The sequence below is a fragment of the Rutidosis leptorrhynchoides genome, chromosome 7 (genome assembly GCF_046630445.1).
Source record: "Rutidosis leptorrhynchoides isolate AG116_Rl617_1_P2 chromosome 7, CSIRO_AGI_Rlap_v1, whole genome shotgun sequence".
NCBI lineage: Eukaryota > Viridiplantae > Streptophyta > Magnoliopsida > Asterales > Asteraceae > Rutidosis > Rutidosis leptorrhynchoides.
In genome coordinates this window covers 163,639,133-163,711,221 of record NC_092339.1, presented here as the reverse complement: position 1 = coordinate 163,711,221, position 72,089 = coordinate 163,639,133, and the positions used below count along the sequence as shown (strand labels likewise).

Genomic DNA, 72,089 nt, shown 5'->3' with positions numbered 1-72,089 from the left:
CCTCCCCATTTTACGAGATAAATCCTTCTCATGGTTAGGATAAATCTGACCACTTGGCGACCCTGTTTGATGCTGAGGTCCGTGGATTTCCTGCTGATTTTAGAGATGACTTTTCTAGATTTTTCTTCAACCTACAGCTGGTCTGGACGACAACTTTCTGACCTAAATCAAGAAGCGCGTGTCTTTTTTGGAAGACTTTACTTCCTTTTAATGATGGAATTGATTCATCATGTAGATCCATCTATTCATTCAAAGGTATTACAATAAATCGGGTAAAACTAACTAGTTTAGTCCAAAGCAAAAGTACCTGCAATAATCTGTACCAAATATGTGATATGTGTTTTAAAGAACTTGATAAATTCTTCCCACACTTAGTTTTTATTTATTCTTTTCTTTGCCTTTTTATTCCCCTTTTTTCCATTTTAAATGAATTCTAGCGTTTTGGGTTGTTTCTCCATTTATGTTCTTTCCGAGGTAACAATAATTTCGGTATTAACACCTAGTTTTATCGTTCATAAATATGTATAAACATGATTTTGAATTCATTTAGTTGAAAATTTTTCAAATTTTCATAAAATTTGGCAATTAAACTAAGTGTAAACCCGAGAGAATTTATAACCCTTCCCCACACATGAGATCATGCAATGCCCTCATTTGCAAGAAATCAGACTATAATTATAAATTCATAAGGGTGATTAGTGTAGAAAAGTGATTAAAAATACCGAGTTTGCAAACATATTATTTTATATCACATTTGATATTTTGCGTCTTGTCGTCAAAATTAGTAGCGTTTGCTGAACTTTAATGTCAGTCTTTGAAAATGCGTTGTTTTTCCCTGTTTTGTACAGAAGATAAACTACAAACAAATATATACATAATATATTTATTATTATTTTTTTTTATAAAATCTTTAGTTATTAAAACAATTTAAATGAATAATTTTTTAAAATTTTGTTTCCTTTTACTTTAGGTAGTTTCGGTATGTTTACCTAGTCTGTCCCTCGACAAAATTTAAAATTTGTTGTTTTTAAAGCGATTGTTTTAAATGCAAAGATTTTTTTTTTTTGGTTTTTTAATTTTTTTTTGGTATACTTTAGATCAATAAAATTAAAAATAATGATAACAAAATTTTTCGCCCCGCCCTCGGGTAAAGCAATTTCGGTTCTATGACCTAGTTTTCAACTTACGATGAATTTTTAGAAATCATTTTTTTAAACTTAATGAAATAAAGTAATTTTTGTTTTTAAAAATCACACAAAACATAAATTTAAAAATGTATATAAATTTTATATAAAACCTATAAAACAAAAAATTTAGAATGGGGGAGAAAACTAGTTCTTTAGTGTCTGCTAGCGGAAAAGACCAATCGGATTTCATTCTCGAAACTACACGAGAACAGAACAACTAACTCTAGACAGCGTTTTCTTTTTAGAACATTTGAATCTCCCCACACTTAGGTAGTTGTGGTGTCGAAATTCTGATTAACTTCATCATCAATTTCTCTTGGACCATAATCAACTTGCATATCTGTGACTTTTGCTTTAAGCCATTGGTCGGATTCTTGTGTAATATCCACAAATTCAACTAGTTTTGCCTTTTCTTTAGGCGATAGATTGGATACTAACCGGTTACATAACTTAAAGTTCTCCTTGGTTCTAGCATCGCGAATCCGTTTAATAAGTTTCTTCATTGAACTGTTAATAACGGAGTCATTTAATTTCGTATCAACAACGGGGTTCTTTGTTATCAAGTCATCATTAGGTATTACTTCATCTTCCCCACACTTAGGCGTTTTATTATTGTTAAGCACTACCCTTGGAGTTGGTAAAATAACATGGTTCTTACCAATCATTTTTGTTGGTTCAATGGTCTTGGTTGGTGGAAATTTAGCCTTTCGAATCACAAAGGTGATCGATTTTTCATCATTACTAACTGTCACTCTACCCTCTCTTACATCAAATAACGCCCCGGTGGACGCTAAGAATGGTCGACCTAAAATTAGAGGAATGTTTGAGTCCTCTTCTATGTCAATGACAATAAATTCGACTAAAAAGGTTAAATTACCCACTTGAATGGGTAGGTTGTCAGCAATTCCAACTGGGTGCCTAATGGTTTGATCAAAGAGTCGGACACTCATCTCTGTTGGACTTAACTCACCTACTCCTAATCTCTTATATAATGAAAGAGGCATAACACTCACACTTGCACCTAAATCTGCTAGTGCATCATACATGACAAAATCACTAAGTAGACAAGGAACAATAAATTCACCTGGATCACCTAACCTTGGTGGAGGTTTTGGTTGAACTGTCTTTACCGGGTTTATCTTTACAGTTTTTGTTTCTTGTACTTTCTTATTCTTCTTCTTCTTTTCCAGAGGTATCACAAAATTTATTACCTATCACTTGCTCATACTTAACTCCTTTTCTTAGAAACGGGATGGGTGGTCTGTATGGTGCTACCACTGGTTTTACATACTCGGGTGGTGGTGGTGGTGTTGTAACTTCTTCATTGTTACTCACATCTAAAACCTTCCCATCTTCTTGTGCTGGTTTTTCAGAATTCGTTGAAACCATATTAACATTCTCATTCCGAGGATTTACTTCAGTATTACTCGGTAGCTTTCCTTGTTCCCTCTCACTCATTATGCTAGCAAGAGTACCTACATGTTTTTCTAGATTCAAAATGGAAGCTTTTTGAGTTCTTAATGACTGATCAAACCTCTCATTTGTTTGGGTTTGAGATGTAATAAATTGTGTTTAAGATTCCATTAGCTTTGCCATCATTTCTTCTAGATTTGGCTTTTTCTCTTCGGTTTGTTGTGGTGGTTTATACAAGCTAGGTCTTTGTTGATTGAAAGTGTTGTTTTGAGTTGGTTGGTTATTTGGACCTTGTTGGTTATACGAGTTATTGTTTGGTCCATTTAGATTGTAAAGAATGTTTTGATTTCGATTGAAGTTTGGCCTTGGCGGTTGATAATTATTTTCCGGCCTTTGGTTCATGTAGGAAACATTCTCACGTTGTTCCATCGTTTGTTCAATGTGACAATCTTTTGTTAAATGTGGTCCACCGCATTGCTCACAACTGATTCGTATTGCGTGAATATCTTTATTCATCTTTTCCATTCGTCTCTCAAAAGCATCTATTTTTGCGGAAACGGAATCAAAGTCATGGCTAGAATCGGCTCTAGCCGCTTTAGATGAACGAAAGATATCTTTTTCTTGATGCCACTCATGCGAGTGGGATGCTGTGTTATCAATGATTTTGTGAGCTTCGGTTGCAATTTTCTTCATAATGGAACCACCAGCTGTTATGTCGATGTATTTTCGTGTAGCAACGTCGCATCCTTGGTAGAATATTTGTACTATTTGATAAGTATCTAAACCGTGTTGCGGACATCCTCTCAATAACTTTCCAAATCTTGTCCACGCCTCATATAGAGTTTCATTTGGCTTTTGTGTGAATGTAACAATTTCTCCTTGAAGTCTCACGGCTTTAGATGCTGGAAAGAATTGTTTAAAAAATTTTTCAACTAAGACATCCCATGTGTCAAACGCCCCTTCAGGTAACGATTCTAACCAATCTTTGGCTTCTCCCTTTAAAGTCCAGGGAAATAACATGAGATATATCTGTTCATCCTCCACTTCTCTGATTTTAAATAGAGTACATATCCTATTAAAGGTACGAAGATGTTCGTTTGGATCTTCTTTTGGTGTACCACTATATTGGCATTGATTAGTTACCATGTGTAGGATTTGTCCCTTGATTTCATAATCTGGTGCATTAATATCTGGCTTAATAATGGCGTGACCTTGGCCCGTACGTGTGGCTCTCATTCGGTCTTCCATACTTAGAGGTTCAGTTACTTCCATAATTGAAATTGTTGAATACGAATCACTAGAGGATTCTGATTTAACGGTTTCTTCCTAGACAATCTCTGGTTGAATAATTTGTGGTTCCGGAGGTATGATTATTGGTTCAGGATCTCTGAATTGTCCTTGAATATCCTCCGGGTTTTCAATTTTGAAGTCGGGTTCAAATATTAGATTATCGAAAATTTGAATTGGAGTATTTGGTCGACTAGATGACGATTCTAAATAAAAATCAACGGCTACAATATTGGCTAGATGTCTCGATCGAGTTACAGGTGGTGAACGTATGAAAGGTGGTGAACGTTTTGCTCGGTGCATTCACTGAATATCCTATTAGTTATAAAGATAAAAATTATATAAGTTATCAAATTAATAGACTTTTCTGATTTTGCCCACGTTTCGAATAGCCAATAGATGCAGTAGGTAGCCAGGACCCTTTAAATCGAAAGCCCACAACTCGCCACCAACAAATCCAACTATTACTACGAACCAGAAAATTTTGGATGTCTATCAATTTAACCGCTTAAAATAATTTTTCATTGAAATTTTAGAGAAGAAATAGAAAATTCTATGTCCTAAAAACTAGAGCGTCGTGAAATAAGAAAGAAAAAGAGCGCGTCGGAAAAACGTTGAAAAAATAAAAGGTCGAAAAATAATAAAAAGAACGTAGCGCGTCGAAACTTAAAAGTCTAAAACTAAGAATTAAAAGTTGCGTCTAAAAGTATTAAAGCTTAAAAGGAATACTATATCCAAAACGGCAATAACTTAAAAAGTATTAAAATCTTAAAACGGCGTCGCAAAATTCTAAAGCACTTAAATCTTAGTCTAAAGAAAGAGTACTTAAGGGATTTTATGGCAAAGCCTAAAAATCTAGAAATAAAAATAACTATGATAAAAACTAAGTTAAAAACTAAATACGAACGAAAAATACAAATTACGAATAAAAAGATATAAAATATAAAAATAAAACTTAAAGTTGTAAAAAAATACAATTTTTATAAAAATATTATTTTTATATTATTATTTTAAAAAGTATTGATTTTTATATAATTAATAAAACTAAATAAAACTTAAAATACAAATTAAATAACAACTAAACTAAATTATTATTAAAATAAACCCTAATTAGGTAATTAATAATAATAATAATTAATAATCTTAACCCTAATTCAGCTGTCCTAGGTTTCAGACATGTTACCTCAGCTCATGCGATCGCATGAGTTGAGGGTTAATTTTCCATGCGGTTGCATGGATTCAGAAATCAGACCAAATAGTTGGGCTGCTACAGTGTTCGGGCCCGAATACAATTATTATATATTTTTTTCTGTTTTAATATTTATATAAAATATTTATATAAATTAAATAAAAACTTATTTTAAAAAAAAAAACTACCTATTAGTTTTTGTAACTAAAAGAAAATACAAAATTTTTAATTTTTTTATATTTTGAACAACTCTTAAAAATATATATATTTTATTTTTTTTATTTTTATATTTTTGTATTTTTAATATTTAAAACGTATTTTTACAAAAGTAAATTAAAACTTATTAAAAATATTTTTTTATTTTATATATATAGCGTTTCGCTTTCGGTGTTTATGCTAATCCCCGGCAGCGGCGCCAAAAATACTTGATGTGTGCGAGGTGGGGTACGAAATACTATTATTTTTTACTAGGAAATACTATTAAATACGATACAATTTTACACAAGTTATTTATTTATTTAAAGAGTGGATATACCTAAACCTTGCTACAACACTTATAGGCAGTGTACCTAATTGTAGAGTAGTGTAGTTTTTAGTAAGTCCGATTCGTTCCACAGGGAGCTAGCTGAGTTTAACGCTATATTTTTAAAAGGGGGTTTTTACCGTTTAATGACCGGTTTGTCGATTTTAAAACTTTAGTCGCAGTTAAAACCTAATGTAAAATATTAAAAATAAATATAACTTAATTTAAAGCATAAAGTAAATGACAATAATTAAAGTGCGATAAATAAAATTGCGATAAATAAAATGGCAATAAATAAAATTACGATAATTAAAAAGTACGATAATAAAAATGACAATAAATTAAAGTGCGATAATTAAAAGTGCAATTAAATATGAAATAAAGGAATTATGCTTATTTAAACTTCTGTAATCATGATGTTTGACGTTTTGATTTTAATTTATTTATCTGGGTTAATTGTCCTTTGTCTTGGATTTATTTGATACCTATCTGGTTTTTGTCCATAATAGTCCATCGGTCATAATTATAAAATGCTCATCAAATTAACCTTATTCCCGAAGTCAAATATTCCAACTAATTAGGGATTCGAACTGTAACAAGGTTTTAATACTTTGTTTAATGATTACACCAGGTTATCGACTGCGTATAATCCAAGGTTTTAATACTTTGTTAACAATTACACCAATTACCCTTGTATGTAATCCACCCCTGTTTTAATGAGATATGAATATTAATTTACCCACTTGATCAGAATGAATAATCAATTACCCAACCCGAATAATTAATTAAATGATCGTAAAAGATGTCGTATAAACGTCACTAAATAGGACATTTTAAAGATAGGTTCGACAGGTTCCAATGAGTTGTCATTAGATTAGACAATACCCCCTACCTATTAATAGTCAATAGTCCAATGTTCAAAAGTGTCGTTCTTTTGTCCAAAACTTAATTATGATACAAAATCCAATAACCCCACCTTAATATTTAGTCTAACATCACGATTACTTCGGCTCAAATAAGCATAATAATAACTTAGTTACGATACATTAATTTAAAAAGGAAGAACATAGCTTACAGTGATTATTAATCGCGTAGCGGTTACACAGACAGAGTTCCGACTTAAAACCCGTAAAACATTCTTACAATAACCTTATTATTATTAACTTAAATTAAAATTATAACTAAAATATAAATATAAATATAAATATAAATTGAAAGAGAGATAGATAGAAAAAGATATTAAATTCGTCGACCAAACTTTGCAATTTATAGGACCTGAGCTGAAAAAGTATGCCATGTGATCGCATGGATTTTCTTCTTCCTGGCCATGCGATCGCATGGCCTAGGATTCCAGCTCACATATTGTTGTTTGCTTCTTGCCGACGGTTTTAAATAAATATATATAATATATAAATAATTTTAAGAATTATTTATATATTATATTATATTTATGTACATAGTTGACTTGTAATTTTCGCTCTGTTGCGTCGCGCGTTGAAAGTTGACTTTGGTCCCGGTTCCGGATTTTCGAACGTCCTTGCGTACAATTTAATATCTTGTATTTTGCGTTTCGCGTCTTGTACTCTTATAATTTTGAGACGTTTCTCATCAATAATTTGAACCACTTTGATCGTACTTTGTACTTTTAAGCTTTTTGGTCGTTTGCGTCTTCAATTCGTTGAATCTGTCTTTTGTCTTCACCTTTTATTATTTAAACGAATATCACTTGTAAATAGAACAATTGCAACCAAAAGCTTGTCTTTCTTGAGGGATAATGCTATGAAATATATGTTCGTTTTTAGCATTATCAATCTTCACCACCGGTGAAAATATCTCTTGGTAATCAACCCCTTCCTTTGTTCAAACCCTTTAACCACTAACCGTGCTTTGTACCTCTTCTTGCCATCCTCCTCATTCTTTATTCTATACACCCATTTGTTTTGCAACGCCTTTTTATCATGAGGTAATTTCACTAGTGACCAAGTCTTGTTCTTCTCAAGTGACTCCATCTCTACTTTCATAGCAAGCTCCCATTGTATGGATTCTTTGGACTTTCTTGCTTCAAAGTAACTTTTGGGTTCACCGTTCTCGGTATAGAGCAAGTAGTTTGTTGATGGAGAATACCTAGGATTAGGTTTGGGCACTCTAGTCGAGCGTCTAAGTATAGGAGCAACCGGTATGGTTGGACCGGTTTCATTAGCCTCCTCATTACTAGAACTCGCACTATGTTCAAAATTATCATCGCTATCCGAACCATCCCCATCATTGTCAAGATCCGACCCATCACCATTAATCGGCAATTCATTGTTCCCCGAACTCCCACTAGAACCTGCAAGATCATCAAGAGAAACATCATTAAGAATAACGTGATCCGGTTTTTGACTCCCCGTTTCCGGTTTGCCATAGACCTAATCTTCATCAAAGGTAACATCACGTGATCGAATAACCTTTCTAGCTTCATTATCCCAACAACGATAGCCCATCTCATTCGAACTATAACCAATGAACGTACACTTCTTTGACTTAGCTTCAAGTTTATCTTTATCAATATCTTTGGTCTTCATATAAACATTACACCCAAAGATTCTAAGATGATCATAACTAACCTTTTTACCTAGCCATTCTTCTTCGAGAATTCGGAAACCCAATGGTGTTGAGGGTCCACTATTAATCAAATAAGCTGCCGTATTAACCGTATCCGCCCAAAACATCTTAGGCAAACTGGCATGTAGTCTCATACTCCTAGCCCTTTCATTCAACGTACGATTCATACGTTCGGCGACCCCATTATGTTGCGGTGTTTCCTGTACCGTTTTCAACATTCTAATACCGAACTTTGCACAATGGTCTTTAAATTCAAGACTACTATATTCTCCTCCATTGTCCAACCTTAAGCACTTGACCTTTAAATTGGTCTAATCTCAACCATAGCTTTCCACGTCACAAAAGTACCAAAAACTTCGGATTTAGCTTTAAGAAAATAAACCCATACCTTTCGAGTGGCGTCATCAATGAAGATGACATAATAACGAGAACCTCCATGTGAATCTACATTCATTGGCCCAAAAACGTCCGTATGAACTAGCTCCAATTTCTTCAAATTTGGTGAATTCCCCGATTTAACAAAAGTTACCTTCTTTTGCTTCTCATAAGTACATGGCTCGCAAAAACCAAGCTCTATTTTTTTCAAATCCGGAATTCTTCCACTCGAACTGTGACGCCCCGTACTAAATCATCATGTACGGACCATCATCAACAGGATCATTACAAGGTTAAGTACTATATGCGTTTTCAAAACAGAGTTTGCATTCATTAATAAAAGTGATGTCATAACATACGTCAAATGTTTTACAAATCAAAAGTATGCTTCACTAAGTAGAAGCATTAAATAAGTGTACGTGACCATAAAGGTCGTTACATAACATAAGTTCATAAGTAAAAAGTTTGAATGCAAGATAAGTAGTCATGCGAAAACAACTCTAGGCAGCGGGTTCTACAGCACAACAAGTATGATAGCGGAAGCGACTTCAAGCACCTGAGAAAATACATGCTTAAAAAGGTCAACACAAAGGTTGGTGAGCTATAGGTTAAGTATAACAGTAATGTAAGTAGGCCACGAGATTTCAGTGCTACAACGAGCGTTTCAAAAGTATGTAAAAGTATATGCTTAACCGTGGGCACCCGGTAACTAACTTAACGTTTAGTGTACCCCCTTAAAGTGCACTTGGCAAGTGCGTATAACCTCGAAGTATTAAACACTCATTAAATGCTAGCGCTACTAGCCCGAGTGGGGATGTCAAACCCTATGGATCCATATCTAAGATTCGCGTTCATGGTTCAAAAACCAATGATTAAACGTTACCGAGCTAAAGGGAATGTTTCTGCCGTTATATAACCCACACATATATAAAGTTTAAGTACTCGTGCCTAGTATGTAAAACATAAAATCCGCATGCATTCTCAGTTCCCAAAATAAGTTAAAGTAAAAAGGGAATGCTATAACTCACAATGATAATGTAGTCGTAAAGTCGGTCCGGTAAGGGTGTGCAAGTAAATGGTCCGAAGTCCTCAACCTAAGTCAAATAGTACTAGGTCAGTAAATCGTCTTAATAGGTTTAAAAGTATGTAATTAAGGTCTTAAGGGTCATCATCATTCATCATCAATCAAAAGGCGTAAAGTAAGTTTCGTTTATGAAAGTAGTTTAAAAACAAGGTCTGACTTCAGTCAGTCACCACGGCCTCTATCCTTACTGAATTAAGGTGAGACCAGTGACCATGGCTCCGTCTATAAGTCCCTTAAGTGTGGTAAAATTTACAGAAGCAAACTCGTCTTGGTTTGACCGCGGCGACGGTCTAAGTGCGAGTAGGTCAGAAATTTCTGCACAACGTTAAAGGACATAGTGACGATCGGAGGGCCATAAATCCCAAACCGTAACTCGGATTAAGACGAGTTCTATATGAAAAGTTATCTACTTGAAAAGTTCTATCTAAAAATCAAGGTTAGAACAGCCCAGGTCCACGGGTCTGTTCCAGAAATAGCTGGACAGAAACTTTTGGACAGAAACAGTGGGTTTTGGAGAGTTCCGGTTGTCTCGGTGCTTGATGTTCATCACGGTTCTCATCCTTGATGCGTATAGCTTCAAGTTTACAACTCGTTGATGTGTTAACATCATTTTGACCAAGGTTTGTCCATCATAACTCAAGTGCAAGTGTTGTAAGTGTTTTGATGAACCAAGGTTACATCAAGGCTTAGTTTCAACACTTACATGAACTTTAGAAGTAAAAACAAGTTATAAACTTAAATCAACAACTAGTAAAGTGTATGTAAGCTTTATAGCTTTTGTTTATGACAATTTAAGAAGACCATAAGCTAGATAACTTAGATCTTTCAAAGGTATTTGAAGTTGTAACTTGTAAGTTACACTTCTATGTTCTTGAAACTCATAAGTTAACTTTTAAGTTCAAGAAGATTATGAGATCAAGTCTAACTTGTAGTACTTGACCAAATAAACTAACAACATGTAAATAAAGTGCATAAATGAAGTAGTAACTTAAGTAAACAAGAAAATGATTCATAGTTGCTCATACTTTTAAAGATTCAACCAAAGTTGATCTTTAAGTGAAGTAACTTCAAAGTTACTTCAAGAACTACAAGTAATGAGTTTATACAACTATGAACTTTAATCTTTTGAAACAAAATATGTAGAACATAACTAGATAGATTATGTTCTTTGAATATTCTTGTTATAACAAGATAAAGATGAAGAATTCAAACTAGTAAGTTTGTTCTTGAAAGCTAGAAAGTAAGTAACAAATAACTAGTAATCAACACATGTAAACAAAGATTAAAAACAACAAAGCATGATGATGATTATGGTGCCTCATGGGTTCGGTTTTGTTAAGCAAGGAAGAGGAGAAAAAGTCTTCAAACTTACTTGCAAGAACAAAGAACTTTGAGAGAGAAAAAGAGAAAGATAATTGTAAGTAAAGTGTGTGTGTTTTGAGAGAAGACTTCAAGTGAGTTGTAATGAGGAAATGAAGTCAAAAACCACCCTAAGGAGACCCCAAGGCCGACGGCCTGCAGCTCCCAAGGGGGTGGGTGGGTTGTTTGTTGGTCACTAGGTGGAAAAGCTTACAAAAGTTGGGTAAAAGGGTGGTGTTCATGGGGATAGCAAGTAACAAGATTTCAATTACAAGTGACTAACTAGTTCCATGTTAAACTAATACTTACAAGTAGCAAGAGTGGGCTAATTAATCCATAAGTATAAGTAGGGTGGGCTTACACAAGTCCATTATCACTAAAAGGCCCAAGTTCATGTAGTTTAACAAATAAACCCAAATAAAGCCCAAGTAATTAACCTATCACCTTAGTTAATTAAAATGATTAATAAAATTAATCATGAATGTAAATAATATCTTAAAATTTTATTCGTGCAAGTTCCGGGTGTCACAAAGACGTTTCGGGCATTTAAAGTTCAAGTACGGGCAATTAAAGCAACATGTAAATGTAATAACATACATTCGTTTAATCACACGTATTAATAATAATAATTATTAATAATTAACGTTGGAAAAACCAGGGTCGTTACATTACCCACCTGTTAAAGAAAATTTCGTCCCGAAATTTTAAGCTGAATCTGAAGGTGATGGAGGAGGTGGGAAAAGGTGAGGATACTTCTATCTCATGCGGTCCTCTCGTTCCCAAGTAAACTCAGGTCCTCGTTTGGAATTCCATCGAACTCGGACGATCGGAATCCTATTGTGTTTCAACTCCTTGACTTCTTTTTCCATGATTTCAACGGGCTCTTTCACAAAGTGGAGTTTGTCATCGATAGTAAGTTCCTCTAATGGTATGATAAGTTCAGGTGGAGCAAGACACTTCTTCAAGTTTGATACATGGAAGGTAGGATGAACTGAGCTCAATTGTGCTGGAAGATCAAGACGATAAGCAACGGGTCCAACACGTTCCAAAATTTCAAATGGACCAATGTACCGCGGGTTTAACTTTCCGCGTTTCCCAAAACGAATCACACCCTTCCAAGGTGCAACCTTCAACATAACACGATCACCAACATTGAATTCAAAGTCTTTACGTTTAAGATCAGCATAACTCTTTTGGCGATCACGGGCTACCTTGAGTCTGTTTTGAATCTGAGCAATCTTTTCTGAGGTTTCATGGACTATCTCGGGCCCGGTGAGTTGCACTTCACCTAGCTCGGCCCAGCAAAGAGGAGAACGGCACTTACGGCCATACAACGCTTCAAAAGGTGCAGCTTTAATGCTCGAGTGATAACTGTTGTTGTACGAGAATTCGGCGAGTGGCAAATGCATTTCCCAGGCCTTTCCAAAATCAATAACACATGCATGTAGCATGTCCTCCAAGGTTTGAATTGTTCGTTCACTTTGCCCGTCAGTCTGAGGGTGATATGCAGTGCTCATGTCGAGACGAGTTCCCATGGCTTCTTGTAGAGAACGCCAAAATCTAGAAGCAAAACGAGGGTCGCGATCGGAGATGATTGATATAGGTATACCGTGTCGTGATACGACCTCTTTGATATAAAGTTGAGCAAGCCTCTCCATTGTATCGGTTTCTTTCATTGCTAAGAAATGTGCAGTCTTGGTAAGACGGTCAACAATAACCCAAATGGTGTCGTATCCGCCCACCGTCTTTGGCAGCTTGGTGATAAAGTCCATAGTTATCATCTCCCACTTCCATTGCGGGATTTCCGGCTGTTGAAGTAACCCAGAAGGTTTTTGATGTTCGGCCTTAACCTTCGAGCAAGTCAAACACTTACTAACATAAGCTGCAACGTCTTTCTTAAGATTGGGCCACCAATACTGTTCTTTAATATCATGATACATCTTGCCCGCTCCGGGATGAATCGAATATCTAGACTTGTGAGCTTCATCAAGTATGAGGCTTCGTAGATCTCCATAACGTGGTACCCAAATTCTTCCGGCATAACATCGGAGTCCGGATTCCCTAACTTCGTATTTAGAGACGAGAATGTTCAAATACTCATACCGCAAGTTCTTCTCTATGAGAGCCTGTTCTTGGGCTGCTCGGATTTGGTTCTGAAGATTGGAATGAATCGTGATGTTCAATGCTCGAACACGAAGAGGTGCCGATCTCTCCTTTCGGCTTAATGCATCAGCAACAACGTTGGCTTTACCCGGATGGTAGCGAAGTTCACACTTGTAATCATTTAGTGTCTCAATCCATCTTCGTTGTCTCATATTCAAATGTTTCTGATCGAATATATGCTGGAGACTCTTGTGATCGGTGAAGATAGTGCATTTAGTCTCATACAGATAGTGCCTCCACAATTTGAGTGCGAAGACAACGGCTCCAAGTTCAAGATCGTGCGTAGTATAGTTTCGTTCGTGGATCTTAAGTTGACGCAAATCATAAGCGATGACCTTCGTGCGTTGCATAAGTACACAACCATAACCAGTTTTCGAGGCGTCGCAGTAAACAACAAAATCGTCATTACCCTCGGGAAGTGATAGGATAGGCGCGGTGGTTAACTTCTGTTTCAAGAATTGAAATGCCTTCTCTTGCTCGTCTCCCCAAAAAAATTTCTTTCCTTTGTGAGTGAGTGCGGTTAATGGACGTGAAATCAGAGAGAAACCTTCGATAAACCTTCGGTAGTAACCGGCAAGACCCAAAAATTCGCGGATGTGAGTCGGAGTAGTGGGAGTCTCCCACTTGCTGATCGCTTCTATCTTGGCGGGATCAACTTTGATGCCCTGGTCACTCACAACATGACCCAAAAACTGAACTTCCTTCAACCAGAATTCACACTTGGAAAACTTTGCGTAGAGTTCCTCTCGTCTCAAGAGCTCAAGTACTAATCGGAGATGATGCTCGTGTTCTTCTTCGCTCTTAGAGTAGATGAGGATATCATCAATGAAGACTATAACAAACTTGTCCAAGTACGGCTTGCAAACACGGTTCATAAGGTCCATAAATACAGCAGGTGCATTGGTCAGACCGAATGGCATTACAAGAAACTCATAATGACCATAGCGGGTTCTAAATGCAGTTTTCATCACGTCGCTTTCTTTCACCCTCAAATGGTGATAGCCCGATCGCAAATCGATCTTTGAGTAAACACACGATCCTTGCAGTTGGTCAAAAAGATCGTCAATTCGTGGAAGAGGATACCGATTCTTGATTGTTAATTTGTTAAGCTCACGGTAGTCGATACACATTCGGAAGGATCCGTCCTTCTTCTTCACAAATAAAACAGGTGCGCCCCACGGCGAAGAACTTGGTTGAATAAACCCTCGATCAAGTAACTCTTGTAGTTGGCTTTGCAATTCTTGCATCTCGGAAGGTGCAAGTCTATAGGGTGCGCGAGCTACAGGTGCAGCTCCTGGCACTAAGTCAATCTGAAACTCTACTGCCCTCGGTGGCGGTAATCCAGGCAGTTCTTCGGGAAAGACATCGGAAAACTCGTTCACAATACGCACATCTTCCACTTTCTTCTCCTCGGTTCCTACGGTTTTCACATGAGCTAGGACAGCAAGGCGTCCCTTCTTCATTATCTTTTGCGCTTTCACGCAACTAATGAGGTTCAGTTGTGAGGTACATCTCTCGCCATAAATGGTTAGTGGCTCACCGTCTCCTTGGGGTATACGAAGAGCTTTGTCTCCACAAATAATCTCGGCTCTAATCTTAGTCAACCAATCCATACCAATAATAACATCAAAACTTCCCAACTTAATGGGAATCAAGTCTATCTCAAAGTCTACACCGGCTATGTTGATAATAGCCCCTCGGCCAATTTGGTCCACTTTTTCAAGTTTTCCGTTGGCTACCTCGACAAGCATACTTTCCTTTAAGGGAACTAACGACCAATCTAACTTATCACAAAAATGTCTACACACATAGCTCCTATCGGCACCAGTATCGAATAGGACAGAAGCTAAAAGATTGTTGATTTTGAATATACCTGTTACCAAGTCGGGGTTGTCGCGTGCATCTCTTGCATTAACATTGAAGGCTCTAGCACGTGGTGGTCCGCCATCCTTACGCTTGTTAGGACACTCGTTTCTGAAATGGCCCGTCTTTCCACATTCATAACACTTCTTAGGCCCATTGTTGTTGTGGTTTGGCTTCACATTCAAAGTGGTAACCTTGCAATCCTTGCCAACATGTCCAGATCGTTGGCACTTCTCACAGATAACATTGCAATACCCAGTGTGGTGCTTGTAGCACCTATTGCATTGTGGTAAGGTTCCTTTGTAGTTCGGATTGGTGCGGTTGTTGTTGTTGGGGTTGGTGTTGTTGTTGTGCATGTTGTTGTTTTGCCTGAACCCTTCATGTCGTTTTGCCGGGTTTTGATCATAGTTCCTACCCCTGTTGTTGTTGTTGTTGTGGTTGTTGTCCCATTTCCTCTTTTCACCACTAATAGTTTCAAACTTAGCCTTCTCCGGCTCGTCAAGGATGATTTGATTCAAGAGAGTATGCGCCATGCGCATTGCTTCGGGAACACTTGGTGGCTTGGATGAGGTAACATTACCCTTGATGGACTTAGGAAGTCCCGAAAAGTATTTCTCCAAACGCTTAAATTCGGGGGTGACCATGGTTGGACACATAAGAGCCAATTCCAAAAACCTACGGTTGTAGCTGTTAAGGTCGTTCCCTACGGTTTTCAATTGCATAAATTCGATTTCCATCTTTTGAATCTCGGTTCTCGGACAGTATTCCTCGATCATAGCACATTTAAATTCTTCCCAAGGCGTAGCATACGCCTCATCAATTCCTTGCGCTTGGGCCATGGTATTCCACCATGTGAGCGCGCCATCAGACAGCGTGCAAGATGCAAATTTCGTTTTGTTAGCCTCAGAACAATTGCTAACCCTGAATACCGATTCCAACTTTTCGAACCATCTGGTGAGACCGACGGGTCCCTCAGTGCCACTGAAGTAGTGTGGCTTGCAGCTTTGAAATTCCTTGTAAGTACACCCATCTCGGACGACAGGTGGATTGACAGGTGGTGGTGGTGGAGCTTGGGGTTGTCTTTCAGCTAGTGCAGCAGCGACTCGCTCGTTAATCATTTCCTCAATTTGTGCCGCGGTGGGGATAGATCTCCCGTTGGCCATGATGTTCTATACAAACATTTTGACTCAAGTCAAAATCCATTATGCAAATAATAATAGTACATTATATAACAACCAACATGAAAACAGCACAACACGTGTTGATTAAATAACGCAAGCAGATATAAGTACCACAAAACCATGAGATGATAACGTAAATAGAACACTTGCGCAAGAAGTAAGCAACACAAATTCCATTCATTAATGATAATAAGTTCATACATTACAATAAGTTCGTACATTACATAAGTGAAATATGAGATTACAAAAGAGATTACAATACAGAATCTAGTACAAAGTCCTACGGCGATGGTGGGTACAAGATGTCCAAAACATGAGCCAACTGCTCCTCGAGCTCAGTAACTCGAGTCTGGAGAATCTCAATCTCCCGCCTCATTTCCTCATTAGAGGAAGATGGTGGGGCAGGTGGTGCTGGCGGTGCAGGTGGAGCCGGTGGTGCTGAAGTGGATGGTCCGGCTCTGGGTGGAGACGGTAATATCTGTGGGTCGGCGGGGTACGGCACCAGCCGTTTACGAGCAGTGATCCTATGATGCCGACCATAAGCGTCAGTGACAGTACGACCAGGAATTATGCCAGCGAAGCGATACCGCTTCTTCGGCGGGGTAGAAGGTGCCTGAATCGGTCGGTCAGCGTGATCCTCCTCATCACTGGAGTCGTCAGATGAGGTGTCGTCTGAAGAAGTATCGGTGGAAGAACCGTCGTCTGAATCATGCGGTGGTGGCGCGGGTGGCTCAACATATCCGAAAGCGGCCAACATCTGTCGGTGTCAGCCTGGCGTAATCATGGCTAAGCGGCCGTAGGCAGTGCGTCGGCAAGGTGTGCACCAGTGATTACCGAAGGGACCTTCCCCGAACTCCGCGGGGATCTCCATGCCACCAATGCGAGCCAGTTGCCTCGGGGGTCTGGAAGAAGACGCCGGGATAGGCACACTAGAGCTAGCTCCAGAACTAGAGGCGCCGGGGTCGCCAGTGGGTGTCGGGGCCGGAATGTCAGCAGCAGCAGCAGCAACAGGTGCAGCAGTGGGTGGAACAACGGGGCCTGAGCCGCTCGGGATGTCAGCAGGTGGAACGTCCGACATCTGAACAAGGAAGATGACATAATAACGAGAACCTCCATGTGAATCTACATTCATTGGCCCAAAAACGTCCGTATGAACTAGCTCCAATTTCTTCAAATTTGGTGAATTCCCCGATTTAACAAAAGTTACCTTCTTTTGCTTCTCATAAGTACATGGCTCGCAAAAACCAAGCTCTATTTTTTTCAAATCCGGAATTCTTCCACTCGAACTGTGACGCCCCGTACTAAATCATCATGTACGGACCATCATCAACAGGATCATTACAAGGTTAAGTACTATATGCGTTTTCAAAACAGAGTTTGCATTCATTAATAAAAGTGACGTCATAACATACGTCAATTGTTTTACAAATCAAAAGTATGCTTCACTAAGTAGAAGCATTAAATAAGTGTACGTGACCATAATGGTTGTTACATAACATAAGTTCATAAGTAAAAAGTTTGAATGCAAGATAAGTAGTCATGCGAAAACAACTCTAGGCAGCGGGTTCTACAGCACAACAAGTATGATAACGGAAGCGACTTCAAGCATCTGAGAAAATACATGCTTAAAAAGGTCAACACAAAGGTTGGTGAGCTATAGGTTAAGTATAATAGTAATGTAAGTAGGCCACGAGATTTCAGTGCTACAACGAGCGTTTCAAAAGTATGTAAAAGTATATGCTTAACCGTGGGCACCCGGTAACTAACTTAACGTTTAATGTACCCCCTTAAAGTGCACTTGGCAAGTGCGTATAACCTCGAAGTATTAAACACTCGTTAAATGCTAGCGCTACTAGCCCGAGTGGGGATGTCAAACCCTATGGATCCATATCTAAGATTCGCGTTCATGGTTCAAAAACCAATGATTAAACGTTACCGAGCTAAAGGGAATGTTTCTGCCGTTATATAACCCACACATATATAAAGTTTAAGTACTCGTGCCTAGTATGTAAAACATAAAATCCGCATGCATTCTCAGTTCCCAAAATAAGTTAAAGTAAAAAGGGAATGCTATAACTCACAATGATAATGTAGTCGTAAAGTCGGTCCGGTAAGGGTGTGCAAGTAAATGGTCCGAAGTCCTCAACCTAAGTCAAATAGTACTAGGTCAGTAAATCATCTTAATAGGTTTAAAAGTATGTAATTAAGGTCTTAAGGGTCATCATCATTCATCATCAATCAAAAGGCGTAAAGTAAGTTTCGTTTATGAAAGTAGTTTAAAAACAAGGTCTGACTTCAGTCAGTCACCACGGCCTATATCCTTACTGAATTAAGGTGAGACCAGTGACCATGGCTCCGTCTATAAGTCCCTTAAGTGTGGTAAAATTTACAGAAGCAAACTCGTCTTGGTTTGACCGCGGCGACGGTCTAAGTGCGAGTAGGTCAGAAATTTCTGCACAACGTTAAAGGACATAGTGACGATCGGAGGGCCATAAATCCCAAACCGTAACTCGGATTAAGACGAGTTCTATATGAAAAGTTATCTACTCGAAAAGTTCTATCTAAAAATCAAGGTTAGAACAGCCCAGGTCCACGGGTCTGTTCCAGAAATAGCTGGACAGAAACTTTTGGACAGAAACAGTGGGTTTTGGAGAGTTCCGGTTGTCTCGGTGCTTGATGTTCATCACGGTTCTCATCCTTGATGCGTATAGCTTCAAGTGTATAACTCGTTGATGTGTTAACATCATTTTGACCAAGGTTTGTCCATCATAACTCAAGTGCAAGTGTTGTAAGTGTTTTGATGAACCAAGGTTACATCAAGGCTTAGTTTCAACACTTACATGAACTTTAGAAGTAAAAACAAGTTATAAACTTAAATCAACAACTAGTAAAGTGTATGTAAGCTTTATAGCTTTTGTTTATGACAATTTAAGAAGACCATAAGCTAGATAACTTAGATCTTTCAAAGGTATTTGAAGTTGTAACTTGTAAGTTACACTTCTATGTTCTTGAAACTCATAAGTTAACTTTTAAGTTCAAGAAGATTATGAGATCAAGTCTAACTTGTAGTACTTGACCAAATAAACTAACAACATGTAAATAAAGTGCATAAATGAAGTAGTAACTTAAGTAAACAAGAAAATGATTCATAGTTGCTCATACTTTTAAAGATTCAACCAAAGTTGATCTTTAAGTGAAGTAACTTCAAAGTTACTTCAAGAACTACAAGTAATGAGTTTATACAAGTATGAACTTTAATCTTTTGAAACAAAATATGTAGAACATAACTAGATAGATTATGTTCTTTGAATGTTCTTGTTATAACAAGATAAAGATGAAGAATTCAAACTAGTAAGTTTGTTCTTGAAAGCTAGAAAGTAAGTAACAAATAACTAGTAATCAACACATGTAAACAAAGATTAAAAACAACAAAGCATGATGATGATTATGGTGCCTCATGGGTTCGGTTTTGTTAAGCAAGGAAGAGGAGAAAAAGTCTTCAAACTTACTTGCAAGAACAAAGAACTTTGAGAGAGAAAAAGAGAAAGATAATTGTAAGTAACGTGTGTGTGTTTTGAGAGAAGACTTCAAGTGAGTTGTAATGAGGAAATGAAGTCAAAAACCACCCTAAGGAGACCCCAAGGCCGACGGCCTGCAGCTCCCAAGGGGGTGGGTGGGTTGTTTGTTGGTCACTAGGTGGAAAAGCTTACAAAAGTTGGGTAAAAGGGTGGTGTTCATGGGGATAGCAAGTAACAAGATTCCAATTACAAGTGACTAACTAGTTCCATGTTAAACTAATACTTACAAGTAGCAAGAGTGGGCTAATTAATCCATAAGTATAAGTAGGGTGGGCTTACACAAGTCCATTATCACTAAAAGGCCCAAGTTCATGTAGTTTAACAAATAAACCCAAATAAAGCCCAAGTAATTAACCTATCACCTTAGTTAATTAAAATGATTAATAAAATTAATCATGAATGTAAATAATATCTTAAAATATTATTCGTGCAAGTTCCGGGTGTCACAAAGACGTTTCGGGCATTTAAAGTTCAAGTACGGGCAATTAAAGCAACATGTAAATGTAATAACATACATTCGTTTAATCACACGTATTAATAATAATAATTATTAATAATTAACGTTGGAAAAACCAGGGTCGTTACATTATGTTAAACTAATACTTACAAGTAGCAAGAGTGGGCTAATTAATCCATAAGTATAAGTAGGGTGGGCTTACACAAGTCCATTATCACTAAAAGGCCCAAGTTCATGTAGTTTAACAAATAAACCCAAATAAAGCCCAAGTAATTAACCTATCACCTTAGTTAATTAAAATGATTAATAAAATTAATCATGAATGTAAATAATATCTTAAAATATTATTCGTGCAAGTTCCGGGTGTCACAAAGACGTTTCGGGCATTTAAAGTTCAAGTACGGGCAATTAAAGCAACATGTAAATGTAATAACATACATTCGTTTAATCACACGTATTAATAATAATAATTATTAATAATTAACGTTGGAAAAACCAGGGTCGTTACACGAACTAAGAACCTTCATACCCTTTTCACCCATATGCCCTAGTCTTCGGTGTCATGGAGTAGAACTAGCCCCAACGTCAACCGTAGCAATCACCGTGTCTTCTTCAAACACCTCAACCATATAAAGAGTTCCCCTTTTATGTCCACGAGCTACGACATTACTACCCTTAATCACCCCCATTGGCGATTCTTGAAAGTAACCCCATTACCTTCTTCATCTAATTGACCAACCGAGATTAACTTCCTCTTTAACTTAGGAATAAACCTCACGTTCTTCAAAGTACAATTAGAACCAAGAGTAGTCTTCAATACAACATCTCCTATACCTTTAATCTCGAGACTTTTGTTGTTTGCCAATCTAACTTTACCTTGATACGCCTGAAAATTCCTCATCATGCTCTTAGTGGGTGTAGCGTGAAACGAAGCTCCCGAATCCAAGACCCAAGACTCCACCGAACTTTCAATACTACATAGTAGTGCATCCTCCGTATCTTCCGCAGTCAAGTTAACATCTTTAACCGGAGCATTCTTACAATATCTTTGATAATGCCCCTTTTGATTGCAACCCCAACAAATAACGTCACTTTGGTCATTCGATGGATACCTCTTATTGAACTTCCCTTTACTCTTCTTCACACCGCGATCAACTTTCCTATCACGGTTGTCGGTACTTAACAAAGAACCGGATAACAATTCCCCCAAACTTCTCCTACAAGTGTCTTCACCGAGAATTAAATCCCTAATTCCTTCATACGCAAGCTTAGTAGTACCGGTAGAGCTACTAACCACAGTAACCGTACCCGACCAACTTTCCGGTAATGATGAAAGCAAGATTAGTGCTTTTAGTTCATCATCAATTTTGATTTCAACCGACTCTAATCTTGAAACAAGATTTTTGAATTCGTTGATATGATCCGTTGCACTCATACCTTCCTTCATCTTCGTGTTGAACAATTGTCGTATGAGAAAAACTTTATTCGCCGCCGTAGGTTTCTCATACATGTTGGAGACCGCCTTCAAACAATTAAACGTTGTTTTTTCGTTCATAATATTACCTACAACGTTCTTGGCGAGTGCAAGAAGAACCGCACCTAAAGCTTAACGATCCAAGAGCATCCAATCGGCATCGTTCATGCTTTCGGGTTTGGTTTCCAACAAAGGTTGGTGAAGTTTCTTTTGATACAAGTAGTCTTCTATTTGCATCTTCCAAAAGGAGAAGTCTTTACCATCAAATCGCTCGATCTTTAATTTACCATCTTCCGCCATCGTTCCCAACTCGAACCTTGAGCTCTAGTTACCAAGTGTAAGGATTATAGGACCCAAAAAATAGAGTAATTCCAGAGAATTACCCTTCCACAATCGACAAACGAAAGAACAATAATTAAAGAATTAAAGACGCGAGATTTAACGTGGTTATATGTAATCGAATGTCGATTACTTTAATCCACGGACCAACTAAAGAGATTTTTATTGATATAATTCGTAGATACAACTGAGGGTTACATTAGGATGCTTATATAGGCCAAAAACACCTTGGAGAACAAGAAAAACATAAATTTGGAAACTTCTCGCCAAAAGAAGCCGCGCCGCGCCATTGGTGCCCGCGCCGCGCCTCCAAGGCAATTCTCCGGACAGTCGTTTTCCCAATCTGATGCTCTGATTCATGTTCTAGGCCGCGTCGCGCCTTCCAAGGCCGCGGCGCGCCTCCCCTGTTCGTCCGAATCCTTATGTTTTGATATCCGTCACATCTAACAGAAAATTTATGTGGTTCAACAAAATCCTTGCTTTTTTCCAAAAAAAAATAATAAATACAAACGGATCTGATGATCGACAAGGTACAAATCAATATATCGGGAAACAGAAAACAAGCCTAAAACAACCGCAACAAATAAAAATTTATATGAAAGCCTAAACAAAACTTAACCACCAACCAACTCGGTTGTAGCACCACCTCAAGCCTAAACAAAACTTAACCACCAGACATCGGCCTAATACGGACGGAAAAAGGAACCCAAGCAACCTTAGCCCAAACCACCGCGAGAAAGATGGTAGAGAGAGCTAAGGTCGTCGGATCAACCCTCCTCTCACCGAAAGGATAAGAAAACTAAAAAACAACGCCAGAAAATTTGAAGCTGCCAGGAAACCACAATGGTTGTCAAAAGGAACCTAACCATACCAAATCCACCGCGAGAATAGCGGTGGGGAGAGACTATAGTCGCTGGATCCACCATCAACCACCAAAAAGAAGAAAAAGTAGATATCCAGTGAGATCAGGGAGTGGGGAGGAGATAGAGAACATAAGGAGAATGCAAAGTAGAAATGGAGAAAGAAGAGAATATCGGACCTCGGCGAGATGCCGAGGCCAGGGGAGACGACAGAAAAAAATAAGGTTTGGGTAGGGTTGGGAATTTTAAGAGATAGGTCGGGGAGGAAAACCTAGAGAAAGATTGTATAACATATAGTTTTCTTAAAACAGAATAATGGCAAAACAACAAGACGATAAAAATGGTTGCTAGAAAATAAGAGTGAAGGCTGTAGTTTTTGAAACTGATATGAGATGATAGGAGGTGGCAAGCTAATCGAGAGAGAATGAAAAGGGGTTTTCAATTACAATTGATTAAATCTTTGTTACATTCACTTCAAAAGTTTTCTTTATTCTTATAATAAGAAATATCCGTATGATTTTTATTTTTATTTTTGAACAGAAATATCCTTACGATTGTCATACCAAAGACCAAAGTTCGATAAATTTTAGTTACTATTGAAGTTTAACTATTACAAGAATAAAATCTTTCACCGTATAAAATATATTTCAATTAATACATATCTATCAACTCTCTTTTAAGTTCTGCTGATCTCTTATTGTAACACAATAACCATATTTTTATGCCGACTCCTTTCCGTGCATAATGTATTAACTTGCAACCCTAGACCACATATGACATATATCTATGTGAAAACAAATAATAAACAATCATAACCACATGTTATGCTTTTGGACTTCACGTTTTACATGTGAAACTATTGGTCACAAACTAAGAATAAAGGAAATTGTAAATAATGAATATAATCTTTTCAATTTTTAATCAGTTATGTATGATAATTTATGTATAATTTTTAACTTAATTATTTTTATTAATTTAATCTAAGAACTAAGCGGTTAAATTAAACGGAATTGTTAGTCGGTTGAATATGAATTACACTTGAATTTAGTAAACGGAATTGTTAGTCGGTGCTTATGAATTACACTTTGGTTCAGCTAGGACAAACTTGAAGAAAGATACAAAGAATACACTTGAATTATGATATATAAGCACACATGAATTTGTGAGTTCTTCTATTTACAAGGTTTTCGTCGTCTTCATTGTAACTCTATTAGTCGTTGGGCAAAAGCACTTTTGTACTTTAGTTAACAACTAGTTGTTGAACCCTCGCTTCGCGCCGGGTGTTCGGTTTTCAATGCATTTTATTGCTTTTAGTTTGTAAAATTATTTCGTGACTAAAGAATAATGTCGTTGAAGCGCAACTCGAGTTGAACTAAAAGGTATAACCCGTGAAAAATTTAAATGTTATTTTAAATTAACAATATATATCCATCTCCGCGTTTAGCTATGTAATTATCGACTTTTAAAAATTTAACGCAAAATCAACGTGTATGAAAAGTACCCCAAATATTTAGCGTTTTTTAGAAAGCGTCCGTTTTGCGTATAGTTAGTGACATTGTGTTCCTAAAATTATTTCGAGTTTAACGATGGTGTCGGAAAAATTTAACTCGTTGCGAGGGAGAAGATATGACCCGTTGAATATTTGGGTGGAACTTTTTTAAGATTTTTTATGAAAATGGTTATTTGACACTTTACCCCCTGTTTGGGGGGCCGATTTGAATATTTGAAAAAAGTGTGGGGATCTTTGTTGGTGTAGTGGAATTTAATTAGAATTAAAAAAAGGTGAAAGGACGAAAATGTCTCTAGTTACTATTCACCATTTTTGTCTATTAGATAATATAGTAATAATTAGGTATAAAGCCTACAACTACATTCGGCTTCAAGGTTTCTTTCTCTTGTTTGTAACTAAATTGAGAAACAATCTAATACGAAAGTAAACTGATTATAGACATGGAAGTACATCAAAGTGTTGAGTATTGAATTACGCTATGCGCACCCAATTTGCATTCTTCGTATTGACCTCCTGTATGGTCAACAATACATTTAGAGTCTTAGACATAATATGTACAAGTGTTATATGTCCTGTCTCCTTTTGTTGTCTCACCATCTAACCTTTTTTAGTGGTAGCTGAACATAAAGTAATGGATTTTATGCAACGTCGAAAGGGTCCTACCGTACTGTGACTCTCACCGCATACGGCTCGCACAAGTACTACGAGCCCTTTGCCCCACGCATCTAACCCGTTCATAGTTCATGTGGTTCACCGGTTCATGGAGAGCAGTTCCTTCATGGTCAGCTGGATGATCACCATCTGCTAACTTGTCTTAGTGTTGATTAGCCTTTTGTTGATTCATCCTCTTGCTAACAAGTTTACATCTCCTAACTAGCCGAATAAAATTCTTTAAACTTAGAGGCAGCTAAAGAGTTGTTTACCTATTTTAAACTATAAGATTACTAAGAGCACTGGGAGTGGTAACCCAGGTCATTTAACATGTCAGGCCTGACTTGGTGAGTCGGAAAAAGTGGGGAGTGGTGACCTATGTCACTTGGGGTATGTTAGTTTTTATTTTTATAACATAAATTAATATAACATAAATTAATATAGAACAAAAAAGCTGGAACGGGCGCCTCAATTTACGTCGCATATGCGACTGTGATGTTCTGCGAGGTGTATATAAAATAGCTTATATTTTACAAGGAAATACTATTAAATAAAATTCAATTTTACTCAAGATATTTATTTATTTATTAAATGGATATACTTAAACCTTGCTACAACACTTATAGGCAGTGTACCTAACCGTACAGTAGTGTAGTTTTTAGTAAGTCCGGTTCGTTCCACAGGGAAAATCTTTTAATCAAAGCTTAACGCTATATTAGTTTTATTTTATAAAAATACAAATATATATAAGTAATATTATTATTATAAAGGGGGGTTTTTACCGTTTAATGACCGGTTTGTCGATTTTAAAAATTTAGTCGCAGTTAAAACAAAATGTAAAATATTAAATAAATAAAAGACTTAATTTAAAGAGTAAAGTAAATAACGATAATGAAATTGCGATAAATAAAAGTGCGATAAAATAAACTTGCGATAATTAAAAAGTACGATAATTAAAAGTGCAATTAAATACAATAACAATAAATAAAAGTGCTATAATTAGAAGTGCAATTAAATATAAAATAAAGAAAATTAAATATGAAATAAAAGAATTATGCTTATTTAAACTTCCGTCATCATGATGTTTGACGTGTTGATTTTAGTTTTATGCCCATGGGTTAATTGTCCTTTGTCCTGGATTATTTAATATGTCCGTCTGGTTTTTGTCCATAATAGTCCATCAGTCATAAATATAAAGTGCGAGTATCCTCGTCAAATTATCCTTTTACCCGAAGTTAAATATTCCAACTAATTGGGGACTTAAACTGTAACAAGATTTTAATACTTTGTTTAATAATTACACCAGGATGTCGACTGAATGTAACCCAAGGTTTTAATACTTTGTTATCAATTATGCCAAGTGTCCTTGTACATAATTTCACCCCTGTTTTAATAATTCTCGTGGCTATTAATCCATTTCCGTGTCCGGTTAAATGAACGATTATTCATACATATAAATACCCCGCCCATCGTGTCCGATCGAGTGTATATGGTTATTTATAGGGACGTCCAATTGTAAATCTTTATATTAACATTAACAAATTATCATTTAGTTAAACAAATATAAAGCCCATTAATAGCCCATAGTCTAATTTTCACAAGTGTTGTTCTTTTGTCCAAACCCTAATTATGGTACAAAGCCCAATTACCCAATTTTAATAATTAGCCCAACATCATGATTACTTCGGATTAAATAAGCATAATAATAACTTAGCTACGAGACATTAATGTAAAAAGGTTGAACATAACTTACAATGATTAAAAATAGCGTAGCGTTACACGGACAGAATTTCGACTTACACCCTTACAACATTCGCTAACATACCCTTATTATTAGAATTAAAATTAAAAATAAAAATAAAATATAAATATAAATATATACTACGTATATAGATAGAGAGATTGATATTATGGATAGAAAAAATGGTGCACTAAAGCTCGATTTTTATAGGCCTGTGATCTGTAAAAGGGGCTCATGCGATCGCATGGATTTATGCCTTCCAGGCCATGCGATCGCATGGCCAGCTGGGGAGAGCGACTTTTGGTTGTTTTCTTCTGCCGACGTTTATTTAAATATAATATAATATATATATTAATTTTAAGAATTAATTATATATTATATTATATTCATATGCATAGTTGACTTGTAATTTTTAGTCCGTTGCGTCGAGCGTTGAGAGTTGACTCTGGTCCCGGTTCTGAATTTTCGAACGTCCTTGCGTACAATTTAATATCTTGTACTTTTCGTTTTGAATCTTGTATTCTTGTAATTTTGAGATGTTTCTTATCAATAATTGGAACCTCATTGATTGTATTTTGTACTTTTGAGCTTTTTGGTCGTTTGCGTCTTCAATTCGTCGAATCTGTCTTTTGTCTTCACCTTTTATTATTTAAACGAATATCACTTGTAAATAGGACAATTGCAACTAAAAGCTTGTCTTTCTTGAGGAATAATGCTATGAAATATATGTTCGTTTTTAGCATTATCAAATATTCTCACACTTGAGCGTTGCTTGTCCTCAAGCAATATAGTCTTGAAATACTAGAATCACTTCTTTATTCTTCACACTTTGTACATCAGTGATTTCTTTACGGCGGTATAAACAATGGTAGTAACGATGTGGTTTACAGTCCCACATGACTATAAAATTTAGATCCATTAAGGAAATTGGATCTTTATGAAAACATTTGATCTTTTGAAAATTAAATCTAGTTTTTACCCTAGATAAGTTTTCCGGAATAACCCTTCACCGGTGATTGCAAAATAATTTTGTGGGCTTGGTGGGTTTCAGATTTGAAAATTTTAGCTCAAAACTTGTGGTTTTGTGTCACCCACTTGCTAACCTTGTATTAGGAAAGCAACACATCCAGTATACTTGCTCCGTATATTACCTTTCGGTAAACTACCGTCCGGTTATAAAGGAAAGCGTTGAACAAGCAACTGTTAAGGCAATGTCCCCTGACATGCTTTTAATTATGATCTATAACGTGTCGGATGCAATTACTATCCTTTGTAGGAGCAATAGTAAAGCTCACCCTTATGATTTTTCGGTCTGGCACAAGGTCCTGTCTTCGACCATGCTATGCAACCACCGTTCTTACGGTTGACACCCGATTTGGTTCAGATGACCTAATGAATTCCAGGTGAATTCCTAGGATTTTACGTTCAATGGTAATGAACGCATTGAAAATGGGTTTTCAGAAAACTAATCGGTTTATAATTTGATCAAAATATTTTCTCGTTCAAGCTCGAGTTTAGATATCATTGAATTCCATGAGTTTGAATTCTCAATCTTTAAGGTCAATCTCTAGGATTGAGTAATATCAGGCTTAAAAGCTAATTTTTGATCTTTTAAGGAGATTATCCTTTCTGGGGATCTGATTTATTAGTCTTATCAAGCTAATTTGCATGGTGCCCCCCATTGTACGAGATAAATCCTTCTCATGGTTAGGATAAATCTGACCACTTGGCGACCCTGTTTTATGCTGAGGTCCGTGGATTTCCTGCTGATTTTAGAGATGACTTTTCTAGATTTTTCATCAACCTACAGCTGGTCTGGACGACAACTTCATGACCTAAATCAAGAAGCGCGTGTCTTTTTCGAAAGACTTTACTTCCTTTTAACGATGGAATTGATTCATCGTGTAGATCCATCTCTTCTTTTCTTTCATCGGGTAAAACAGTTAATTATCATCCAAAACAAAAGTATTTTCAATTATTTGTACAAAAATATGTGATATGTATTTTGAATAACTCGGTGAAAATTTTCCACACTTGGCTTTTATTTTTCTTTTTATTGTCCTCTATTCCATTTTAAATGAATTTTAACATTTTGGTTTGTTTCTCAATTTATGTCCTTTCCGAGGTAACAATAATTTCGGTGTTAACACCTAGTTTTATCGTTCATAAATATGTATAAACATGATTTTGAGTTCATTTAATTGAAAATTTTGAAAAATTTTACTAGAATTGGGTAGTCAGTATATAAGACTAGGGCTGTTCTTTATTATCAGAGAGCACTAGATTCTAATACAACTACTACTTTACTAGTATTTTTAATGGTAACCAAGTGTTTAAAGTAAAAAAATTTAAAACATCCGAAAGAATTTAACCCCTTCCCACACTTAAGATCTTGCAATGCCCTCATTTGCAAGAAATCAGTAACAATTTAAATTATTGAGGGTGATTAGCGTAGAAATGATTAATTTTTATCAAAGTTTCCAAACATATTGGCGTTTGTTTGCTGAATGATAAATGGTACATATCATTTGTCCATTCCGTCTGTTGTTACAGCACATTTATCTTGTCGCCAAAATTAGTAACTTTTGCTGAACTTAATGTCAGTCTTTGAAAATGCGCTGTTTTACCCTGTTTTGTACAATTTACCATATACATACATACAAATATAAACATGCATGGCAATTTGAAATGGGACTTCATATCCCACTTTCAAATCCTAAATGTGAAATATTAGTACACAATAATAATAAAAATGATAAAGATTACATAAGTATATTCAATAACATAAGTTTAAACATGAATAAGTAAAAAGATAAAAACATAAAAATCATATAAATAACCAAATGGAACTAAATCAGTCTGGATATGGGTTCCAGTTCATCTCATCAGGTGGGTTCCATTGTTGGTTATAGGTGTTCTGATAAGCTTAATTATAGTCATACCGGTTAAAGGGTGGTCGGATATCGGGGCTGTGTGGCGGAAAATGAGCAGGTCGAGTAGGTACGTAATTATTTGGTACCTGATATGATAGCTAGCTCATGATTTGGTGCTGATGAAATAACCAGCTATCGTGTTGGCATTGCCTATAATCCTCGTATACTCGCTCGGAGTTCCACTGCTCATACATACTATGTCTGGCCGCGTTCGTCATTGCTTCCTCATCTATACGAACGTGGACGTCAAGAATAGCATCTCGAAAGACATCCCTAATGTCTTCCGCCTCCTCCATTTCCTCGTCTGAGCCTCTCTCTACCTGAGGATGAGATCCCTCATAGGGTACTGTCTGGTTACGTCTACTTTTCAATACCTTAGCACCCACATAAACTTTCAATCCTAAGGGCTCAACCTGTTCTCTACAAAGCTGTAATGGATCCCCTTGGTTCCTATCAACACCTAAATACTCTCCAATGAGAGTAACAAAAATACCTCCTCCTATTATACTCCCGTCCTGCATTCCCTCTACCATTTTAGATAAATAAAAAGTAACACAGTAAGGGATATTGACAAAGCTTCTAGGATCCCGAATACACTTTAGGTAGAATAAATCGTGTAAGGTAATTTTTTCTTTATTATGACCTCTCTGTGTAATCGAGTTAGCCAAAAATCTATAAATAATACGAAGCTCGGCTCTGTCAATATGTGTATAGGAGTGTCCTCCTGCTCGTGTAAAAACATCAAAATGTGACATACGCCTCCAAATGGCGTCAGCGTCAAAGTTACTATCTACCCTTTCACCATAATGAATCAAATTTGTACAATCGGGTAATAGCAACTCACCAGGAGTATATATCTGTAAGGCCCTGGCCATGTCCAGCATGGACATTCTGTACATCCTACCGCCAAGGATAAACCTAAGAAATCTTCTATCATCTATTCTAACTATATTTGTATCAAGTGATACATTACTCATCAACTCAACACACCATTCCTTATATACAGGTCTACGAATGGTGAAAAGACGTTCCCAATCTGTAAAAGAAGAACTGCCATACCTTTGAACTAAAAGCTGTCTAACACGGTCAGCTAGATGGACCGTTTCCAAAGGGGCCCAATCGATTACCCTTGGTACCTCTACATTTTTTGTTACCAATTTGAATTTGTTCCTTTGATATGTCTCGTAATCTCTCCATCTCCTATCAAATCTCAGATTAGGATGCAGAGTGTGCTCAGGAATCGTTGGAAATTCTACTGGCGGCCTCATTGGGAATACTATCAATTCATTAACAAACTGTACCGGATCATAATAAGGTACGTGCTGACCAGGCTGTTGTTGTTGTTCCTGTTGTGGTTCTTGTTCGTGTTGCATTTCTGGTTCTGGTTCTGGTGCTGGTCGTCTAGATGATGATGCTCCTGAACCTCCAGTATCGGCTTTCTGCAAAACACATTAAACACAAAATTTGTGCATCCAAATATGCATTAGTGTTAGCAAAATAACAATTTAAAACAATCACTATAACATGTTAAATCAAAATTAAACTTATACACATTTTCACAATTTTTCACAATTCTACACTTTTCAAATAAGCAAATATGAGAATGTATACAAAGTTCATAAGCTTTTAACTCAAATAACATGTCAAAATATTCATTACTAATAATTAAACAAGTCTCAAATGGCAAATATATCAAATTAATCAAGTTCATGAATTTTGGACTTAAAAAGTCCACTTTAATCTCCAAAAATCATGTTTAGGATCAATGTTTGGATCATTTAACTATCTAAACATGTTACACTACTCAATTTAGCAATAATTCATGACAAAAATTGGCCATAACCTGTTTATATCAAAAAGCCCCAAATTGCTCAAGAACACAAACTCTAGATTTCTAAAAATTTTAAAGTTTTTGGCTTCAAATCATGTTAAATAGCATCAATCTAGGTTATACATGCATAAAATACTAACAATTTAACACTAATTACACTAGAAATTAACAAAATTGCATTAGGTAAAAAATTGGAATTTATCACAAAAACTAGCAAATTTATGAGTTTAGGAGTGTAATTTTTACCATTTTGCTGAAGAATGAGAATCTAGGCATGATTAGAGCAAGAAAAATGACGAATTACGGTGGAAAATTGCGAATTTTAGAGGTGATTTTGGGGTTGGTTCGTGTTTGTGTGTGTGTTTTTTGTGCAGAACAGCGAGCTGTTCTTTTTATCAAACTGGCCTGGAATCCAGCCTCATGCGATCGCATGAGGTTGAAGAGTAAACCCCATGCGATCGCATGGGGTTCTGGGTACAGTACTTTCAGGGGTTTTTTTTTTTTTTTTTTTATATAAAACCTTATTCTTAATAAAACATAAAATTAATAAAATTTTAAAAATTTGTTTCTTTTTAGGATGAGGGCGTTTCGGATCGATGTCCTAGTCTGTCCCTCGACAAAATCTTTAAAATTTGTCAAATCAAAGCGCGGTTTTAAAAGTAAAGATTTTTGGATTTTTTTAATGTTTTTGGCATACTTTAATTCAATAAGATTAAAAATAATGATAATAAAAGTTCTCGTCCCTCCCTCGGGTAAAGCAATTTCGGTTCAACGACCTAGTCTTCAACTCACGACGAATTTTAAAAAACATATTTTTAACTTAGCGAAATAAAGTAAATTTTTGTTTTTAAATTCACACAACTTAAATTTAAAATATGCATAAAATTAAAAATTCACATTTTTTAAAAAATTAAAAATTCACACCAAACTTATATTATATTTTTGTTTTTATACATACAAACTTAAAAATATCAATTGTTCAAATATTTACAATTTTAAATATATTAATTTAAAAAGTTTACAATATTAATTTAAGATTTATATATTAATTTTAAAAACATGGTAAAAATAAAATTAAAAATCTTTTTGGTCTTTTATCCCACTTTAATCAATCAAATATTATCAAAAATATGCGCCCCTCTTTTCGGTAAAGTAATTTCGGTTCCATGACCTAATTTAACTCATGACGAATTTTTGAAATATTTTGGGTTGATTGATTAAAGATATTTATACCTTAAGAATAAACGTTAAATTTCGCAGTGATGTAATAAATTTTTGTATGATATCAATAATTTCGGTCGCCAAACCTAATTTTATTCAATACCAATTTAATACTTTATAGCGAACAAATTAGCGTTTATTATCAAAAGGTTAAAAATAAAAATAAAAAAATAAAAACTGTACAGACTTACCTGTGAGATAGTATTCTTAGTTATATGATCTATCTCATTCATAAGATAGTCGGTTTAATTGGTTTTCCATAGCTACATAGGCATAACCTCGAGCATTCAGTGTTTTTTCTTCTAAACATATGAAAGGTCCGTCTCTGCATAAAGTAACAAATTCGGTATTTGAATAAGTTTGATTATTTGAACATTTACCTCCATGTGACCATTTTCCGCATTTGTGACATCTTTCAAGGTGTCGTGCTCTTCTTTTCGCTGCGGATTTTGATTTTCCTTTACCAAATTGTAACTTATTATCTTCGCATCTGGATTCTTTTCTTACTCCGTCCAATCTTTCTCTGATTACTGATACTATTTCACTCGGAAGTGTGTCATTATTACGTTTAGTGATCAAAGCGTGTAGCATTAGACCATGGTTTAGTTCACAGACAGTCTTCATTTCCTAAAAAAAATAAAAATTCAGAATGGGTGGAGAAGACCAGTTCTTTAGGGTCTGCTAGGGAAAGACCATTCGGGTTCCATTTTCGAGAACTACACGAAAACAGACAATCTAACTCTAACAGAAATACATAAAATCCTTAAAAGACTTGATTCTCCTCACACTTAGTTAGCTGTGGTATCGAAATTGTGATTAACTTCGTTGTCGACTTCCATCGGACTATCTATGTAATGTTTAACTCTGTGACCATTAACTTTAAATTCAATTCCATTTGAATTTATTAATTCTATCGTTCCGTATGGGAAAACTCTTTTGACTATGAATGGTCCAGACCATCTTGATTTCAATTTTCCAGGAAATAGGTTGAATCGTGAATTGAAAAGAAGAACTCTGTCTCCTTCTTTAAATTCTTTTAAACTTCTGATTCTTTTATCATGCCATTTCTTCGTTCTTTCTTTATAGATTAACGAATTTTCGTATGCTTCATGTCTTAATTCTTCTAATTCATTTAGTTGACTTAATCGTAGACGTCCAGCTTCATGTAAATCAAGATTACATGTCTTCAAAGCCCAAAATGCTTTGTGTTCAATTTCTACTGGAAGATGACATGCTTTTCCGTAAACGAGTCTAAAAGGTGTGGTTCCAATTGGAGTTTTGTAGGCTGTTCTAAAACCCCAGAGTGCATCCTCCAACTTAATGGACCATTCCTTCGGATTTGATCCTACGGTTTTCTCTAGAATACGTTTTAAAGCTCGGTTGGTATTTTCAACTTGTCCACTTGTTTGTGGATGATAAGCAGTGGAGATTTTATGAGTTACTCCATATCTTTTAAGAACTTTCTCAAGTTGATTATTACAGAAATGAGTTCCCCGATCACTTATTAAAGCTTTCGGTGTTCCAAACCTTGCAAAAAGATGTTTTAAAAAGTTGACTACAACTCGTGCATCGTTAGTTGGAATAGCTTGTGCTTCCGCCCATTTAGATACATAATCAATGGCTACGAGAATATAGAGATTATTATGAGATTTTGAAAATGGACCCATAAAGTCAATACCCCAAATGTCAAATACTTCACATACTTGGATGACATTTTGTGGCATTTCATCACGTTGACTTATTTTTCCGGCCCTTTGACAAGCATCACAGGATTTGCAAAGAAGGTGTGCGTCTTTGTAAATTTTAGGCCAATAGAATCCAGCATCATAAACTTTTCTTGCTGTTAGTTGAGGCCCATAGTGCCCTCCTGTTGGTCCTGTGTGACAATGGTTTAAAATTTTACTAGCTTCATCTCCGAATACACATCGGCATATTATTCCATCGGGACAGCTTTTAAACAGATGTGGATCTTCCCAAAAATAGCGTTTTATATCACTGGAGAATTTCTTTCGTTTTTGGTACGATAATCCTTTTTCAAGGAATCCACATACTAAGTAGTTTGCATAGTCTGCAAACCATGGTATTTCATTATAATCTATCTTTAATAGATATTCATCAGGAAAGTTGTCTTATTTAGAACTTCTAATTCAGGATTTTCAAGGCGAGAAAGATGATCAGCGGCGAGATTTTCTGCTCCTCTTTTATCTCGGATTTCAATATCGAATTCTTGTAAGAGTAAGATCCAACGGATTAATCTTGGTTTGGCATCTTGTTTCGAAAATAGGTATCTAAGAGCAGAATGGTCGGTATAGACCACCATTTTTGCTAGAACGAGATATGAACGAAATTTATCAAAAGCAAAGACAATAGCAAGGAGTTCTTTTTCAGTAGTTGTATAATTTGTTTGTGCTCCTTGTAACGTCTTACTAGCATAATATATAGGTTGAAATTGTTTTTCAATCTTTTGTCCTAAAACGGCTCCCATTGCAAAATCACTTGCATCGCACATTATTTCAAACGGTAGATTCCAATTTGGTGTTATCATGATCGGCGCATTAGTGAGTTTCTCTTTAAGAATATTAAAAGATTTGATACATTCATCTGAAAAGATGAATGGAGCATCCCTTTCTAGGAGTTTATTCATAGGAGTGGCAATTTTAGAAAAGTCTTTTATGAAACGTCGGTAAAAACCGGCATGCCCTAGAAAACTCCTAACTCCTCTTACATTGGTGGGATGTGAAAGTTTAGCAATTACATCTACTTTAGCTCTATCCACTTCAATTCCTTCTTTTGAAATTTTATGTCCAAGAACGATGCCTTCTTTAACCATGAAATGGCATTTCTCCCAATTAAGTACTAGATTTGATTGTTCGCATCTAATAAGCATTCGTTCCAGATTAACTAGACATGATTCAAATGTATCACCGAAGACTGAAAAGTCATCCATGAAAACTTCCATGCATTCTTCTATCATGTCGTGAAAAATCGCCATCATGCACCTTTGAAAGGTTGCAGGGGCGTTGCAAAGTCCAAATGGCATGCGTTTGTAAGCAAAAGTACCATAAGGGCACGTGAATGTGGTTTTCTCTTGATCTTCGGGTGCTGTTGGAATTTGAAAGTATCCGGAAAATCCATCAAGAAAATAATAATAACTATTTCCGGCTAATCTTTCCAACATTTGATCAATGAAAGGTAAGGGAAAGTGATCTTTTCTGGTGGCGTCATTTAATTTTCTATAATCAATACATACACGCCATCCTATTACAGTCCTTGTAGGAATAAGCTCATTTTTTTCATTTGTAATGACAGTCATGCCACCCTTCTTAGGCACGCATTGAACTGGGCTTACCCATGGACTATCAGAAATTGGATAAATTAGACCCGCGTCTAGCAGTTTAATAATTTCTTTTTTTAACTAAATCTTGCATATTCGGATTTAGTCTTCGTTGGCGTTGTACATACGTTTTATGACCTTCTTCCATAAGGATTTTATGTGTGCAATACGAAGGACTTATTCTTTTAATATCATGAATCTTCCATGCAATGGCTGGTTTATGAGCTTTCAACACAGAAATGAGTTGAGATTTTTCATTTTCAATAAGAGAAGACGATATTATTACAGGTAATTCAGATTCACCATGTAAATAAGCGTATTCCAAATGGTTTGGAAGTGGATTTAAGTCTAATGTTGGAGGTTCTTCTATCGATGATTTATATCGATATCTGTCTTCTTCTTTTAGCATTTGAATTTCTTCTGTTGTTGGTTCATATCCATTAGCTATTAGTGTAGCTAACATTTCAGCTTCATCAATTGGTTCATTACCTTCTCCTAAAGAACATTCTCCTGTTCCTTGTAATTCTGGAAATTCTTCTAATAATTCTGCATGTGAATCTATAGTTTGAATATAATAACATGTATCATCTGCATATTGCGGTTGTTGCATTGCTCTATCAACTGAAAAGGTAACACTCTCGTCCTCAATACTTAGGCTCAATTTCTTACCGAACACGTCTACCATTGCTTTAGCCGTGTTTAAGAATGGTCTTCCTAATATGAGAGGAACTTCAGAATCTTCTTCCATGTCCAGAACAACAAAATCTACTGGAAATACTAAAGTACCAACTTTAACTAGCATATTCTCCATTATCCCTCTAGGATATTTTATTGATTGATCGGCTAGTTGTATGCTTATTCTTGTTGGTTTCAATTCTCCAAGGTCTAGTTTAGTGTATAGTGAAAACGGCATTAAATTTATACTAGCACCTAAGTCTGCCAATGCTTCTATTGAACTAAGACTACCCAGAAAACATGGAATTGTGAAACTTCCTGGATCAGATAGTTTTTCTGGTATCTTATTCAACAGCACTGCTGAACAATTAGCATTCATAGTAACAGACGAGAGTTCTTCCATTTTCTTTCTATTCGAGATTAGATCTTTCAGAAATTTAGCATATCTAGGCATTCCTGAAATCACATCAATGAAAGGAAGATTTACATTTATCTGTTTAAACATATCCAAGAATTTGGATTGCTCGGCTTCAAGTTTCTCTTTTTTCATTTTACTTGGGTAAGGAAGTGATGGTTGGTATGGTTTAACATAAGGTTTATCCTTAGCTGTGTTATCTTCATTAACCTTTTCAACTACCGGTTCTTTTTCCTTATCTTGTTCAGGTTGTGGTTCTTGTGGAGTAGGAACAGCTTCATCAGAAGTTACAGGTATTTCAGGTGGTTTAAGTGTTGTACCACTTCTTGTGGTAATGGCTTTAGCTGTTTCATTCCGGGGGTTAGCATTTGTATCACTAGGTAAACTTCCCGGTTTTCTTTCACCTATTAACCTTGCTAGGTTACTTACTTCTTGTTCCAATTTTTGAATAGAAGCTTGTTGATTTCTAAATGCTTGAGCATTTTGTTCATTAGTTTGTTTCTGAGATGTGAAAAATTGCGTTTGAGTTTCAACTAGCTTCGTCATCATATCTTCTAAATTCGGCTTTTTATCATCGGTTTGTGGTGGTTTGTTTTGAAAATTAGGTCTTTGCTGGTTGTAAGTATTATTGGATACTTGTTGATTGCTAGGACCTTGTTGGTTGTTGTATGGAATATTTCGGTTATAATTCTGATTTTGATTGTAAATCGGTCTTGGCGGTTGATAATTATTCTGATAATTATTTCCAGGCCTTTGGTTTATGTATGAAATATTCTCTCTTTGTTCCATTGTTAATTCAATACTAAGACAATCTTTTGTCAAATGTGGTCCTCCACACTGCTCACAACTAATTCGTATTGAGTGGATATCTTTAGTCATCTTTTCCATTCGTCTCTCGACAGCATCTATCTTTGCAGAAATGGAATCTAAGTCATGGCTAGAATCGGCTCTAGCTGCTTTAGATGATCTAACGATATCTTTTTCTTGGTGCCACTCATGTGAGTGGGAAGCAGTGTTATCAATAATTTTGTAAGCATCAGTTTCGGTTTTCTTCATAATGGAACCACCAGCTGCAATATCTATGTCTTTCCTTGTAGTGATGTCGCATCATTGGTAGAATATTTGTACTATTTGACAGGTATCTAAACCATGTTTCGAACATCCTCTTAATAACTTTCCAAATCTTGTCCACGCCTCATATAGAGTTTCATTTGGCTTCTGTGTGAACGTAACAATTTCTCCTTGAAGTCTTACGGCTTTAGATGCCGGAAAGAATTGTTTAAGAAAATTTTCAACTAAAACGTCCCATGTATCGATCGCCCCTTCAGGTAACGATTCCAACCAATCTTTGGCTTCTCCCTTTAAAGTCCAGGGAAATAACATGAGATATATCTGTTCATCCTCAACTTCTCTTATTTTAAATAGTGTTCAGATCCTATTAAAGGTACGAAGATGTTCATATGGATCTTTCTTCGGCGCACCACTAAATTGGCATTGATTAGTCACCATATGTAGAATTTGTCCTTTGATTTCATAATCTGGCGCATTAATGTCTGGATGAGTAATTGCGTAACCTTGGCCAGTGCGTTTAGCTCTCATTCGGTCTTCCATACTTAAAGATTCCAGATTTTCCATGATTGAATTTGTTGAATCCGAATCACTAGAGGATTCTGATTTAATGGTTCGTTCCTCAACAATTGTGAATGATTGGTGGTTCCGGAGGAAAATTTAATGGTTCATGATCTATGAATTGTCCCTGAATATTCTCCGGATTCTCAATTGTGAGGTCGGGTTCAAAAAATGGATTATCGAAAATTTAAATTGGAGTACTTGGTCGACTGGATGATGATTCTAAAGGAAAATCAACGGCGATAATATTTGCTAGATGTCTTGATCTAGTTACAGGTGGTGAACGTACAAAAGGTGGTGAACGTCTTGCTCGGTGCATTCACTGAATATCCTATTAGTTTTTAAAAGGAAAGAAAAAAATTATATAAGTTATCTAATTAATAGACTTTTCTGATTTTGCCCACGTTTCGAATAGCCAAAAGATGCAGCAGAGGGGCAGGATTCGTTTGGTCTCAATATAATTGAGGACTGTTTGGCTCCAATAACCCGGTCCATGTACAAATCCAACTATTACTACGAACCAGAAAATTTTGATGTCTATCAATTTAACCACTTAAAATAAATTTTCGTAATTTTAAGAAGTATAGATAAGAAGTAGAAAAAATTCTAAGTCCTAAAAACTAGAATGACGAGAAATAAGAAAGAAAAAGAGCGCGTCGAAAAAGGTCGAAAAAGAAAAGATCGAAAAATAAAAGGCGTTGAAAATTAAGAAAGAAAAAAAAAATGACTATAAAACTTAAAAAAAACTCGACTAACCCAACCTTATTACTATCACTAACATAAAATTATAATCGCAAATTGAGATTACTAATTGGAATGATAATTGATACATAGGTAAAAGGTGTCTAAAAATATTAAAGCTTACAGGAAAAACTATATCCCAAATGGCAATATCTCAAAAAGGTATTAAAACTTAAAAAAACGTCGCAGAATTCTAAAGCACTTAAATCTTAGTCTAAAGAAAAAGCACTTAAGGGATTTTACGACAAAGCCTAAAAATCTAGAAATAAAAATAACTATGGCAAAAACTATGAATTAAAAATAAATACGAGCAAAAATTACAAAAGTTACGCTAAAACAATTAAAAAGGGATAAAATATAAAAATATACTAAAAGTGGTAAAAAGTACAATTTTTATAAAAATATTATTTTTATATTATTTATTTTATAAAACTATTAATTTTATATTTTATAAAACTAATTAAACTTAAAAATACAAATTAAATAAATAACTAAATTAAATATTTAACTAATCTAACCTAATTAGGGTTTAAATATAATAATAATAATTATAAACCGTAATTAATGCAGTACTCAGTCAACTGTGGCGTGTCAGACGGGCTCATGCGATCGCATGAGTCCTAAGTTATCCAGCCATGCTATCGCATGGGCTAGGTTTCGGGCCACAGTGTGGGCTGCTACAGTACTGGACTCGAGTGTTTTTATTTTTTTTTTGCTGTGTTAAATTTTCTGTTTTATATATTTATGTAATATATTTATATAAATTAAATAAAACTTATATTTTTATAAAATAAAGATAAATAAACTTTTATAGAACTCAAATATTTAACAAACTCTTAAAAATATTTATATTTTTGTTTTCTTTTTATATTTTCGAATATATTAAAACGTATTTTTACAAAAGCGTAAATTTTTTTTTTTATATTAGCGTTGCGCTTCCGGCTTTTAAGCTAGATGGTTTTCCGACAGCGGCGCCAAAAATACTTGATGTTCTACGAGGTGTATATAAAATAGCTTATATTTTACAAGGAAATACTATTAAATACGATACAATTTTACTCAAGATATTTATTTATTTATTGAATGGATATACTTAAACCTTGCTACAACACTTATAGGCAGTGTACCTAATCGTACAATAGTGTAGTTTTTAGTAAGTCCGGTTTGTTCCACACCAAAAATCTTTTAATCAAAGCTTAACGCTATATTAGTTTTATTTTATAAAAATACAAATATATATAAGTAATATTATTATTATAAAGGGGGGTTTTTACCGTTTAATAACCGGTTTGTCGATTTTAAAACTTTAGTCGCAGTTAAAACAAAATGTAAAATATTAAATAAATAAAAGACTTAATTTAAAGCGTAAAGTAAATAACGATAATGAAATTGCGATAAATAAAAGTGCGATAAAATAAACTTGCGATAATTAAAAAGTACGATAATTAAAAGTGCAATTAAATACAATAACAATAAATAAAAGTGTTATAATTAGAAGTGAAATTAAATATAAAATAAAGGAAATTAAATATGAAATAAAAGAATTATGCTTATTTAAACTTCCGTAATCATGATGTTTGACGTGTTGATTTTAGTTTTATGCCCATGGGTTAATTGTCCTTTGTCCTGGATTATTTAATATGTCCGTCTGGTTTTTGTCCATAATAGTCCATCGGTCATAAATATAAAGTGCGAGTATCCTCGTCAAATTATCCTTATACCTGAAGTTAAATATTCCAACTAATTGGGGACTTAAACTGTAACAAGATTTTAATACTTTGTTTAATAATTACACCAGGATGTCGACTGAATGTAACCCAAGGTTTTAATACTTTGTTATCAATTATGCCAAGTGTCCTTGTACATAATTTCACCCCTGTTTTAATAATTCTAGTGGCTATTAATCCATTCCCGTGTCCGGTTAAATGAACGATTATTCGTACATATAAATACCCCGCCCATCGTGTCCGATCGAGTGTATATGGTTATTTATAGGGACGTCCAATTGTAAATCTTTATATTAACATTAACAAATTATCATTTAGTTAAACAAATATAAAGCCCATTAATAGTCCATAGTCTAATTTTCACAAGTGTCGTTCTTTTGTCCAAACCCTAATTATGGTACAAAGCCCAATTACCCAATTTTAATAATTAGCCCAACATCATGATTACTTCGGATTAAATAAGCATAATAATAACTTAGCTACGAGTCATTAATGTAAAAAGTTTGAACATAACTTACAATGATTAAAAATAGCGTAGCGTTACACGGACAGAATTTCGACTTACACCCTTACAACATTCGCTAACATACCCTTATTATTAGAATTAAAATTAAAATTAAAATATAAATATAAATATATACTACGTATATAGATAGAGAGATTGATATTATGGATAGAAAAAATGGTGCACCAAAGCTCGATTTTTATAGGCCTGTGATCTGGAAAAGGGGCTCATGCGATCGCATGGATTTTTGCCTTCCAGGCCATGCGATCGCATGGCCAGCTGGGGAGAGCCACTTTTGGTTGTTTTCTTCTGCCGACGTTTATTTAAAAATAATATAATATATATATTAATTTTAAGAATTAATTATATATTATATTATATTCATATGCATAGTTGACTTGTAATTTTTAGTCCGTTGCGTCGAGCGTTGAGAGTTGACTCTGGTCCCGGTTCCGAATTTTCGAACGTCCTTGCGTACAATTTAATATCTTGTACTTTTCGTTTTGAATCTTGTACTCTTGTAATTTTGAGACGTTTCTTATCAATAATTGGAACCTCATTGATTGTATTTTGTACTTTTGAGCTTTTTGGTCGTTTGCGTCTTCAATTCGTCGAATCTGTCTTTTGTCTTCACCTTTTATTATTTAAACGAATATCACTTGTAAATAGGACAATTGCAACTAAAAGCTTGTCTTTCTTGAGGAATAATGCTATGAAATATATGTTCGTTTTTAGCATTATCAGACTGACATGGGGTAAATGGAGGTGCTCGACGTGAGTGGGGAGTGATGTCACTAAGTGACATGGGGGAGACGGGTGAGTGACACATCCCCACTCCTGGTGCTCTAATGCTCGCCATACACAACTATATTTAGTGTTGAATACGAACATTTTGTATTCATAATGATAAATAACTAGAAAAAATTCGGACCGCGCGTTGCTGCGATTGTATTTGGATATGCGTTGTTTGCTACGTAATATACCTAATGACCCGCGTTGTAGTGGATCATTATAACGACTTTTATAAAACTAATGTTGAACGAAAACTGAAAAGACAAATTGCGAATAAATTGGGTAGAAAGATTCGAAGTCGTGAAATATAATTAGTGAGTATATATATAATTAATTCAAAATGTTTCACTTTTTTACAAAAAAAAAAAAAAAAAACTCCGATTCAAATATTAGTAGTTGCAATTTTTTCGTTAAATTATTTCGATTTGAACGGTGATAATAGAGAAATCTAACTCATAGCGAAAAAAAAGATAAATCCCGAAAATTGTGTAAGTTTTATTTAATAATTATTATATAAAATTAAAGAGTTACATTTAAACACTCAAAGTTACCTTTTATACCCCACTTTAACCCCTATATATTTACAACTATTACCCATGAACTACAACTATTTTGACCTTTTTCTTCCTTGGTGAAAACTACAACACCCACCACACAGAAACTAACTCTAAACGACCAAAAATTTGGTGGCTTTTAGTATATATAGAAATGAATTTTTTCTCAACAGAAAATCTCAGTTTTTCATAAAGAATGGTCAACTAATTAATAATTCTTGCTTTTTGTTAAATTTATATACATATTCATAATCTAAACATGTAAGATCATATGTTTTTTTTTTGTATTTCTTCTTATTTCTGGGTTAAGAATAATTGCAGGGTCCTTGCAGTCATTTTCTGAAAGATAGTTTGGTGGTCAAAGTATTAAAAAGAAGACTTTGTTGCTCAACAGCTATTTGGAACTTGAGGGACCAGAAAAGAAATTAAGTTATTATTTAAGTTATCTAATTTATCTTTTCATTATCTGATTCATTCGTTCATCTCTGTAACTGTGTGAAATTCATTCTAGGGTTTCATATCTTCCGTTCTCTGTATTCATAATTATCTTTTTGATAGCTTGAGAGAGATTACTGTGAGATTGATTGTGTGTGAACCGTTGTAAGGATCTTGTATCGTTTTGGTACTTATTTTTAACTTCTAAGATTGGAGATTTTTCATCTCATGTGGTCGGTGGATTTAGTTTCTTGTTTTTGTTCATGGTATCAGAGCGGCAAAGCTTGATATCGTTCGATCCGGTGTTCAATTGATTCTAATTTTTCAGATCTGAAAAATTAGGGTTTCTTTTCTTCGATTGTTTCTTTCAAGATCAGTTGAAGGTATTACTGTTTCTACTTTGTTTGGGTACGACAACGACTTGTGGATTCTATTTTGGGTCGATTTGCTGTTGATTAGTAGTTTTTTGGTGAGAAACCGTAGTTTGATAAATTAGGGTTTGTTCGTCTTGATCTTCTTGTTCTTCCGCTACAGATTTGTCTTCAAAAGGGAGTCTCGTGTTTATTAGTGCTTTCTTTTACCCTAACCTGGTCTCTACGCCCAACTCTTGATCTAGATCCTTGAGATCTATGAAAACCTGATCAAGCGTAGATTGATCTTGACCTATTGTTTCTTGTAAATCATCTCTACAAGTTGCCTGGTTAGTAACCACTCCAGTGGGTTTGTTTCTTATCCTTACAGGTGTCTGAACCATGGATTTGTTGCGGTTTTATGTGTTTTTTGTTTTCTCTTTTGTAATTGCTTTTGTGATTTACTGTTATTCTTGTTATTCTCTTTGATTTCTTGTTATTTGTTTTTATCTGTGTTTCATTATGTCTGATAGTGATTCTATGTTGGTCCAACCAAGATTAGCAAACTTGAATTTAATGATCCTTTATATTTACATCCTAGTGACACTTCTGGTGCACCATTAATTACACAGAAATTGAAAGGAACTGAAAATTATAATGTGTGGTCCTGTGCTTTGAAACTTGCATTACAAACTAAAAATAAGCTAGGATTTATTGATGGTTCACGTGCTAGGTTTGAATATGAAGATGATGATGTTCTTCTTGGTCAATGGGATAGATGTAATTCTGTTGTGCTTACTTGGATATTAATGTCATTATCTGAAGATGTTTATAATGGACAAATTTTCTCTAAGACTGCTGAATCTGTTGGGACTGAGTTAAAAGAAACCTATGATAAGATTGATGCTTCTGTTACTTTTAATCTATATCAAAATATTAATTCTTGTAGTCAAGCTGGCCAACCTTTGTCTGATTATTATTATAAGTTGAATGCTATGTGGAGACAGTTTGATGACATGATTAAAATTGATGATATAGTGTCTGCTAATAAATCTTTTCAAGAACATAATCAATTTTTGAAACTCATGCAGTTCTTAATGGGTCTAGGCGATGTGTATGTGCCTATTAGGAGTCAAATTCTTATATCTGATCCCGTTCTTAATGTTAAAACCGCTTTCTCTATTATTTCTAGAGATGAGTCTCATAGGTTACATTCCAATAACTCTGTTAAAATTTAATCATCTGCCTTTGTGAGTAAAACCAGCAATACTAGCAACAATAATAGTGGTTACAATAACAAGAAGAAATACAGAAATCCATCTTTAAAGTGTACTAACTGCAATATGCTAGGTCATACTGTTGATAGGTGCTTTGAACTTATTGGTTATCCACATGGATATATTAAAAAAAAACCTTTTAATCAAGGGTCACCTAGATTTAATAGTAATAACTGTGCTACTGATAAAAATGGTAGTTCTGGCTCTTCTGTTCAGTTAACCAGTGATCAAATTATGAAGTTGCTTAGCTTGGTAAATGAGAAACCTTCTTCAAATCACCTGGATGTTAACATGTCAGGTAATTTCACAAATAATAATGTTTTCTTTAACACAAATTTTGATAAATTCTTTTGTGCTAATAGTTCAAAAAACAATAATATGGTTTCTAAAGGGTGGATAATTGATTTTGGTGCAAACCAACATATGGTTTCTTTTTCTCAAAATTTAAGCAATGTTGTTAATGTATCTGATTTAAATTTGTCTGTTAATCATCCTATTGGTACTAATGCTAAGATTTTTCAAATGGGAAATTTAGAACTTTCCAATAATATTAAGCTGTATGATGTTCTGGTTATTCCTCAATACTGTGTTAGCCTGTTATCTGTTAACAAATTAATAAAAGATAGTAATTTAGTTGTGAGTTTTGACATTAATAAATGCTATATTCAGGATTTGCTTCAAAAAAGATTGATGGGGACTGGTAATGAAAGTGATGGTCTTTATTTTTTTGATGAATGTGTTAATGGTAAGATTATCATGTCTAATGTTTCAAATAATTCTAGGTTTAAAACCAGTATTTGGCATAATAGACTTGGTCATCCTACTAGTCAAGTGTTAAATATACTTAAAACACATCTTAACTTAAATAATATTGATTTTATGAACCTTGTGATATATGTCATAAAGCTAAACAAACCAGAGAACCTTTTCCATTAAGTGAACATAAAACAAAAGGTGTTGGGGAGTTGATGCATTTAGATGTCTGGGGTCCATATAAAATCAAAAGTAAGGAAGGTTTTAGGTATATCTTAACTGTTGTGGATGACTTTTCTAGAGTTGTTTGAATTTATCTTTTAAAAACCAGAGATACTGTGTTTGATCATATTGAAAGTCTTTACAATCTTTTATTCAATCAATTTAATGTCAAAATTAAAACTATAAAAACTGATAATGGAACTAAATTTGTTAACACAAAAATGAAAATGTTTACTAGAACTAAAGGTATTGTACATCAGACATCTTGTGCTTACACACCTCAGCAGAATGGGATTGCTGAAAGGAAACATAGGCACCTTCTAAATGTTGCTAGGTCCCTTATGTTTCAGGGGGAATTCCTTTGTATCTTTGGTCCGAGTGTATCTTAACTGCTACTTATTTGATTGACAGGCTTCCATCCTCTCTCTTATCTGGAAAGTGTCCCTATGAGTTGATTTATGGTTCTTGTCCTAATTTCTCCCATTTAAGATCCTTTGGTTGTCTTTGTTTTGCTACTGTTTTAAATCAAATTGATAAATATTCTTCAAGGTCTCTTAAATGTGTCTTTGTAGGTTATTCTACTTCTCAAAAAGGATATAAACTGTTTGATTTAGAAAATAAATGCTTTATTTTTTCAAGATATGTTAAGTTTTATGAGCATGTTTATCCTTTCAAAACCGAGTCTGTTTACAAAATGAACCTTGATGAAAATAGTAATCATTTAAATTTCTTTGATTTTACAATGTTTGAAAATGATTCTGAAATTGTACATGAGTCTAATATAGATAAGTCAACTGTTTTTAACCAAATGGATCCTATAAGTCCCAATGATGAAGGGAGACACAGTCCAAAGGATGATGGCAGACATGTTACTCCAGTTGACTCTTCTGAGTCAACAGGTGATGGCAGACATGCAACTTCCTATGAAGGAACATCTGGTGGACATAATGCTGTCCCTGAGGGCACTTCTAATGTAGATGATACATTAGAAGCTATTGTTAATATAAATGCTAAATATTTAAGAAGAACAAGCAGAAGAACAACTTTACCAAAAAGATTAAATGATTATTTACTTGATAATAAGGTAAAATATGGTCTTAAAAATTACTTAACATATTCTAAACTTGGTTCTGAAAATTTCTGTTTTATCACTTGTTTAAATAAAAGTCAAGAACCTAAGTCATACCAAGAGGCATCAAAGAATAAGAATTGGGTTAATGCTATGAATGAGGAAATTGAAGCCCTTCTTAGAAATAATACTTGGATTATTACTGATTTGCATTGTGATAGAAAACCTATAGGATCAAAGTGGGTTTATAGAATAATATAAGACTTCTGGTGAAATAGATAGATACAAGGCTAGATTAGTTGCCAATAGGTTATAATCAAATACAAGGTCTAGATTTTGATGAAACCTTCTCTCCTGTTGTTAAAATGGTTATTGTTAGAGTCATTATTACTGTTGCTATTCAAAATGACTGGTCTTTACATCAACTTGACATAAATAATGCCTTTCTTTATGGTGACTTAACTGAAGATGTTTATATGACTTTACCTGAGGGATATTTTGATAAAGATGACAAAAGAGTCTGTAAACTTGTTAAGTCTCTTTATGGGTTGAAACAAGCTCCTAGGAAATGGAATGAGAAATTTTGTGAAACATTGTTTGAATATGGCTTTGTTCAAAGTGTGAATGATTATTCTCTTTTTACCAAACATACTGATGATTGCTCTTTGTTTCTGCTTGTTTATGTTGATGATATTATTATTACTGGCAATAGTGAAAGTTGTATTAGTCAGTGTAAGCATTTCTTGCAAACTAAATTCAAAGTTAAAGAGTTGAGTTTATTAAAATATTTTCTTGGTATTGAACTTTTAGATCAAAATGGAGGTTTAAGTATGACACAAAGAAAATATACTTTAGAAGTAATTGATGAATTTGGTTTGTTAGCTAGTAAACCTGCTATTACTCCTATAGAATCTGGTGTTGTCTTTTCCAGTATTGATAATCATTCTGATACTGATTATCCTTTATCTAATATAAGTGATTATCAAAAACTTATTGGAAAACTTATTTACATTACACTGACCATACCTGATATTGCCTATGCTGTTCATTGTTTAAGTCAACATATGCATGCTCCTTTAAATTCACACTTAAATGCCGATTTTAGAGTTCTTAGATATCTTAAAGGTTCACCTAGAAAAGGCACTTTCATAACAAAAACTGACAATTTTGTATTGTCTGCTTATGTTGATTCTGACTATGCAAAATGTATTTCTACAACAAAGTCAGTTATGAAATGTCCCGTTCATATTGATTATAAACGTTCCATATTAATTGATTTCGTCGCGAGGTTTTGACCTCTATATGAGACGTTTTTCAAAGACTGCATTCATTTTTAAACAAACATAACCTTTATTTTATCGATAAAGGTTTAAAAAGCATTACGTAGATTATCAAATAATGATAATCTAAAATATACCGTTTACACACGACCATTACATAATGGTTTACAATAAGAATATATTACATCAAAAATAAGTTTCTTGAATGCAGTTTTTACATAATATCATACAAGCATGGACTCCAAATCTTGTCCTTATTTTAGTATGCAACAGCGGAAGCTCTTAATAATCACCTGAGAATAAACATGCTTAAAATGTCAACAAAAATGTTGGTGAGTTATAGGTTTAACCTATATATTATCAAATCATAATAATAGACTACAAGATTTCATATTTCAATATACATCCTATACATAGAGATAAAAATCATTCATATGGTGAACACCTGGTAACCGACATTAACAAGATGCATATAAGAATATCACCTATCATTCCGAGAAATCCTTCGGACATGATAAAAATGAATTCGAAGTACTAAAGCATCCGGTACTTTGGATGGGGTTCGTTAGGCTCAATAGATCTATCTTTAGCATTCGCGTCAATTAGTAGATCGGTTTACTAATTCTTAGGTTACCAAGCAAAAGGGGCATATTTGGCTTCGATCATTCACCCATATAATGTAGTTTCATTTACTTGTGTCTATTTCGTAAAACATTTATAAAACTGCATGTATTCTCATCCCAAAATATTAGATTTTAAAAGAGGGACTATAACTCACTTTCACAGATTTTTACTTCGTCGGGAAGTAAGACTTGGCCACTGGTCGATTCACGAACCTATAACAAATATGTACATATATATCAAAGTATGTTCATAATATATTTACAACACTTAATACATTTTGATGTTTTAAGTTTATTAAGTCAGTTGTCCTCGTTAGTAACCTACAACTAGTTGTCCACAGTTAGATGTACAGAAATAAATCGATATATATTATCTTAAATCAATTCACGACCCAGTGTATACACGTCTCAGGCTAGATCACAACTCAAAGTATATATATTTTTGGAATCAACCTCAACCCTGTATAACTAACTCCAACATTACTGCATATAGAGTGTCTATGGTTGTTCCAAATAATATATATAGATGGGTCGATATGATATGTCAAAACATTTGCATACGTGTCTATGGTATCCCAAGATTACATAATATATTAGAATACATGTATTATACAATATAATTTAGCTAGGATATGATTTGTATAGAATTGTTACAATATTTCCCGTAGCTATAACAATCAAAAAATATTCAATCTTGTTTTACCCATAACTTCTTCGTTTTAAATCCGTTTTGAGTGAATCAAATTGCTATGGTTTCATATTGAACTCTATTTTATGAATATAAATAGAAAAAGTATAGGTTTATAGTTGAAAATATAAGTTACAAGTCGTTTTTGTAAGAGGTAGTCATTTCAGTCGAAAGAACGACGTCTTGATGACCATTTTGAAAAACATACTTCCACTTTGAGTTTAACCATGATTTTTGGATATAGTTTCATGTTCATAAGAAAAATAATTTTCTAAGAAGAACAACTTTTAAATCAAAGTTTATAATAGTTTTTAATTATCAAACCCAAAACAGCCCGCGGTGTTATTACGACGGCGTATGTCCGGTTTTACGGTGTTTTTCGTGTTTCCAGGTTTTAAATCATTAAGTTAGCATATCATATAGATATAGAATATGTGTTTATTTGATTTTAAAAGTCAAGTTAGAAGGATTAACTTTTGTTTGCGAACAAGTTTAGAATTAACTAAACTATGTTCTAGTGATTTCAAGTTTAAACCTTCGAATAAGATAGCTTTATATGTATGAATCGAATGATGTTATGAACATCATTACTACCTCAAGTTTTGTAAACCTACTGAAAAATAGACAAATGGATCTAGCTTCAAAGGATCCTTGGATGGCTTGAAAGTTCTTGAAGCAGAATCATGACACGAAAACAAGTTCAAGTAAGATCATCACTCGAAATAAGATTGTTATAGTTATAGAAATTGAACCAAAGTTTGAATATGAGTATTACCTTGAATTAGAAAGATAACTTACTGTAAATAACAAAGATTTCTTGAGGTTGGATGATCACTTTACAAGATTGGAAGTAAGCTAGCAAACTTGGAAGTATTCTTGATTTTATGAAACTAGAACTTATAGAAATTATGAAGAACACTTAGAACTTGAAGATAGAACTTTAGAGAGATCAATTAGATGAAGAAAATTGAAGAATGAAAGTGTTTGTAGGTGTTTTTGGTCGTTGGTATATGGATTAGATATAAAGGATGTGTAATTTTGTTTACATATAAATAAGTCATGAATGATTACTAATATTTTTGTAATTTTATGAGATATTTCATGCTAGTTGCCAAATGATGGTTCCTACATGTGTTAGGTGACTCACATGGGCTGCTAAGAGCTGATAATTGGAGTGTATATACCAATAGTACATACATCTAAAAGCTGTGTATTGTACGAGTACGAATACGGGTGCATACGAGTAGAATTGTTGATGAAACTGAACGAGGATGTAATTGTAAGCATTTTTGTTAAGTAGAAGTATTTTGATAAGTGTCTTGAAGTCTTTCAAAAGTATATGAATACATATTAAAACACTACATGTATATACATTTTAACTGAGTCGTTAAGTCATCGTTAGTCGTTACATGTAAATGTTGATTTGAAACCTTTAAGTTAACGATCATGTTAAATGTTGTTAACCCAATATTTATTATATCTAATGAGATGATAAATTATTACATTATCATGATATTATGATATATTAATATATCTTAGTATGATATATATACAGTTAAATGTTGTTACAACGATAATCGTTACATATATGTCTCGTTTCGAAATCATTAAGTTAGTAGTCTTATTTTTACATATGTAGTTCATTGTTAATACACTTAATGACATGTTTACTTATAATTTATCATGATTAAACATAGTGTATCAATATCTTAATATGATTCATATGTATTTAGTAAGACGTTGTTATAACGATAATCGTTATATATATCGTTTCGAGTTTCTTAATTCAATAAATTCAATTTTATGTATATAACTCATTGTTAAAATACCTAATGAGATACTTACTTATCATAATATAATGTTAACTATATATATAATCATATATATGTCATCATATAGTTTTTACAAGTTTTAACGTTCGTGAATCACCGGTCAACTTGGGTGGTCAATTGTCTATATGAAACCTATTTCAATTAATCAAGTCTTAACAAGTTTGATTGCTTAACATGTTGGAAACACTTAATCACGTAAATAATAATTTCATTTAATATATATAAACATGGAAAAGTTCGGGTCACTACAAGTTACTGGTTTCTGTGTTTATTTAGGAAACTCTTTAGTTTCATGGAAAAGTAAGAAACAGTCAACTGTTTCAAGATCATCTGCAGAAGCAGAGTATAGGGCTTTAGCTTCTGTCACATGTGAGCTCATTTGGATATTAAAACTTTTCAAAGATTTGAACATAAAAACAAAAATTCCCATAACTGTTTATTGTGACAATAAATCTGCTTTACAAATAGCCAAAAATCCTGTTTTTCATGAAAAAAAAACTAAACATTTTGAAGTAGATTTATATTTTGTGAGGGAAAAGATTAGTTCAGGTGTAATTCAAACTGTTCAAGTTTCTTCTGAAGAAAACACTTCAGATATTTTTACTAAACCACTTTTAAGAGCTCAACAAGATTTATTGTGCAACAAGTTAACTCTTTATGATCTATTTCATGTTTAGATTAAGGGGGGATGTTAAATATATATACATATTCATAATCTAAGCATGTAAGATCATATGTTTTTTTGTATTTCTTCCTATTTCTGGGTTGAGAATAATTGCAGGGTCTTTGCAGTCATTTTCTGAAAGATAGTTTGGTGGTCAAAGTATTAAAAAGAAGACTTTGTTGCTGAACAGCTATTTGAAACTTGAGGGACCAGAAAAGAAATTAAGTTATTATTTAAGTTATCTAATTAATTTTTTCATTATCTGATTCATTCGTTCATCTCTGTAACTGTGTGAAATTCATTCTAGGGTTTCATATCTTTCGTTCTCAGGATTCATAGTTATCTTTTTGATAGCTTGAGAGAGATTACTGTGAGATTGATTGTGTGTGAACCGTTGTAAGGATCTTGTATTGTTTTTTGTACTTATTTTTAACTTCTGAGATTGGAGATTTTTCATCTCCTATGGTTGGTGGATTTAGTTTCTTGTTTCTGTTCACTTTTTAATTTAATTGTTCACAAAAAAAGAACAAAAATTTATACCGTTTTGCAAAAACATAATTATTTAATTATTAGTATTAGTTTTGCACAGATATATTCATACCCTTAAAATAAGATTCATTTCACTTTTATAATTAAATATGTATAATCAGGACAATATGACAAATTTAATCAGATGTTCTTTTCTTATTTGGTACTCTGTTTTAATCAATTTGAACAAAAGGATTAATATTTGGGATGATGGATGATGACTTGTATCTTGGGGTTAATGAAATCTTTTCTATGTTGTTATGTCGCACAGCCAGCTAGAATTAAATTATCAAATGTCCCCGATAATTCATTCTCGAGTTTTTTTAAGGGAAAAGAATGGGGTGGCAAGTAGAAGAGAGAGTAATGATGGAAAGGAATGTAATGTAAAATATATTTTGTTCATTCTCAAGTTAGAAGGAAAGTAAAATAAAATCAGTAAACTTATTGCAAATTATGTACTCTGTATTAGATAAAAATTAGAAGTTAATAATAAAAAATTACAGTATATCTTAATCTCTAACATAGATATGGTAAAACATCAAAATTATAAAAATAACAGCAATCATAATTAGCGAAAATAACAATTTACAGTCATAGACTTTCGAGTTAATATGCTCATCGTTCAAACACTTATATTTTATTATTTGTTTCTTAATTGCACCTCATAGTAGTGAAATCTAAAAGCAATGAGAAAAGGCCACTTTTATCAACGAAAATAATGCAGGTGTTGAATTCATTTTATTACCTGCGCTCAAACACTTTTGGCTTCCTATTTTACTCTTTTTTTTTCGTTTACAAAAGCCACTTATAAACCAATAAATAATTAAGAAGGAACCAATAGTTTATCGAGAAAAAACATGATATTGTGATCGAGACATCATTTCATTTTTGAAAATTATCCAAGGATAATTCATGCAAATAATGAGCTCCAATAAATATAGGCAGACTATAGTACGACATGTAATGACAAACATATTAATTATTCCTTAACTCATCGAAAGACGAAAGGTTGAAAGTTACTTGTAATTGTGAATAGTCACTATATAAGTAACCATCATGACTAGCCTTGTGATTCATGCACACTCTTAATCTCATTACCAAATTATCATTAATATAAATTTAATTTTGGTAACAAGATGGAGACGAAGATTACAGTGGTGAAGGCAGATTCAACGACATTCGAGGGAGATAGTGGCGGATATTATGTCTGGTCAAACACGAATACGCCTTTGTTAAGTGAGTTTAAACTCGGAGCCGCAAAACTTCTACTCCATCCTCTAGGATTTGCTATTCCTCACTATGCCGATTCTTCAAAAATAGGTTTTGTTGTTGAAGGTATTTTATTCCAATCTTATCATATTTATCATGAAATCTAAATAATTGTTTTTAAAGCACGTACTCTTGTAATTGTATAGGACGTTACTAAATTTAACTAGGAACCTCATATATTTTTAGGATTTAAGCTTTGTTATAGGGTTTTCTTTGTATGGTTATCTTATAGGGTAAGAATGTGCATATAAGACCATCTTCAACTATGGCGGAAACAATGGGCATGTTGAAGAGTAAGGTGGGGTGCTTGATGGACGTGCTGGTAAACTGAGAAATAATGGGGTGGAGTGTTGAGTAGCGTGTTGGATGATGTGTTAAAATATGATTGGAAGTTTGGTAAAGAAAATGATATAAAAACAAAAAAGAACTAACCGAAAAATTACATGTGGCAACACGCCACTTTTGTTTCCCGTGCTGGTAGCACGCACGCAGGGTGAGCACGCCATCAACACATCCCTTTAGAGACATGCTAGGCTTCAAAAGGTGACAACACGCCACCGTTAATGAAGGCCTAATACTAGGTATAACATTATAATTAAGGTAACAAAAATTCAGAATTAACATTCCAAAAGTGGATGTAAAGAACTATTTAATTTATATTAACTATATAAAAGATCATTTTAGCACTATATACATTCTTAATATATTCAAGTCAAGATTAAAATTAAAATTAAAATTAAAACTAGAATGAAATTGTTATACTCGTGCATCATCGGGGGTTGGCTCTAGTCCTTTCGGGCCTGGTAATTCTAGGAAAAAAAGAAAAAAAAAAGATGTTAACTTATTAATGGATACACAAGAACAAATGTGATCAACACTAACTATTTATTATCACATGTATCCGTAACATTACTGATTTAACATGTTGGAAACTAAACTTGATTTTGGGCTATGGGTTTTGGATTTGGGCTTGCAAGTATCCAAGTATTTTGGATCAAGATTGTAGTCCATTATGTAGAAACTTCTTGTAATATCTAATAGTGAAAGTGTGTAGAAAAATCTTGTAAAATATCTAAAGATAATACTTAGAAAATATCTAGATAATGCTTAGGAAATATCTAGATATTAGTAGATAATGGAGAGTTCTAGACTACTCCATTGAGTAGTATAAATAGAGGGCTTCACCCCTCATTTGCAATCAAGCAATTCAATAAGCAATAAAAGAAAAGCTTTCAATATTAATCAAACTTCTAAATCATCAATCATCTCTTCCACAAATAATATGCATAACCTCCTATTTCCAACAAATTGGTATCAGAGCTTGGTTCGACAAGATGATGGCCAACAATGTCATCACGTTTCCTCGCCTCACAAAGGATAATTATGAATAATGGAGCATCCAAATGAAGACCTTCCTAGGTGGACAAGACTTATGGGAGATTGTGGAGGAAGGCTATGAGGAACCTGCAGAAAAAGGTCCTCTCAGCAAGGAGAAAAAATTAATGAAGACGAACGATCAAAAGGCTCTTTCCATCATCCAACAAAGTGTAGATGATGGTGCTTTTGAGAAAATTGCAAGTGCAACCACCGCCAAGAAAGCATGGGAGATCTTGGAGAATTCTTATAAGAGAGTTGAAAAGGTGAAAAAGGTTCGACTACAAACACTACGAGGTGAGTTCGAATCCTTAAATAAGAAAGACTCAGAATCAATTTCTGATTATTTTACAAGAGTCTTGGCGGTTGTCAATCAATTAAAGAGGCATGGTGAAACTCTAAGTGATGTAATAGTCATTGAGAAGATTCTTAGATCATTAGATTCAAAATTCGACTATATAGTCTTAGCCATCGAAGAATCTAAAGATCTAGAATCAATGACTATCGATGAACTCATGGGTTCACTATAAGCCCATGAAGAGAGGTTCAATAAGAAAAATAAGGAGCCTTTGGAGCAAGCTTTACAAGCAAAACTCTCTTTCAAGGAAGAGAGCAGTGAAAAGACTCATCAAACGAGTCAACGAGGTCGTGGTCAAGTACGTGGTCGAGGACGAGGACAAGGATATATCAAACATGGAGGTTATAGTTCTTACAGAAATTAAGAAAGAAGTCAAAATTTTCACCCGACAAGAGGTCGCGGGAGAGGCTACATAAGTAGAAGGCCAAGGTATGACAATTCTCAAATCAAATGCTATAATTGTCATAAATTTGGCCACTATGCTTCGGAATGCGATAAGTCAAACAATTACGTGCAAGAAAGAGCAAATTTAGTGCAAGAAGATACCGAAGCCGTGGAATACACTTTGTTACTAGCATGCAAAGGTGAAGATAACGGAGAATCAAATTTGTGGTATCTCTACACGGGTGCAAGTAACCATATGTGCGGTGACAAAAACATGGTTGTGGAGTTAGACGAGGTAATTAGTGGAAATATCTCCTTCGGAGATTCCTCTAAAGTCCCGGTTAAAGGAAAAGGTAAGATTCTCATCCGCTTGAAAAATGAAAGGCATCAATTTATCTCTAACGTGTATTATGTGCCCAATATGAAGACGTATATACTGAGTATTGGACAACTCTTAGAGAAAGGCTATGATATTCACATGATAAATCGTACCCTTTCTTTAAGAGACCAAAAAGGAGGTTTGATTGCTAAGGTGCCAATGTCAACGAATAGGATGTTCATGCTAAATATTCAACATGACATTCCAAGATGTTTAAAAGCATGTTTCAAAGATAATTCTTGTCTTTGGCACATGAGATACGGGCACTTAAATTTTGGAGGCTTAAAATTATTATCAAGTAAATGAATGGTGAAGAGTTTGCCTCCAATTAATCATCCGGATCAAATATGTGAGGGATGACTTCTAGGAAAGCACTTCCGAAATAGTTTTACAACAGAAGCTTCTAGTAGAGTGAAGAAACCTCTAGAACTTATTCACACGGATGTGTGTGGACCCATCAGCCCATCGTCTTTTGGTAAAAATAGATATTTTCTTCTATTCATTGATGATTTTAGTCGAAAGACATGGGTCTATTTTCTAAAAGAGAAGTCGGAAGTTTTTGGAATGTTCAAGAAGTTTAAAGTGTTTGTGGAAAATCAAAGTGGTCTCACCATAAAGGCGATGAGATCCGATCGTGGAGAATATATGTATATATATATATATATATATATATATATATATATATATATATATATATATATATATATATATATATATATAAGTTCACATCCAAGGAATTCAAGGAATTTTGCGACAACAATGGTTTACGACGTCCTCTAACCCTTCCGTATTCACCTCAGCAAAATGGTGTTGCGAAAGAAAAAATAGGACCATTCTTGATATGGCTCGGAGTATGTTAAAGAGCAAAAGGATGCCTAAGGAGTTTTGGGCTGAGGCAGTAGACTGTGCGATCTATCTTGCAAATCGCTCGCCCACTAGAAGCGTCAAGAACAAAACGCCCATTGAAGCTTGGAGTGGAAGGAAGCCCGGCATCTCACACCTTCGAGTGTTCGGAAGTGTGGCATATGCTCATGTGCCAGATCAGAAGAGGACGAAGCTCGATGATAAAAGCGAGAAACTCATATTCGTGGGCTATGACTTAAGTTCAAAGGGTTACAAGTTATACAATCCCAAGACCGTTTAAGTAATCTCAAGTCGAGATGTGGTGTCCGATGAAGAAGCAACATGGGATTGGAATGTTTTCGAAGAGGAGAACTACGACTTTCTCCCTTATCCATTCGAAAGTACTGCAAGGAACGAAGAATATCTAGAAGTTCAAGAACCTTCTAGTACACCATATCCGCACTCTCCACGTACTCCAACCACTACACCTAATGAAGTGAAACCAATATCAGGAGGAGAATCAAGTACGCTACAACATCACACAAGGAGCATTAGGGAGTTGTACGAGGTAACTCAGCCTATGGAGGATCTATCATTGTTCTGCCTTCTTGCCGATTGTGAGCCAATAAGTTATGAAGACAAAGTAAAAAGCCAAAAGTGGAAACGTGCTATGGACAAAGAGATTCAAGAAATCGAGAAGAATAATACGTGGGATCTTGCTACACTACCAAAGGGACATAAGGCTATTGGTGTAAAATGGGTGTACAAGGCCAAGGAGAATTCCAAAGGTGAAGTTGAAAGATATAAGGCAAGGTTGGTGGCTAAGGGATATAGTCAACGAGCAGGCATAGACTATGACGAGGTATTTGCTCCCGTCGCTCGTCTAGAAACTATAAGATTGATAATCTCACTTGCGGCTCAACATAATTGGAAGATTTATCAAATGGATATCAAATCCTCGTTCCTTAATGGCCACTTAGAAGAAGAAGTCTATCTAGAACAACCTTTGGGATACATCGTGAAAGGCCAAGAGAATAAGGTGCTAAAATTGAAAAAGGCCTTATACGGGTTAAAGCAATCGCCTCGGGCATGGAATAGCAGGATAGACAATTATTTCCAGCAGAATGACTTTACGAAATGCCCCAATGAGCATGCCCTCTACACCAAAGTTAGCAATGATGGAGATGTTATGATTGTGTTCCTATACGTGGATGACTTGATATTCACCGGTAGTAATCCCAAAATGTTTGAGGAGTTCATGAAAGCAATGGTTCGGGAGTTCGAGATGACTGACATTGGACTTATGGCTTACTATCTTGGGATTGAAGTGAAACAAAAGAAAGAAGGAATATTCATATACCAAAAAGGTTATGCAAATGAGGTGCTCAAGAAGTTTAAGATGAATGACTAAAAGTCAATGAACACACCGGTGGATTGCAATCTCAAATTGTCAAAAGATGATGAAGGATACTTGGTGGACCCAACACAATACAAGAGTTTGGTTGGAAGTCTGAGGTACCTAACCTGCACGAGGCCAGATATTCTCTACGGAATTGGACTAGTAAGTCGATACATGGAAGCACCTACAATAAATCATTTGAAGGCGGCCAAGAGGATACTTCGCTACATCAAAGGTACGATTGACTATGGCCTGTTTTATTCACCTTCTGATCACTTCAAGCTAGTTGGATACAGTGATAGTGATTGGGCTGGAGACATAGATGATTGTAAGAGTACGAGTGGTTTCGTGTTCTATATGGGAGATACGGCGTTCACATGGAGCTCGAAGAAGCAACCCATTGTGACTCTGTCAACGTGTGAAGCCGAGTTTGTAGCAGCAACATCATGCACCTGTCATGCAATATGGCTCAGGAAGTTACTAAATGAGCTTAAGTTTTTCCAAAAGGAAGCTACGGAGATATATGTGGATAACAAGTCTGTGATTGCTCTAGCAAAGAATCCAGTCTGACATGATCGAAGCAAACACATCGATACAAAATACCATTACATAAGGGAGTGTGTTACAAATAAAGAGGTGCAGAGAAAGTACGCGAAGTCACTTGACCAAGTTGCTGATATTTTCACAAAGCCCCTAAAACACAAGACATTTCAGAGATTACGGAATATGCTCGGAGTGACAAAATCAAGTTTAAGGGGGGCTGTTGGAAAATAAACTTGATTTTGGGCTATGGGTTTTGGATTTGGGCTTGCAAGTATCCAAGTATTTTGGATCAAGATTGTAGTCCATTATGTAGAAACTTCTTGTAATATCTAGTAGTGAAAGTGTGTAGAAAAATCTTGAAAAATATCTAAAGATAATACTTAGAAAATATCTAGATAATGTTTAGGAAATATCTAGATATTAGTAGATGATGGAGAGTTCTAGACTACTCCATTGAGTAGTATAAATAGAGGGCTTCACCCCTCATTTGTAATCAAGCAATTCAATAAGCAATAAAAGAAAAGCTTTCAATATTAATCAAACTTCTAAATCATCAATCCTCTCTTCCACAAATAATATACATAACCTCCTATTTCCAACATAACATACATATGTATAATAGGTACATGCACAGTTGGGTTAGTGACACCAGATAATCCAGAAGAAAAGGTTGTAGTGATCAATAAAGGGGATGCAATTCCAGATGCTGCATGGGTGGTTTCATGGTGGTTCAACGGCGATGAATCCGATGTTCTCCTCGTGTTCCTGGGTGATACGAGCAAAGCCATAGTTCCTGGTCAATTCACATACTTTAATGTAGCTGAAGTTTTAGGACTTCTAGGTGGATTTCATTCCAAGTTTCACTACTACATTCCGGCTCTTTTAGACGTGTGGGAAAAGGCTTTTAGACATGTTCCACAACACGTCTACATGTGAGGGCTCCAAATGAGTGTACTCATATAGTGCGGTTCAAGGAACCGCTCTAAAAACTAGTAATTAGACGTGTTGTCAAATAGTTAGATTAGGCTGTTCCATTTGTGTCTTTTAGACGTGTTCTGTTATCTTCAATTAGACGTGTTCCATTAGTTTCATTTAGACGTGTTCCGTTAGTTGCAACTAAACGTGTTCCGTTAGTTACTATTAGACGTGTTCCTGTATATTCCGTTAGTCACTATTAGACGTGGTCATCTAGATTCAATAAGACGTGTTCATCTAGTTGCAATTAGACGTGTTCTTGTAGTTACAATTAGACGTGTTCATCTATTTGCAATTAGACGTGTTCCGGGATATTTTTTTAAACCCGCCAAAAATTTTAAAATATTCAAATTTTAAATTTTTAAATTTTTAAAAATTTAAAAATTAAATATTTCAAATTGCCACCAAATATAACAGACTTCTACAAATAGACGTGTTGTATTATAACAGAAATTTAAAAAGCAATTAGACGTGTTGAATTGGTTGTGCTAGTAGACGTGTTGAATTGCAGAACTGGTAAATACCGGTAAATGCAATAGATCAACAAAAATAAAACAATGATTAATTTTATTAATAAAGAAAACCCAAATATACATATAAATTATCTTCATAATATTTACAAATGAAAAAAGTCATAAATCTAAATTATCTAGTTATTACAAATGAAAAAAGCTGCGTACTACTCCATTTCAAAGCAAAGCATCATGCAGCTCAAAAATTCCACATGCTCTTCAGAAAATCCATTGATTTGCTTTACCTGTTTTGAAAGAGAAGTATTTTGAACATGCATGAATATATGGACTTTAACAATAATACCAAATCTCCAAGATCGTTGACACGCAATATCAGATCACATAAAGGTTACACATACCAGGCTTCAAAAAGGAGCCCACAAATGCCATTTTTCCATAATATTGTCGAGATCGATTGTAGATAAACAACGTTCATCCTATGAAAGCTGTAAATTTTAAATATGTATATAAATATACATATAAAATATAAGCTTTTTGTAACATATACCTAAAGATGAAATTTAATCATTCATAACTTAAAATACTTACTTCGTCAATATTAATAACTTTCTTTTTTATACGACTATGTAAGATCAAATGCATCCAAATGAGCACATAATATCCACACTCCCAACTGTCGGGTTGTTGATTGCACTGCAGTATAACCACACGTTTATACACATGTATTAATTTAACATGTAACACGTAACATTAACTTGAACATGAAAACATGGATGCACAACTTGGAGGGCTGTTTGTAGACAGCTAGGATGACTAACCTTAACTACATTCCATTGCAAAGGACCCCAAGTCCTATTCAAAATTAGAAAAATAAAAGATCAAATGATATTGTCTAATGTGACATAATGTAAATGTAATCAAGATTTAAATTAACAACTATTATTAATTTAGAAATAATTCTTACTGCGTTATGCAGTCTGTGATCAGGTAATCATCTTTCGTCTTCTTTTGATTACTATTTACTGAATCAAGTATGATTCCTTTGTACTCAGTATGAGATATAAAAACCAACACCCAATGGCCACTGGCAAATTAAAATACACTCGTTAGACGATAAAATTTTTGTAAGCAATGATATATAAGGAATGATTACATAATTCTGATTATATGGTGCGAAGAAAGACTGTTGAGTAGAGTTGAAGGCGGTCCTCAAGTACTTTATTACAAAAATTTTGTCTGAGGTGATCAATGATCCACAAATATAATAAGGGTTCATTAACCCATATGGTTCGGTAAAAGCTACTTTCATAAAATTGTGTAGACCCCCAATATGCGGGAAAAAATTAAAAAAAATAACATGTCAGCTCAAAACCTGAAAACTATAGTCAAATGTGCATATGAATTGATAAATGCACTTACAGCATGAAGGAAAAAATGATGCTGCAGTCCAGGCAACCCCTTGTCCAAAGTGTGATGATGTCATCAGCAGAAATCGTACTTACGCACTCATCGGGTACGCCAAAAACTCCTGGAGTTGCATTAAGAGTGAAACCGGCGGTAGGATCTTCTCGACTCATCCATCTAGTATACGCAGCTTGTACACATGATCTGTTGGGTAGGAGATGTTCCATTGAAAGCAGCTTACTATACAATTGTTCTCTCTTTTTTGTTGCATTCCCGAATCTCCTTTGTTACGTGGATGCACCTGCAACACCACATCAGATAACTTAAATTATATACGTATATACGTATGATGATGTAACTTAAATTTGATGAGCATATATATACATGCTTACTACCAGTACCAATAGACACATTGCTTTTATCTATTCTATTTTGTAATCCAACCCTCTTTGATTTCATTGCACTCTCTTGATAACAATCGAGGGAAAATTAAATATAACACTTAAATGCAGTTGACCAATACAAGAAATTATGTAAGCAATTATACATGTACCTTGTTTTTATCTGAAGGACGAAGTTTCAAGAGAGGCCATTGTATCATAGCCCAAATAGCCTCTTTTAGTGTATTAAACTCAAGATTTTTATCTGGTATTGGAAGCAATGTAGATTCAAATCGAGGCAAAACATAGTTTATAGACACCTTCATGTAGCACGAAAGCACATGCTTTCCATGTATCAAGGTATTCTCATCGGTTGGATGCATATGCCCCCTAGCACACGGTGTAGGTTCTGAAGTCGTGGGGTGGAACAAAATGATATCTGTCTTCACCTATCAAGTAACAAACATGATATATAAATATATATATTAAGAATTACACAAGTTTTCATAGTATCCAAATATTTACAGAGTATTCAACTATACAGAGAGTATTACATGATAAAAAATTATTCAGAATATAAACATCAATAACCTGTTTTTGTTGCAATTCCATTAGTCTTTGTGGTGTCACCCCTTTAAATGTGTACTGTTTTTTTTTTTTTTTTGGCACTGATGTCATTTGCATATGCCTCCATTTCCTGAATGAAGATATAATTTATAATACTTAGATTAAAACAAGAAACGGGTAAGTAAGCATTACAGTATATGTACCTTGGTTATGCGAGTCATTTTCATGAGAGGCCATTGTATAAAACTTCCAACCGCATCACTTAAAACCTCCTTCACTGTATTTTTTGACAAGTCTTTGACCGGTATTGGAAGCCTCAATGATGTGTAGTCCTTAATAAAGTTGTTTATTTTCACCTTCATGTAAAAAGGAACAACTTTTACCCCATTTACTTGAGTAAATGCGTTGGTTGGATATAGTGTACCCTGAGCACACACAAGAGTCTCTATACGATGTGGGTTAAATAACAAGATTTCAACTTCGTCTTGTAAACATTAAGAACAAGAAATATAAATTATAGAGTAGTTAATAGTTTAAATGTGTATTGAATTATCCATTTAGTTTTTGAAATAAAAGAAAATCAATTACCTTTAAGTTTTGCAAGTCTGTAAACAGTTGGTTCTTGACCCTTTGCTCTTGAACCCTTGGTTCATGAATCACTTCTTTTCGCATGCCTAGAGCATCCACTTTCTATTTTTTCGCCACTCTATCTCATTCCTCCTCTATTTGCTGGATCACCACTTGTTTCTCCACAACTGGGTGTCATTCAACACCACCTGTTCGTTTACCTGTTCCAGTTCATCTACCTGTAAGACTTCCAGTGCGTCTACCGGTTCGTCGACTTGTTTGTCTACCAGCTGCATATTTCCTATCGTGTCGTGATGTTCTGTCGGTTCATGATGTTCTGGTGTTGAAGCTTTTTCATGTGAAGTTTCATGTGATCCATTTTTTTCTCTTTCCACCACCACCCTTCGCACCTCCTTAACCACAAGTTCCTGTACCTTTTCCATTTTTACGAATTGGTCTCCCTTTTGTTACTTACCGAATTTGCTATATCCTAGCATGCTACTAACACCTCTGGTTCTACCGCCGTGTTCTTTCCCCACATTAACTAACAATGCATCCCCTCCTTGTTTATCAGTCTTAACCTGGAACAAAACACGAAAATTAATTAATCGATTATAAAACAATTCTAGGTTAATAAGGCTATAAAAACAGTTTAAAGTATATTACAATTTTATCTACAAGGGACACATTCGTATCTGGAATTATTGACCTCTTCGTTTCTTTCGTTCGCTTCATCCTTCTAAGTACATAATTCCTTACAGCAGGATCATTTTTCTCCAACTCCCATTCTTTTTGATGGCCTCGATAACCTGAACGACCTACACGGGCGTAATTATGTTTTGGTTGTTTCAAGGCGTTTTCTCTGCCTTTTTCTCGTAATTCCTTTCCAATTTACATGGGATTAAAAACCACATTAGTTTCCATCAATTTAAAAATGTAATTCCATAGATGTTTAAAAGCAAATGAATAACACTAACCCTTTTTACTGGTGTATCTTCAAGTTCACAAAATTGTCTCCATTTTGCTGGAGTTATGAAACCGTAATCTGGACATTCTTCATAAGGAAGCTTACCTTGAACCATATACATTCTTAACTTGGCCCTGAATCTTTTAAAAGCCCCGTTGCAATGATGAAGCGTTTGTTTCTTCGCAAAATCATCTTTGATAAAATGATGTTCCTGTAAATGTTGTTACATATATAATTAAACATTAGTTTAACAAATTCTGATACCTTTATGAAACAAAATGCTTATAAGTTATGATTTGATACCTTTATGTCCAACCATAACGCTTTTTTCTCATCTACAGAAACTACTTTCCAATCATCCTCAATAAAATCAATCCTACGCCTTATAAGAACACCTATGTTACTGGCAAACAAAGCTTGATATTTTCCTATAGCATGCCCAAATTGGTCAAATTCAACCACGAATGGAATCACTGATTTTTCTTTAAGTTTGCTAACTCCTAGTTTAGGCCTATTGTTTTGGCGCTGTATACATTAAAAAAATCAATGATAAGAATCTAACAATAATAACAAGACTAATACCTTAACAATACTAGTAGTTCTAGCTATGCATACAATAGAATTGAAATCATAAACGTACCATGATGTTTGATGTATCAAGTTCTTGAATTTATCGAATTTAGGGGGTTTCTGCAGTTACCTACAGAGTTCGTGGGATTATGTATAGTACTATGTAATCACAAAACAACAAAATGATTAACTGACGGTTTGTAGTAGCTATTTGAAGGAGTTTGGATCACTGCTAGGGTTTGTGAAAATAATACAACAGTAAATGAGACTGGTGGTTTGTTTCAATTATGATCGGAGGTTGTTTTATGTCAATTAGTGGTGTCAATTAGGTTGGCGGTTAATTTGAAATTTTCGAGACCAAATGGTGGATGATTTGGCCATTAAGCTGATCTGATGATGAAGAATTTTAGGTATTTTACCTATAGTAAAATATTTCTTTTTTTTAATACATCGTAATAAGCTACTTGACCCGGCCTAGGCAAAAATGATCCGGTATTTTTAAAAATATCGGTTTAAAAAAAAAAGACAACACAAAAAATTGCCCACCTTCTCAAGTACCTCATACGGAGTATCTCTTTACCTGCCACCATCTCTGTACTTGTAATAGCGATCGACTACAACCATCTCCCGCCATGTCGAGCTCAGGTTAATGTGTTTTCTAAAACAAAATTTGTTGTTTAATTATTAACTGTAAGCACAGGGTTTTCCGAATTGAAAACCTAAAAAATTTAGAACAAAGTTTATCATCACATTTGTTTATTTTAAATCATTAAAATCAAACAACAGATCTACACTTCACCTATATTTATGCTTTTTTATTTGCACCTGAATCGATTTTATCTCACAGTTATGTGCATATATAATATCAGTGTTTTTCTTTGGAATTACACTCATGCAGGTGTGAGTCTGTAAATTTATTGTGTTATACCTTTAAGTTCATACCAAATGTTCATTTATGATATTGCACCTGTATATATTATTTTCTAATTATCTGCAGATTCAACAGGTTACTTAGGGTTTGATTTATGTTACAACAATATGTATTGTAAACTTTAAGCTACAATACCAATATAGTTTGCTTAGGCTTGAAAATGATAGCATATATATTTTATCTAACCATTTTAAATCTAACAATTGATCTGTGACGTAATTAAGTATTTTGTTCTTTGTTTTCATATTAATGAATTGAATCACAAATACAGCTGGAAATAATGATGCCTCTACTAGTCAAACACGTGCACTCGCCATTGACCAGCTGAATAGAGCTGAAAGGTACAACATATGGAGCACCGTTGATGTCACATACATCTTCTTCGACATACCAAAGGGAACTTTTTAGGCGAGTTAGATACCTTTTTAGAGAAACAGTTAAACGTATTTGTGTATATAGCAATGACAAATAATTATGAAATCATTAACAAATAATATGTCAATGTCATTTAGGAACTACCTGAGGACTTTAATCGCATACGAGAACTCGAGGCTGGCTGCACCTATATATGCTTGGATATGGAAGGGATATTCCATTGGTGGGAGATAAAACAGGCCACAGATGTAACCAAAAAAAAGCTTTTTGTTTCGAAAGGCTGGGAGTACTTTGTGGCTTTGAATGGGTACAAAGAGGGTGATAGGTGTATGATTGGGTTCTCCCGTCGGTACAAGAGTTTTTTCATGGTCATGGATGGAAGCCACCCACTTTAACAATCTCATTAGGGTCAATAGTCTTTTGATAGTGCAGCTTTAACTCTAATTTGTGGAGTAGTTATAGTCTATGTACGAATTGTACGTGTACATCTTTTGATAACTTTTAAGTTCCTCACCGTAGAACAATTTATGTTTTAGATTTACTAATGTATGTAAGAATTCTATATTATGATATGTAAATTATGTTCGTATTTAATAGTCGATGTTGATGTTTGGTAAATTACTATCGTAATCGCATACAATTATTGTTCGATGTGTAGTTTCTTTAATCTTGTTTAGTAATGGAACATTGTAGTTTACAATAAACTATTTTTTATAATTCAAGTTTGATTATACTTGAAGTTGCGCGTCACAAGTAACAACCTAAGATGGTTCACTTATCATGGTAAATTGTATGTATTTGGCTTTTTCAATGTAGTATATGTACAAGATTTTCTAATGAAATGTATGTTTTAAATGAGTCTATTGTTCCATCATTGGTAAATGCTTAAAATTGCATTGAGTTGCAAGTTTGTAATCAAAAGTAATGCAAGAAGTAAATATTACTAAACTTCATGCATCATTAGAAAATATTAGCATATCCAAATGTAAACTATCCATTCAGCTATTATATATATAGGGAGAATTGCTGAATACTAGAGTAATAGATTACAACAAATACATGGTATAAGTGCAACAAAAAATATGTAAGTTAACAACATCCAGATTGTACAGCACTTATACCTCAAAAGTAACTAAAATTGTTTAAATCAACAAACTAAAGATAAAATTTTTGTTCCTCCAGATTGTACGTGAGTTCATATATTGTCCAGGAATCAGACCATTGATTGTTCGGTACTCTGGAAAACCGTAAGTAACTGCCAGATTTGGTTTCTTTTTCCCTGTCTCCTGCTTCAATCGCCACTTGAATTCATCACCTTCATGATTAAAGCAATTCACATAACACCCACTCCTCAGTCCTGGAAGTCCAATAAACTCCTTTGGAAGACGCTAACGAAAAAGAAAATAAATATTTAGCCAAAGGTTTAACCAAATTGTTATTCTATAATGATGAAGCATAAAATGTTGATATGTAAAAAGATAAGACATGTAGTGTACCACCATTTATCAGTTGATGAATGTTAAACTTTAAAAAGATAAATAGCATACGTACCAACAATTTACCAGACGGTATTTTGATAATCACAACACGTTCAGGATGTAGATGTTGTTGAGGCATTGGTTCATCTTCTGAGGTATCACTTTCGGTATCACTGTCTGAACTGTCATCAATGTAAATGATTTTAGGAATGGATTGGGAAGTTGATCCTCTTTCTCAGTTAGTAGAAACATCATCGTCCATCAGCTGAAAAGTTAATAAACAACCCTTTTCTACACCACGGTGGTCATAAATCACCAGCTCAATATTTTCCGAATCAGTTGCATAAAAGACCATACAATCACCAGACGCCACTTTAAGGTCTCTAAGCAACTCAGACCATCCTTCCCACATGACAACATCATCTTCAACTGAGATTAACACCACCCTTTTCTTGTACCATCTTTGAAAGTGAACAATCATTTGTTGTTTGGGTCTAGAGTTTCCATAAGTAGTTGTTAACCATTCCTTTGGCAGTATCTACATCCAATAAAAAATAATGGTATTTTTGTTAAAGAAATATAAAACTAATTTGTTAAGATAATAATCATGTACACATACTAAATGTGTGTTACATATGCGATAGTGAAAAATGACCATACCAATCCTGGTTCATTTGGATCGTTGACAAATTTCATGAATGAAGGGAAACGTCTGTATGGAGCATTTTCATACACTGTTGCCTGAATTCGAGTCAATTCACTAAAAGATGTGAATGGATCAAAAAAATTCTTTTGAAACAGGTCAGGTGAGTAAATAGCCAACTCGTAGTTTCTTTTGTCGATTCCAGTCAATAGAAGGATATCACCTTCTCCAATATCAAGATCATTCATGATCTTCAGCCAACCATCACCAAGTATTATACGGCTACGATCACTCTTCGAAAATGTAACTTCAGATTTATATCCTTGCAGGGTGTGGATTAAAACAGAATGTCTTGGAACCATGGTATCATAATGGTCAACATACCATTCATGTGGCAAAGCATGTAACAAAACATAATAACCTGATATGTCTTAAAGAAAATAGTTAGTTCATGTGCTAGGTCTTCACGAAAAACATTATCAGAACATGCAGGTAAAGCAGGTAGAATTGGTTTCACATCAAAAGTTGATTCATCAAACACCTCATCTATGTTAACAATGCTGGAACTAGGTTTGTTAAACACTTCATTCTCAAGCATTAAAATGTATTTCTCTAGCATGAGTGTAGGAATGTAAACCAATCTACGTGTCGGCACATAATTAACACATTGCACATTCTTTTCAGTTTCAACAAGTTCCTTCAAGAAATCAGGATTTGATTTACCCATTTTTGCATTAAAATTCTCATACATTAAGCTAATTTGACGCTATTTTTTAGATTTGCGATTAACAATAATATCATCAAAATTAGCATCAGAAGAATGCACAAAATGCGGTGGTAAACCAGCTTGAAAGTAATCAGAATGATATAATCCTGGAATCTTTTTGGAAGCTCCATCTAAGATCTTAGGATCTTCATAACCCAACCCCCACTTTTCACCATGAATCGTTTTTGGTCTATTCATGAAAATTGTTTGTTTTGAAAGTTCCATATCCATGATAGCTTTGGATTGCTCTGTTTGATAGAGTTTCTCCTCATATCGAGCAAGTTGTGCTTTCATTTGAACAGACTCTTTTGACAACGAAGAAATTTCAGTGTCTTTTTCAATTATGGCATTTTCCAAATGAATAATTTTCTTGTTTAGCTTTGAAAGTGTGGGTTCATGTTGGTTTTTTAAATCAGAAAGATCTTTTTCTAAGAATTGAACTTTTTCTGCAAGTCGTTCATATTTTAAACGATAATCAGTTCGTTCGACTTTAATCGGATGAATTGTCTTTTTAAGATCTTCCAACTCAGTTTCCGTAGAGTTGAGTTGGAGAGTCAATCGTTGCACATCCGTTTGCAATTTGGATGAGGAAGGTCTGGTCTCATTTAGTTTGATTTTATCTTTTAAAATCTTGTTTTCAGATTTTAAGCCTTTGACTTCTTTTGACATTGAGACCAGATTCTTCATCAAGTCATTTTGCATTTTTATAAAATCAGGTGAGATTTCAGTTGATTGTACCTCATCATCGTCAGATGTTGAGTCAGAATTCTCCAACGCTTCCTTAGCTTTGATGAGCTTAGTCACCTTGCAGACATTTGCATGTTCCACCTCTGAGTCTGAATCATCAGTCCAGTTAAACCAAGTATCATCAACCGGTTTCAGCTCTCCCCCAGTTTTCACAATCTTAGCCATCAACATTTTCTTCTTGTAGTAAGCTGCGTCCTTCTTCTTAGGCATCTTGCACTCACGAGAGTAATGACCAGCTTTGCCACAATTGAAACAGATTGAATCTTCCTTCTTGAAATTGTCAGCACGTTGTTGTTTGCATTGATCAGCTTTCTTGTAGTACGAGGAAGATGATGAGTGTTTGCGTTGATTGCTTGATTTGCCTTTAAACTTGTGTTTGTTCAAGGCGTTTGTGAACATGGCTGCCATCTTGACTAATTCAAGGTGAGAATCATCAACATCAGAAAGATTCAACTCTTCAGAATCTGTTAATTCTTCAACAAGCACTTTCTTGGACAAGCTTTTGGAAGTCGTAAATGATTTGCTCTTCTTTTTGGCAATTAGGGCAATAGGATCGCTCGGAGAAGACTCTTTCCTTCCTTCTTGAAGTTTAGACACCTCAGGTTGGTAGTGCATAAGAACTCCAACAGGCTCATGAATAGTCAACTTGTCAATCTCTTTGGTAGATCGAACAATGGTTCCATAAGGAAGCCAATCAGCATTGAGCTTTTTGAGGAATTTCATGTTGACTTCAGCATGTACTTTTACAATCTTACACCTTTTCAACTCATTGTGAACAACATTGAAACGACGGTAGGTGTCCTTGAGTAGTTCTTCTGGTTCCTGCTTGAAATCTTCATACAATCCTAGAGCCTTATTCAATTTAGTAACGTCTGACATGTCATAACCTTCTTGTTGTCGTTTGATCTCATCCCATATATCTTTTGCAGTAGTGTTGCTATCAACATTTTCAAATAGCTCATATGGGATAGCTTGCATGACAATATTCTTAGCCTCTATGTCACCCTGAGCTCTTTCACGTTTATCACCAGAAAGTTCATAGACTGGAATTGGCATACCAGTATCCGGATGAAAATCAACAACTGGACCATCTCTCAGAGAAGCCCATATATGTTTAGCTTTCTCACCCTTATAGTCTATGTACTGAGTGATACGATGAAGCCACTGAGTGTACTTGCCATCAAACAACACTGGAGGTCGGCAATCTGATCCAATGATAAGAGTATCTTGTGTAGACATCTTAAATTGAGGTAGATTCAGTATAGATTCAGTATTAAACACAATCTATGATCAGGGTTCAGTATAAAATCTAACAAGAATGTCAGATTCGGTAAAGATTCGGTACAGTAGTAGATTCGGTAAGTGGTTCAGTACTGTAGCAGATTCAGTAACAATTCGGTAAACCAGATTCTGTATCAGAAACTGATAAGAATCACAAGTAACACACCCAAATTCGGTATGGATTCGGTAACCACACAACTTGAAGCCTCAGAATACTTAAAACCAAAGAATTAAGTGAAACCGAGATTCTGATTCGGTAAATGACTCGGTAGTCAAATTCTGTAAAATATTATGTGTAAACTCAATCCAATACCCTTGAATTAGATTCGATAACCTTGCTGCACAAGAACACAAGTTAGTTACAAATAGAATATCAATGATACTGAAGATTCAGGATACCGAATGTCAACTGTAGCAGTTGACAATGCCGAGTCTAAGTCTAAAACTTAGAAATATAACAGAATCCTTTCTCAAACCACACCAATTAGCTGCGTATGATC

The 72,089-nt window shown here is 34.7% G+C and overlaps 2 protein-coding genes across 2 annotated transcripts; both read left to right on the top strand.

Annotated features, from left to right (window-relative positions):
- Positions 1–44,382: 44,382 nt before the first annotated feature.
- Positions 44,383–47,562, top strand: LOC139859750 (uncharacterized). The gene is made up of 5 exons (XM_071848524.1): positions 44,383–44,424; positions 44,538–45,187; positions 45,245–46,002; positions 46,583–46,693; positions 46,805–47,562. The coding sequence occupies exons 1-5, from the start codon at positions 44,383–44,385 to the stop codon at positions 47,560–47,562; spliced, it is 2,319 nt and encodes a 772-aa protein (XP_071704625.1).
- A 6,490-nt stretch (positions 47,563–54,052) lies between these two features.
- Positions 54,053–60,401, top strand: LOC139859748 (13S globulin seed storage protein-like). The gene is made up of 2 exons (XM_071848523.1): positions 54,053–54,251; positions 60,088–60,401. The coding sequence occupies exons 1-2, from the start codon at positions 54,053–54,055 to the stop codon at positions 60,399–60,401; spliced, it is 513 nt and encodes a 170-aa protein (XP_071704624.1).
- Positions 60,402–72,089: the final 11,688 nt, after the last annotated feature.

Excerpts from the sequence above, each read along its gene's own strand:
- LOC139859748 (XM_071848523.1), top strand. The coding sequence starts at position 54,053 with ATGGAGACGAAGATTACAGTGGTGAAGGCAGATTCAACGACATTCGAG. Across the intron at positions 54,252-60,087 it reads AATAGGTTTTGTTGTTGAAG|GTACATGCACAGTTGGGTTA; the intron begins GTATTTTATTCC and ends TATGTATAATAG.
- LOC139859750 (XM_071848524.1), top strand. The coding sequence starts at position 44,383 with ATGGATTTGTTGCGGTTTTATGTGTTTTTTGTTTTCTCTTTT. Across the intron at positions 45,188-45,244 it reads TCTAGAGATGAGTCTCATAG|CAATACTAGCAACAATAATA; the intron begins GTTACATTCCAA and ends GAGTAAAACCAG. Across the intron at positions 46,694-46,804 it reads TCCCTATGAGTTGATTTATG|GTTATTCTACTTCTCAAAAA; the intron begins GTTCTTGTCCTA and ends GTGTCTTTGTAG.